Source organism: Topomyia yanbarensis, chromosome 2 (genome assembly GCF_030247195.1).
Source record: "Topomyia yanbarensis strain Yona2022 chromosome 2, ASM3024719v1, whole genome shotgun sequence".
Classification (NCBI taxonomy): Eukaryota; Metazoa; Arthropoda; class Insecta; order Diptera; family Culicidae; genus Topomyia; species Topomyia yanbarensis.
In genome coordinates, this window is record NC_080671.1 from 259,402,002 (window position 1) to 259,474,090 (window position 72,089).

A 72,089-nucleotide genomic window follows, 5' to 3' on the forward strand; every position below is an offset into this window, starting at 1 on the left:
TATGTATGTATGTATGTATGTATGTATGTATGTATGTATGTATGTATGTATGTATGTATGTATGTATGTATGTATGTATGTATGTATGTTTTTTTTCATTTTTTTTTTGAGAGCAGTAAAAAAATTTTCAGAAAAACCCTGAGTGAGGAAAAATGTACAAAAACCCCATTGTCAGGGAACGGGTTTGGGCTGCCATCACCCGACCCGCTAAAACCACTGCTCTTGCCCAGAACCTGATTCCTCCCCGGCACTACCTTACGGCATTACTTCGGGGAGGGGTTTTTATGTGCATAGCACACACTCTAATTCAACTACTTACTAGTTCGTTTCTTCCGTAGGGTGACAGCCCCACTCCTCTACACACCACCAATTCTCTACCATCCACACAGACTGGCAAGCTCTGCATGGCAGTCGGAAAGCTGGCTGTGAGTCGAGGCTTAGTACTCCTCCCCTACGAGTACAGACTGAGCGGCAAACTTCTGACTGTCTAATTCACCGAGCCCTGCGGCTCGCTTGTGCCGGTTAGCACCGCAACTCCCTTCTCGCACCATTCAACGCCGTTTACTCTTTGAGCACCAGACTTGTTCGCGAACTACTCGGTCTAGTCCCCGACGATGGACCTAGCCTACTCCGACGGAGAATTCCCCGGCGAGAGAAGTTCTCCCGAAACCGAGCCAACCAACCAGATGTCGAGGTCAGTTCGGCGATTCCGGTGGAGCAGAGCGTCCGGTTCGCTGATGCCCCGACGACCTGCGACTGGTGGTATTTCGTCGCGGTCTACTCAGTCTAGTCCCCGGCGGTGGATCTAGCTTACGCCGACGGAGAGTTCCCCGGCGAAGGAGGCTCCCCCGGTACCGATTCTTCTTTTGTTTTAGCACCACAATTTCATGAGCTCTTTGGCTTCCTCTCGTTCCGTTTCGCCCGATCTACTCGATCTAGTCCCCGGCGGTGGATCTAGCCTACTCAACGGGGCATACAGTAGGTGCTGAGGTCTATCCGGCGATTCCGGTTGGAGCGTAACTTCCGGTTCACCGGCGCCCCAACGACCCACTGCTAGCTCTGCGACGCGGTCTACTCGGTCCAATCCCCGGCGGTGGATATAGCCTACTCACGAGCTACCCGGAAGGATGTCGAGGTCGGTTCAGCGATTCCGGTGAAGCTTGACGTCCGGTTCCCAGGCGCCCCGACGACCCAACTCGGTGCTACATCACGCATTACTCAACTGGTCCCCGGCGGTGGACCTAGTCTACACAGTTGGAGAGTTCCCCGGCGGCGGAATTTCTCTCGAAACCCGATTTGCGGTTTCTTGTTGGTCTCTACGCCACTTCCTCTGCAACTCGGAGAGTATGCTCGAGACCACTCTGTTGACAGCGTCCCAGGTATGTTCGTCACGGCACATCTCTTCGACGATATTGTCCGCTGTCATACCAGGTATACCCCTACGAACTTCTTCGAATCTAGGGCATTCGAAGACCACGTGTTCCGGTGTCTCCTGCACAGTCGCACAACCCGGGCAAAGGGGTGACGAAGCATGTCCAAACCGATGCAAGTACTTCCGGAAGCATCCGTGCCCGGACAAAAACTGCGTCAAATGGAAGTTCACCTCTCCATGCTTCCTATGTACCCAGGCCGATACATGGTATGTATGTATGTATGTATGTATTTTTGTATGTATGTATGTATGTATGTATGTATGTATGTATGTATGTATGTATGTATGTATGTATGTATGTATGTATGTATGTATGTATGTATGTATGTATGTATGTATGTATGTATGTATGTATGTATGTATGTATGTATGTATGTATGTATGTATGTATGTATGTATGTATGTATGTATGTATGTATGTATGTATGTATGTATGTATGTATGTATGAATGTATGTATGTATGTATGTATGTATGTATGTATGTATGTATGTATGTATGTATGTATGTATGTATGTATGTATGTATGTATGTATGTATGTATGTATGTATGTATGTATGTATGTATGTATGTATGTATGTATGTATGTATGTATGTATGTATGTATGTATGTATGTATGTATGTATGTATGTATGTATGTATGTATGTATGTATGTATGTATGTATGTATGTATGTATGTATGTATGTATGTATGTATGTATGTATGTATGTATGTATGTATGTATGTATGTATGTATGTATGTATGTATGTATGTATGTATGTATGTATGTATGTATGTATGTATGTATGTATGTATGTATGTATGTATGTATGTATGTATGTATGTATGTATGTATGTATGTATGTATGTATGTATGTATGTATGTATGTATGTATGTATGTATGTATGTATGTATGTATGTATGTATGTATGTATGTATGTATGTATGTATGTATGTATGTATGTATGTATGTATGTATGTATGTATGTATGTATGTATGTATGTATGTATGTATGTATGTATGTATGTATGTATGTATGTATGTATGTATGTATGTATGTATGTATGTATGTATGTATGTATGTATGTATGTATGTATGTATGTATGTATGTATGTATGTATGTATGTATGTATGCATGTATGTATGTTAGTATGTATGTATGTATGTATGTGGGTATGTGCGGATTTGTTAACAAAATGTCCACATCGGTTTCTCGGAGATGGCTGAACCGATTTTTACAAACTAAGATTCAAATGAAAGGTATAATATTTCCATTGGTTGCTATTGAATTTCATTTTCAACCGACATCTTGTTCCGGATTACGAGTTGAAGAGTATGGTTACAAACAAAATTTGTTGATTTGTCCACATCGGTTTCTCGGAATTTTCTGAACCGATTTTGACAAACTTGATTTTAAATGAAAGGTCCATCAGCTGCTGTTGAGTTTTGTGTGGATCCAAGTTCTGGTTCCTGAATTACAGGGTGATACGTACGATCACGCAGCAAATCCCGATTCTAACGAATTCTGCGATGAATGCAAAAGGTGAATTTTTTTCCAAAATGTAAACACAACTGTTGAATTTGTAGATCTAGGTCCCCAACAGTAATTCAAAGTCTCTTTGGCCACACTGGCCACCATCGACGGATCCGGAAGCATCCAAATTCAGAATAACGGTTATATTGGTTTCTCGAAAATGGCTAGACCGATTTGATCAACTTAGTCTCAAATGAAAAGTTTTGCGTCCCCGGAAACTGATATTAAATTCCATCTCCATCCGACTTCCGGCTCCGGAGTTACGGGTTGTGGAGTGCGATCACATAGAAAACTCCGATTGAAACCGATACCGCGATGAATGCAAAAAGGTGCTCTTATATATACTTACCAAGTGTAATAAGAATGAAAGACATTTCCATAATGTTATATTGTACGAACCAGCTATTAAATCATAGTTTGGAGAAATGAGAAAAGCACAATTGCACCTCTAGGTGGATTAAAACAGGTTTTTTAAACTTTGGTCGCTTGCAGCACTAAAAATATTATATATGATTGATACATATTATATGTTTTTATAAAGGGCATCTCGGCACCTTTCAACCTGCATATTGACTAAATTAATTGGATGATTTTGACACGAAATATTGACTAAAAACTACAAAAAGTGCTCAAAAACTAGTTTTTTGAGAAAATCACAAAATCGCTTCTTTGAACAAAAAAATGAATATTGTTTTCGTGTTCAGCGACCCAAAATTAGTCTAAAAAATACTGTTTTCTTGAAGCTTCATTTTTCTTGTAAACTAGTGTTATGTGATTAATGAAGACCATGTCTTAGCCCCTTCACTAAATTGCTCAAAAAGCTTTGATTTTTTTGTTAATTGTAGAAGATCATGTCTCTTGGTTTCAATTTTCCGAACTAACCGCAAAACCAATCCGCTCTCATTGCATCATCACTGATGATGAATACAATAATTACTCATCTGTCAAACGTTCTATCAGATCATTTATGTGTTGTATACCATGTTTAAAATATATGTATTACTAATATTCTTTAACCCTCAGAAATGTCTCAGGGGCACGGCTGGTTACAATAATTATCCTCTAATTTGAATAAACTTGTAATTATGAACAGAAATGATGGAGCTTTTTCGGGCTTTCAATTCTCTCACTGATAGAAAGCCAAAAAAGATTTATTATCATCGGGTCTTAAGAGCAATGATTGTTGAAGCCACGATTTTAGCTTGCCTTTTTGAGGACTAAGCACGTCCAAAGAAAAAATAGACTGCACAATGATGCGTGGGCGGCACTTGAAAACTTAATTTGCTGTACTGCCGTTCTAGGCATTATTGTCCCATGTATATAGGGAATCCCATAGAACATGGGACAAATATGCTTATAACGGCAGTGTAATGAACACATAAAAAAGGAGAGATGCACAGTAAACTGGCTTGAGCTATTTTAGCTTTTTTTTAAAAAAATCGCAATATAAAACGAGAGAAAACATAGATTTGAACTCACGACCTTTAAGTTGATCTGCTATAACGTTACTAACTAAACTATATATATATATATATATATATATATATATATATATATATATATATATATATATATATATATATATATATATATATATATATATATATATATATATATATATATATATATATATATGGTTGAGCGAGACAAGATAGTACATAGTCAAACCCAATTTTTGAACACCCCTAGACAGTCCCGATCGAGATTGTTTGATCTGTCTCGGTTTCTCGCATGTAAATTTCTACCTGTTTCGCAATCTCTCCTGTTGGAAAGTTCTCTGGAGCGAAAAGGCTTTCCGAGCTCGATCAGCTGACTGTATGTAGTAGATAGTAAATTTGTTCAGTTAAAATAAATTATCGTTCAGTGAAGACGTGTTCTCCCACAATAAACAGTTCGATTTCGCGATAAGTGCAGTGTTTAAAAGTCAAGTTAAGTGTCCGAAAATCTCGTCTTCCGCGTGAACATTTTGGTCCTTCGAGCCGGATCCGGTACAGGACAGGTTCTCGGACACTATATCGGACTACTTAGTGCGGGGAGAAGCCCCCGGAAAGTGCGGACAATCGGACCATTGTGCAGTGTGCCAAGTCGGCGAACAATACGCCGTGAAGAAAGACGGCGATTACAAAGGGTGGTCGCCATCGCGGACGCCGAGTGACGCTACCGCCGCGGGATTGGACGCCATCGCGACGAAGATCGACACCGCGAGGACCTGAGAGCAGTGACCGAGGACGACGGAAGGCAATTTGGCAGATTTCGGTGAAGTATTGCAAGAGTTTCGGTGGCCTGTTGCATGTGGCTTACCAAGATGTGACGTTAATAAAGATTTCAAAAACGCATGCGAGTATTCTATTCAATTAGCACGTAGCACGGGTTGTGTATGCAATTAAATTGCTTGGTCTCAGAATTTCTGCTGATTTTCGATTATCGATTTTCTTGGTTGGTTTCCCATCGCGGCTGTCAATCGGGTTGTAAGTCTGTCTGTCTTGCGGGTCGCGAAGAGGAACGTCGAGTCGATCGGTTGTGTTTTGAGCAAAATAGGTGAGTGCAAAGTTGTGTGATATTATTGCAGTGAAGTGATATTACCAGTGCAGCTAGTGAGATGTCCGGTGTACTGAAGGCGCTGCTGAAGCGCGAGAAGCAGCTGCATCATTTTACTGAGTTAATTGACCGCTTTCTCCACAACTTCGATGAAGAGCGTGATTCCCGACAGCTTAGTATTCATCTCCAGAAGCTGGATGAGGTTGCGAAGGAATTTTACGATGTGTGCGGATAAATTGAGGTACTACAAGAAGACGAAGAACTGAAGGAAGTTGCTGGAAAAGATCCCACGGTGAAAGAAGAGGCAGTGCAGGCTCGCGAAGATAGCAATTTCCAGGTGATGCATCAGTTTTATGATAGGTTTTGCAATCTTAAGGCGGAATTGATAGAGCTTCAAGCGGGGACGGCCCATTTGTTATCAGGTTCCGATAACCACCAAGCAGCAGGACCGGTCTCACGAGTTAAGCTACCTGACATTCGGCTGCCTTCGTTCAGTGGAAAAATTCGCGAGTGGGTGACGGTTAGAGACACTTTTCGCAGTCTTATCGACAACAACAACCAACTGACCGATGTAGACAAATTTACGTATCTCCGATCTTCGCTGTCTGGTGACGCATTGCAGGAGGTCAGTTCATTGGAGCTTTCGGCAGACAATTACAGCGTAGCGTGGAAGGCACTGGTGAGGCGCTACGAGAACAAGAAGCTGATAATGAAAGCTCATTTAGACGCACTATTTTCACTGGAGACTCTGAAGAAGGAGAGTTACGACGGAATTAATCAGCTCATTGGGGAGTTTGACAAAAATCTGCAGATGCTGGAGAAAATCGGAGAGAATACGGCTGGGTGGAGTACTCTTTTGGCGTACATGCTATGTTCGCGCCTGGATTCTGCTACTCTTCATCTCTGGGAGACTCATCACGGTTCTACTGAAGTCCCACCGTATGATAAAGTGATCGAGTTCCTCCGAAATCATTGCTCTGTACTACAGTCGATCAGCACATCAAGACCTTCCGTTCCAGATCATCGACCAACAAAGACTTCATTCTGCCATACTACAGCGAGATTGCCTGGCAGATGTCCGTTCTGCAGTGAGTCGTGGCACACTGCTTTCCATTGCATGAAGTTCCAACGAATGAAGGTTCCAGAAAGAAGTGAAGCTGTGAATAAGAACATGTTGTGCCGCAATTGTCTGAGCTCTGGTCATTATGCACGATCTTGTGATAAAGGAGTCTGCCATCACTGTCGTCAGAAACACCACTCCATGCTGCGCATCAACCAGGTAAGATCCTCCGTTCCAACCCCGCAGACGAAACCATCGGCAGCAAACCAACAGCCACAGACTAAACCACCAACTCTGAACCAACACGCCCACACACAATCAAGCAACACACCTGCTACCTCTGCTAGCTCGCAGATCATACATACTCCGTCCACCTCACATACGCCACCACCAGCCACAACTTCGTTGCACTTCCCAATACACCAACACACAATATTTTATTGTCAACTGCTCTTGTGAAACTATCGGATCGATTCGGAAACTCTGTACTAGCTCGAGCATTGCTAGATTCGTGTTCTCAGCATTGTCTCATGTCTAAAGAGTTCTCAACGAAGCTGAAGTTCGACGAGTTGTCATCATTTTTAGCTGTCCAAGGAATTGGGTCAGCTCGTTCGTTGTCCACCAAATCTGTTCAGGCAGAAGTGAGCCCGAGACTGTCAGACATCTCACACTTTGCTGAACAGATGCAGTTTCACGTGTTGCCGAAGTTGACCATAGCCTTGCCCACCGCCAACATTGATCCACACCAGTGGATTCTTCCGGAGTCAACCCTCATGGCGGATCCACAATTTCACAAAACTGGTCCTGTTGATGTCATCATCGGAGCAGAATACTATATGGATTTGCTAAAGGAAGGCCAACTGAAGGCGACAAGTGAAGGGCCCACGTTGCAGAATACCGTTTTTGGCTGGATCGTATCTGGTCGAGTTCCCAATACCTCTTCTTGCAGACTATCGTCGGTGACCCATGCGTGTTCCACTGCGGATATTCAAGACCAGCTTACCAGGTTTTGGGAACTGGAAACATGCCGCACCAGAAGTACGCACTCCCTCGAAAAATCTGCATGCGAAGACCATTTCGAGAAGACAACAGTGAGAGACAGTAAAGGTAGATTTGTTGTCACATTACCCAAGAAGGAATGTGTCATCAATCAGCTTGGCGAATCCAAAGAGATAGCAGTACGACGTTTTGCGGGATTGGAGAAAAGATTTGCTGCGAATCCGCAGTTGAAGCAGCTGTACACCGAGTTCATCAGCGAGTATCAGAACCTCGGTCATATGGTGGAAGTCGTCAACGAAACATCGAGCGGTATAGAATATTATTTACCTCATCATGCAGTCTTGAAGCCGGACAGCACAACTACGAAGCTGCGAGTAGTCTTCGACGCATCTTGCAAAACGAGCACAGGTGTGTCTCTCAACGACGCCTTGATGGTGGGTCCGGTAGTGCAAGACGATTTGCTGGATCATTCTACGATTTCGATTGCATCGGTACGCGATAGTGGCAGACGTCGCAAAGATGTATCGCATGGTGAATGTTACAGCAGATGATCAACGACTTCAAAGAATTCTATGGCGAAGTTCGGTAGAAGAGCAGTTACGTACGTACGAACTAACGACAGTAACGTACGGTACAGCGTCTGCACCGTATCTAGCGACGAAGTGCCTGCAGAAGTTAGCGGAAGAAGGAAGACAAACGCACCCGGTAGCTGCTAAAGTGCTTAAGCAGGACTTCTACGTCGATGATATGTTGACAGGTGTAGACAACATTGAAAGAGGGAACCAGATCGTCGGTGATATGATTGCGTTGACTAAATCGGCAGGATTTATGCTGCGTAAATGGAACTCTAACTGTAAGGAGATTCTACTGAACGTGCCGGAGAGTTTGCGTGATGATCGTACGATTTTAGAGCTAGACTCGGCGAGTTGCGCAGTAAAGACTTTGGGTTTGGTTTTGGAACCCGGTACGGACACATTCCGGTTCAGTACACCGAAGTGGAGCACAGGTGCAGAGCTTAAAAACATTGACATCGCTGCATGAACTTGAAAGAAAACGAAATTCAATTCATGCCCGCTGCGATAAATGAAATTTTTGGTTCGTTTCCATCGCCATTCGTTCTCCTGACGCAGCGCTTTCAGGTACGGACATGTTCGGTTTCAGACGCAAAGTGAATTTTATTTTCATGCTGGCTATGAGAGGGATTATCGATTAAAAGTGCACCAGATATAGATTACGCAGTTCACTTATGCTCGAAAATGTAAAAGATGCTAACTTCTGCCTTCAAACTGTCGACATAATAACAAATGAATGCTTTGGTTGGTGAATGAATTTATATTTCCTCTACACTGAAGCATTCGATTCTGCATGAAATTTCAGTCAGTTGGAAAGTGAATGAATGAGAGAGGCGTTGAATCTGAATGTCGGTTTCGGTAAATGCAAGCAGAGATAGGTAACTGATTTTGAAATTTCGTAACACTGCACAGGTGTCATCACGAAGCGAGCTGTTCTCGCTGATGTGTCCCGTTTATTCGATCCGTTGGGATTAGTCGGTCCCGTAGTAATTCAGGCCAAGATCTTTATACAAGACTTGTGGATGCAAGAATGCGGATGGGATCAGCCACTGGGTGAAAGGCTGCAAGAACAGTGGCAAGAGTTTAGGCGGAATTTAGCCGGCCTGGAAGGACTATCCGTACCACGGTGGACAGGAATCGGCAGTCACGTTGTATCAGTAGAAATCCACGGATTTTGCGATGCGTCCGAGAAGGCCTACGGGGCATGTATCTACATTCGAACCGTAGCCGATGGAGGAGCGGTCGATGTGCATCTTTTAACGTCGAAGTCCCGTGTTGCCCCATTGGAAAATTTGAAGAAGAAGAAGAAGAAGAAACAATCGATTCCGCGCTTGGAACTTTCGTCGGCATTGCTGTTGGCACACGTTTATGAAAGGGTGGTGAACAGCATTCGCATCAATGCGAAGGCATACTTTTGGACGGACTCGATGATCGTCAAGTGCTGGCTTCAGTCGCCACCATCTAGGTGGAAGGAATTTGTAGCAAACCGTGTGTCAGAAATCCAGCACATTACAAAGAATGGAACTTGGAACCATATCGCCGGCATCGATAATCCAGCAGACATAATTTCACGGGGTATGACTCCAGCGCAATTGCAGTATCAATCTCACTGGTTCAGAGGACCCAACTGGACCTTTCATGAGAGGGTTCACTGGCCGATAATCCAGCAGATCCACGAAGAAGAAATCGAGTCGTCAGTGTTGGAAGAAAAGGAAACGGTGACAGTGGTTCTTCAAGCAGCACTGCCCAGCGAAGTTTTCAGTCTGCGATCATCAATGGTGGACCTGACCAGATTAGTTGCTTTGATCCGTCGATTCCGCTTTAATGCTCAAGTTGCTAATCGAAATTGTCGCAAACTAGGAACCATTTCGTCCGAAGAGCTCGACGATGCTGTTCGGTCATTAGTTCGGTTGTCACAGGAAGAATGTTATCCGCAAGAGCTGATAGATGTCGCACGGGCACACCACGTTCGTTCTTCGTCTAGAATCGCATCATTGAACCCTCGACTACGCGAAGGGATACTTTGTGTCGGCGGCCAGTTACGACACGCTTCTGTTTCAGTTGACCGCAAACATCCATTCATACTATACTACCACCAGAAATTGTTTCACGCCGGACAGCAGCTGACGATTTCAACCATGCGAGAGCGATTCTGGCCTACGAGCGTCCGAAATCTGGTCCGGAAAGTCATTCACAGTTGCGTGGCGTGTTTTCGAACGAAACCTAAGGTTCATGAACAGCTGATGGCTGATTTACCACCAGAACGTGTCACCCCCTGTGCTCCATTCCAGAGAGTCGGAGTGGATTATTGCGGACCGTTTTACGTAGTATATCCTCACCGCAAACGCCAGCCGGTGAAGTGTTTTGTAGCGATTTACGTTTGTCTGGTTACAAAGGCTGTGCATCTGGAATTAGTAGCAGATCTTACAACGCAGGCATTCTTGGCATCTCTCAAGCGGTTTGCAGCCCGGCGCGGAAAGCCGGACCTAATTATGTGCAACAACGCCAAAAACTTTGTCGGCGCTAAACGAGAATTAGACGAACTCCGTTCTCTGTTCCTAAATCAGAAGTTTCGAGACATCGTAGAGAAGGAGACAGCCAGGGAGGATATACAATTTCGGTTCATTCCAGCACGATCGCCGAACTTTGGAGGATTGTGGGAGTCTGCAGTCAAGTCCTTCAAAACGCTCTTTAAGCGCACAATCGGTTCCCACAGTCTGATCTACGACGAGATGCAGACCGTACTGGTGCAGATAGAAGCTATTCTAAATTCCCGCCCGCTGACCCCACTCAGTAATGATCCAGACGATTTTGAGGCTCTGACCCCAGGTCATTTCCTCATTCAGAGGCCATTAGTAGCGATTCCGGAACCCAACCTAACTGAAATCCCGGAAAATCGGCTATCAGCATGGCAAAAGATTCAGCATTACACTCAGGAACTTTGGAAAAAGTGGACACGCCAGTACCTGTCAGAGCTACAGAGCAGAACGAAATGGACCCAGCAGAAGGACAATGTAGCAGTCGGAACGATGGTGGTTCTTAAAGAAGAGAACTTACCGCCTCTAAAATGGTTATTGGGACGAGTGACTGAGGTACACCACGGACCAGATGGCAACATTCGAGTAGTCGATGTGCGTACAACAAATGGCAATTATACCAGGGGGATCTCCAAGATCTGTATATTGCCAATTCGAGACAATTCCAATTTATCATCAGAGGAGATCTAGTATCCCTCCAACGGCGGAGGCTGGGAGGCCTCCGCATACCAGTTAACTTATGTGTATATTTTTCTTTCAAAAAGTTATCGATTATTTTTTCCTCAGTCATTCCTGTCCCTGATGGCTTTCTTTGAACAGTCCAACGAGAGATGCCTACAACAAATCTCTACCATATTGAGGTAATCTGTGTTGTCCGGTGATGGTTTGTCGTTGATGTTGCATGTATAGTGCATATGCAGTTTAGCCAACGTTTGGTTATGTTCCAATGAGCATTGATGCTTTGCGTCAGCTCATGCCTGTAGTGTGTTCGTCCATTTGCGAATTGACGCTACATATATTCTCCACATTGGACATATTCGAGGTATCCATGACAGCAACGGAGGAGGAGAAGCGCTATCCAATTCCCAGACGCTACGCAGCGATTGTCGACGAGCTTGGCCAGCTTTCTCGGCGGTCTCAACGTCGTAGCAGTCCATCGCAGTCATCGAAGAAAAAACCTACAACGAAATGTCAACGTTAGAACATCGCTTTTCAACATTCACACACCAGCCGGTATCCATCAGGATGCCAACCGGCATCATCGGAGGCCATGGGGCCTCCGATTCAGGCAAGTCGTATTCTCTTACCTTAATACAGTTTGAAAAAGCACCCTCTCATTTGTTCCAGAATCACGACAACAATCATCATCATCGAAGACAACTCAGCAAGCAGCAAACATCCAATCCGAAAGTACCAGTCCCAATAGTAAGAAGATTACTCGTCGAAAATTTGCCGGGCAGCAATCTCCAGCCTCACATCGTCTGATAAGTACAGCAGCAGCGGATAATCGGCTAGTCAGCCCGACAAAAGCAGCGATTGCACCACGCCAATCCAGCATATAATGTGTAGTACAGCATCAAATCCAACGAAGAACAGCATAAACTTAACAGCATACAAAGAACAAATCATCAGTTCCAGTAGAAAACACCGGAACAGTCACTGAGGAGTATATTCATCCACAAGCATAACAGCACTACTTAACGTTGAAATCAACACTGTCAGCAGCAGGGCCCTATATTCATCATCGAATGTGGTTCACCTTGTCAACCGTGCAGAAAAAACCAGCAGCAGCAATGTAAACACATACAGCAACCGTGTCCCAGTTTTGGATATTGGGTCAAGGTCATCGTCATATAAGTAGGAGAAGCAACAACTGATCGATCACAAACAAAATACAGTTAACATATACCAATACAATTGTTATATATAGTATAGAAGAGTTAGAGTAGGTAGCAGTTAAAATCTAAGAGATTTCAAGGCGGCCGGTTAATTTTTGAACACCCCTAGACAGTCTCGATCGAGATTGTTTGATCTGTCTCGGTTTCTCGCATGTAAATTTCTACCTGTTTCGCAATCTCTCCTGTTGGAAAGTTCTCTGGAGCGAAAAGGCTTTCCGAGCTCGATCAGCTGACTGTATGTAGTAGATAGTAAATTTGTTCAGTTAAAATAAATTATCGTTCAGTGAAGACGTGTTCTCCCACAATAAACAGTTCGATTTCGCGATAAGTGCAGTGTTTAAAAGTCAAGTTAAGTGTCCGAAAATCTCGTCTTCCGCGTGAACAATATATATATATATATATATATATATATATATATATATATATATATATATATATATATATATATATATATATATATATATATATATATATATATATATATATATATATATATATATATATATATATATATATATATATATATATATATATATATATATATATATATATATATATATATATATATATATATATATATATATATATATATATATATATATATATATATATATATATATATACATTTCGAAACCGACACGATATTGCCCATCAAGTAAAGTATGTAAGTATTTTATCAATCATTCATTTCAGGTGTTCGGCAAGGGAGAGCTGAATGGTAACAGCAATTAATTAATAGGAAAGTTTAGCAACTTTGATAACCATTGAAGTACCTAGTTATTCAAATGCGAAGACGCGACAATTGCCGATGATCAACAGTTCTATCAACTTCCTAACACTTTGTGATCATGTAATATTGTAACTTACAACTTGAACAACAATGTAGTTCTATCAGAACGGTTTGATCTCTTTCTGGCTCGATCGACAGTCACTCGGTTTTCATGTTTTCTAGAGCATCTGATGCTTAGCGCACTTGTCAATTTTTCCCATTGTTACAACGTCTTTCGTTGCGATTTTAAGTTCCAATTCTGGGTGTTCAACATATTGAATGTAAAATGAATTCCAGGAAAAATATATCCAGTATATCCATCTAAAAGAAGGCCCACTACCATTACTTTTACATAGGGTAAATTGCCTATTTTCACCCTATTAAGGAAGGTACCTCACTAATTCATTAATTACTCGGCCTACAATAGATGGAATGCGTATGAATTGGCATGAAGAGCTTTGCTTCGTTGTTTAGAATCAATCTAATAACACAAATTCCCTGAAAACAATGAAATGCTCGTGTTTGAGCGCAACGAAAATTCGAATTTAGTACCTCAATTGTCGCCCAATGCGTTGAACAAAGATGGCAAATAGAAACATGGCGAATATAAGCTCATTACTTTATAAGTTAAAGGTATGGGTAACTAGGCGTTGGGGCGGGACAGAACGCTTCGAACTGTACATATTAGAGACAGCAACGCTATGTTCGCGCAAAAATTATAAAGGTGAGGGCAATTGAATCCCAATAACGACCAACAAAAACAATTTTTAAATGTAATTTTTTTAGGGTAAATAGGCAATTTTGTTACCCTAAGGGTGAATTTTTAGTCGGTTTGATCGCTTCTCTAACCGTTTCTGCAGCATTCCACAAAGGGCGCGCAGTATCTCAAAAGGTAGACAATCAGTGTTTGCCTCTAGTAACGTTAGGAGAAAGGTGACTTTTTTAGCCTCACAAAATCATGTTTCCATAAAATCATTTTTACTGACCAATTCTATTTAATACACCAATTGTTATTTGGAATATTAATATACGACCTAGACCTGCTATTTCGATGCTGTAAACTAATTATTTTGTGATATGACAATCTGATAAAATTAGAAGTCAACAAAATGAATACTGGACAAATTCGAAAAATTAGATTCCTCAAAGTACAATGTCAGTCAATTAGACCAGTTTGAAGGTATTTGTAATTAATAAACAACTTCGCAAATGCAAAAATATATTACATAACATCACATTAATATTCTGACTTGCGGTTTGATTATTGAAAAAAAAAATCATAACTTTGTCATAAAAAAAACTAAAGCTTTGGCGGTCTGAGGGAGTGGGAGCTAGAAAACTGGAACTTGTGCTTCTAATCAAACAATACATTATGCTGCTCACTACACTACAGTGATTAAATCATGACAATATTATAACCGATTTGGTTAGCCCAACATTTATTCATACATAGAATCTCGACATCCAAATAACATGATCAGCCTCTTCAGAACTTTACAAGTATTCTCAACAAATTCCTTTGTTGGTATTAGAATTAGCTGCAACTTTACTGAATAGAGTAAGTCTCTAATTGAATTTGTTTGGAATCGAAAAAACGCGTTTGGAAATAACGAAAATTTTCCGAACTAACCGCAAAACCAATGGTTTAGACGCTATTAATATAGAGCACAAAAATAACATTTTAAAACTCTACACTGTTTATGTTCACTAACCAACCAAAAGTTTACAATTTCGTTTACCATAAGCAATTTCGAAAAAAAATTCTTCTGCTTAAAATTTCAGATATGGTAAGTATCTCAGAGCTAATGAGTATTCAATAGAAAATTCAACCAAACTGCAGCAAGTTCTACTGGCCATGATCGCAAATCATTTCCATAAAAATTAATAATCCCAAATATATGACAAATATGTGATCATGAGCAGTATATTGCAGGTGAGTAAGTTTGGCGATATCTGTCATAAAACACCAGAAAGACAGAGTCTGCGGACCTGGAGCGCATTTTGATTGCACCCAAAAATGTTTGAACGGAGCATCCAGCGATAATGATAGTAATACCATCATAAACCTAAAAGCTTAGAATATAACTTTGTCGAAAATGCAATAAAGCGTGCAACACGCCAGAAATAACAGATATGCCATAACCGGGAACTTTCCCTTATTATTTTATTTAATACTATCGATTCCGCTTACAGGCAGCAAAAAAAATCAAGAGCCAAAACTAATGCCCTTCAAATCTGGCTGTTTATGACGATAACATCTGAACGTTAAGGCCACTTATGTTGCTAGTTGCATCAGTCATTTTACAACAATTTGAAAGAAACCTGTAAATTTTCATTGAATCTGATGTAGTAAAACGTGTCGTTCAAATATATCTAACAAAAAGCATCTTTCAAATATAACATCGCGGTATGAACATCATATCGCAATTAGAAAAAAAAAAGAACCGGAAAAAACAGGGAGGTAGGCGAATGGGCTTGAACCGTCCAATTACCACCAACCATTTGTTTACTCCGTACCGCGTTTTCGAACCATACCGTACCAACAGACAGTCACTTGGTTGAAATATAACATACATGAACTTCTTCTGAGTGCCATCAATCATAAGTTCACCGAGTTACGACTAGTAATTTTAGGGGAATTATGAATAAAACCGATCCCCTTTCTCCATAAATAATTTTTTTCTTCATTTTATTATGACAGGTTATTATTTGTACGATTATGTACAGCATTTGAAGACAAATTAAACTTTCATTAGTACGTCAAATGTCACAAAAAAAACAAAAGAAACGACAGCAAGGTTAATCGTCTGGATGATAGATTTTGCTGGTGGACGTTATGGTTTTAACCAAATTAACCCTCTAGTTCCCAACACCGCCTCTAGGCGGTCTCTTTAAAATCTAAAAAAAATGCTAAAACATGATTGTATGTTGTCATCCGCACTAGTATTTCTTCCCAACGCTCACACCTTTCATAGACACACATTGTTTGAATAATCGTAGCTTTCTGTTAAAGGGAATTGAAGCTTAAAGTTGAAAATTCGATGAAAACGTGGAAAAAAACTATTTTGTGTTTAGTGGTAATCTCCATTAAACAAATTTTAACTATTTTTTGGAAATTTTAATAAACCAAAAAAAAAATTTAGTTGCCTGTTAGTAGCATTTTACTGTAGATGTGAATTGGTTTAGTTGAATAATTCGGAAGTTTAGCTTTTTTGGTAAAACACTTTGCCCACCTAAAGGCAGTGTTGGGCACCTGGGCGAAAAAAAAATTCAGTCTTTTGTGATTACTTATCGCACCGAAACTAGCTTTATGTGCAATTTTAGCTGAAAAGAAGCATGTTTTAAAATCTTTGGGTGAATGCTGCTGTTAGAATATGGATGTCCTTATCATTTAATTATATTTAGGGGAGTCTGGGGTGAGTTGGCGGAATCTTTTTTTCTCCTTTTTTATTAGACATATGGCACTGTTTATAATCCTGCACTTCAAGTACTGTGTAATACATTCTCCCATGTATTTATGTTGCATTACATTCTGTTTCGTTCACGTTAAGCGTTAAGTTTTCGAGCATATTAGAGTGAAGAGCCCATTTTAGTCGTATTTGGGAGGGTGCCTCACCATTTCATTAATTACTCGGAATACAATTGATGCAATGCGTATGAATTGGCACCAGTATCTTTGCTTTCCAATGCGTTGAACAAAGATGACTAACGCTACTTTAACCACCGGCTTCACATGGTTAGGGCGAAAATAGGATCATTACCCTAGGGGAAGTTATAAAATTTCAGTTTTTTTTGTTATTTAGAGCTAGTTCAAAGCTATTCCATGAATGACTAGATTTTTCGATTGCGCGCAAAAAGAACTTTCCGTGGCCGTATATACAATATACGTAACCACAAAAAAAATTGTTCTTTTTTGTTTGTTTACTTCGGAATTTCACCTGAAGAATCTCGAAAAATCCTCTTTTACACGATCTTCTTAAATTAAAAAACAAAACATGATAAGTGAAACCATCGCTAGCAGGCACTGGTCACTATAAATTAGAAGTCAATAATTAAACAACCAAAGCACTAGTAAAATACTCCTTAACTTTGGTAATTTGTGTTCTGATGGAGTCCAAAATATATACCATCTGAATTCGCTTATGTTGAAATAACTAGAAGAAAAAAAGTTTTTTTTTGTTTATTCGCCCAGGTGCCCAACATCGCCTCTAGGCGGCCTACTTATTTTAAGGTTTTAATGAAAAATGCATTGCTCACATGAATTATCAACAATATTTTCGTTTTTCTCATCACGAAACCCACCTACAAAAGTTTTTTCAAGCCAAATAAAAATTTGGGCACTAGCCCAGTGAGCAAATTTTCTGGCAGAGACCGCTCTGCTAGATTTCTGTAAGTCTTGGTTTGGCAGTCCTGTCAGATTTCTGCGCGAATCCTGTCGGGTTAGTTGAGCTAGGGCGAACTGGGTTTCGCTCGCGTTTTCTGGCAAATTTTGACAGAAACCGAGCTAAACTCTGGCATAACTCGGACATAAACTGTGCAAAGATCCTGGCAATTTCTACCTGGTAGTATTTAGCACGAATCCAGCAAAACATCTGACAAAGATGTGGCAGGAAGCGTGCAGAGATCTTGGTCGTACAATCCTGGCTCGATTCTGGATAGAAGTGAGCAGCATCGGTTGGTGTAACCGCTTCTGTCAGAAACGGTTGTTGCATTTGAGCGAATTCGTTGCCAGAATTCTCGCACAAATCACGCAAAATGCTCGCAGAAACTCTGCCAGCATCAATTTCGCTTTGCTAAACTTTTGCTAACTTTCTGCTTGCCACGCTGACCGGGAGAGGGTTAAAGCTTTTCAAAACGCCATTTTTGAGTACGCATTAAATCTGTCTTTTGTATCATCAACTGTGCGCATTGAAGACGGGTTTGAACCATTTTATATTTTTGTTGAGTTTTAGAATAATGTTCGCTGTTGGGATAAAACCGACACGCTGTTTAGATGGTTATGTATATTTGTGATCCATTACGAATGACTGGGGGAATCTTTGTGATAGTTCAATTCCACTATTATCACACTATACCAAAAGCAGAAATGCACAGGTAGGCTTTTATTATGTGTATTTCTTATCAGTCCTTTTTGGATTAAAAAAAAATAAATTTTTGTTTTGTTTGGTCTTTAGGATTATCCTGGATAAACTTTATCACAGTGAGACGTTGATCTTTTGTATACATCGTTGGGTCCTTGCTGATCAGAATCCCGAAAAGTCAAAACCTGAAGTAGGTAGCTTTACCGCGTGAATGAATTTTAACAGCAAAGAATGTACAACGTATGCAACTCTTCTCTTAATATAAAATGACATTGAAGGTTGCAATGATGTTCGGAAGGATTATTTGAAAACATCCATATTATGAAAAAATCATATAGGATGAAATACTGTTGCTTATAACACTAAACTTTTGCACTCTCTTCCTTTTACTACGTGATGAAGCTACAATTTGTACATATTTGTATCACACATACTTATCTATACATCACACTTACTTTCACTTTGACGCACACGTACATATTACAAAGTAACAAAAATAACAATACCTAATCATAACAATTTAATCAATACTATAATCCACTTAATAAAATTGAATGGGGTAATGTATCCGTTTTTGTCCTATTAAGAAGGGTACCACATCATTACTACAATAATTTTATTATATCAGCTTCTTTGATTTGTTATTAAGGTCCATTTTTTGTTTCGATTATAGAGGTTTTAACGTTAAGGTCATTCGTCTCTTATTAAGAGCCAATATAATAACAAAATTGTTTTGAGAATGGTGAAAATCTTCTGTTTGAGCGCAGCAAAATCTCTAATCGAGTACCCCCATTATCACAATACCATTTGAGTCAATGCGTTGAGCAAAGATGGCAGACGCTGCTCTAATCAAAGGCTTCAGATGGGTAGGATGATAGTAGAAACAGGGCAAAAATAGGCTTATTACCCTACATGCTCTTTTAAACACGTTTTCATAAAGGAATCAAGTGTCCCCAAATTAGGGATCGAGTCTCCAGTAATCTAAGAATTTTCCATTTTTTTGTTGTTTTCCAGAAATGCTCGTAGGTCATGTCCAGTATAATATTTCCATGTAATTTTTTTATGATTATTAGTCATCCCTAGAAACAATATAAAACTACAAAAAAATACATAGTTTTTTATCATTCCACGGAGTTGGACTGAAAAATAAAAAAGGGGATCAAGTCTCCTCAGTCTCCCCTACTGCCGCTCTAAGCATAATTCAATAGTAATTCTTCAAAAGGGCTAATGAGACTTTCGTAAACAAACTTATTTCGCTCATTATTCCGCCAACGAGTTGAATTTTATGAAAAATACACATGAATCAACATCTTTACCCTTGGCAGAATCAATTTCAAATGTTTTCTGTGTTGAAATGATAACAAATTAAGAGAGAAATCATTCGTAACCGAACGTGTACCGAGAAACAAGTGCTTTTTGTTCTCTCTGGTGTGGTTTAGTTTTTTCGGTAGTACGAAGGTGCTTGCTGTGGCAGAGGCTGCAGTAAAGCATTACTAATAAACAGTCCCGCGAGTGATAATTATTACCTGCGATATCGGTGAAGGTAGTGCAGTGAAGTGCGTTACTAAACAGTTTTCTTGCCTGAAAGACGGCTTTGTTTAGACGAGCTATATCAACTCTCTACTGTGTGAAGGTCACGCGGGTGACGGATAAAACAAACGAAGGATCAATTCACCTACCAGTTCGTCAGGAACCAACTAGTGAAGTGTTTCGTTTTTTACTTTTCTTATTGATTTTTTTATTATAGTTTTTGATTTTTTTTTTTTGATTTAAATTAAATAGTGCGGTCGAGCGTGTTGCTCCCGCAACAAGATGGAACAAACAGAAGGATCACCCTCCGAAGACGAATATTATGGGGAAGAAGAACATATATCTGATACTGAGACAGATAATGTTATGGTCGATCCACTTCCCCCACTTTCCCCCAATGTCTGACAGCCCCCCCGAGTCAAGATTTACCAGGATAGATCCGCTGGTCCTTGGGTGGTAAACTTTCGGCCCAAAAATAAACCGTTAAACAGCATAACTGTTGCACGGGAGCTGACAAAACGTTACTCGGCCGTAACCGAGATTAAAAAGCTTCAGTCAGATAAACTGCGCGTAGTCGTTACTGACTTGAAACAGGCCAATTATATCGTCAGCAGTAGCCTCTTTACGCTGGAGTATCGCGTCTACATCCCTTCTCGTGATGTGGAGATCGACGGTGTGGTAAGTGATGCGGGTCTAACTGTCGATGATCTGATGAAAGAAGGGGCTGGCCGCTTTCAGTACCCTAACCTTCAATCAGTTAAGATTTTGGAGTGCAACCAATTGCACTCAAAGTCCATCGAAGATGGGAATTACTATCCATCAAACTCGTTTCGCGTAACCTTCGCCGGATCTGCACTTCCGAGCTACGTTGAAGTGGGAGGAGCTCGTCTACCTGTACGCCTGTTTGTACCGCGGATCATGAATTGTTCCAATTGCAAGCAGCTAGGTCACACGGCCACCTACTGTAGCAACAAGCAACGGTGCGGTAAATGTGGGGAACGCCATGCGGATGATACTTGCAGTAGGCCCGCTGAGAAGTGTGTTTACTGTGGGGAGAATCCGCAAGCACTTTTGACATGCCCAACGTACAAACTTCGTGCGGATAAACTGAAGCGATCCGCCAAAGATCGCTCCAGACGCTCTTACGCAGAAATGCTTAAAAGAGCTGTGCCACTTCTCTCCGAAAACCCATTCGCTCTCTTGCCAACTGACGATAACTCCTCTAACTACCCTTGCGAGGGGCATTCTTTGGCTCCGCTTGGAAACTCTAGGAAAAGACCTTATCAAAACTCACCTGAACTTCCTCGTAAGGGTCCTAGGTTGTCCCAAACAAGGGTACAAAATAAAATTAATTCATCAACTGGAAGTGCTGGTACAAATCCGAAGATAATACCTCCTGGTTTTAGGAAATTGAGATACAACCAGGAGTTCCCAGCACTCCCCGGGGCACCAAAAATCCCAAGTGCTCCAATTTTACAGTCAGAAACTCAACCTAAAACGGGATTCCTTAAATTTTCTGACATTGTGGACTGGATATTCACAGCTTTCAACATTACCGATCCTCTGAAAAGCTTGCTGGTTGCTATTCTACCAACAGTAAGAACATTTTTAAAACAGTTGACTGAACAATGGCCCCTCCTTACAGCGATCGTATCCTACGATGGCTAACTTATTGGACGGAATCAGGGATCTGATCACTGTTTTACAGTGGAACTGCATTTTCCCTGATGCATTTTCCCTATGTGAAACATGGATAACTTCTAATATAAACCTCATTTTAACATTATCCGATTGGATCGAGAAGACTCATATGGAGGGGTACTTTTAGGGATCAAAAAGTGCTACTCCTTCAATCGAATCAACCTCCCTTCGACGCCAGGCATTGAAGTTGTCGCTTGTCAAACAACAATCAAAGGCAAAGATCTTTGCATTGCTTCTATTTACATTCCTCCTAGGGCCATGATGGGATATCGAAGATGCTCCAACGTGATTGAACACCTTCCCTCGCCCCGCCTGCTTCTTGGAGACTTTAACTCTCACGGTACGGGGTGTCTATACGACGATAATCGATCTTCGACAATTCAAGACCTTTGTGACAACTTCAATATGACAATTCTGAACACAGGGGAAATGACACGGATTCCTAGACCACCTGCGCAAGCAAGTGCACTGGACATTTCTTTAGGCTCGACATCACTACGGTTAGATTGCAAGTGGAAGGTAATATCTGATCCCCACGGTAGTGACCACTTACCAATTGTAATTGCAATCACCACTGGTTCAAGACCATCGGCACCAATTAACATTCCCTATGACCTCACACGAAACATTGATTGGAAGAGCTACGCTGCTGAGATATCCAAAACTATCGATTCAACACAGGTACTTCCCCCGGAGGACGAATATAAGTTTTGTCCAACTCGATTCTCGATACCGCGATTCAAACTCACACGAAACGAGTACCCGACGTGAACACCCAAAAACGTTCTCCCAACCCGTGGTGGGACAAAGTGTGCTCAGACGTGTACGCGGAGAAAGCTGCCGCGTATAAAACCTTCCGGAACGACGGGTTAGTTGCTAGTTACCGAGTGTACGCGATATTAGAAAAGCGAATGAAAAATTTAATAAAAGCTAAGAAACGCAGTTACTGGCGCCGGTTTGTAGACGGGTTAACAAGAGAAACATCAATGAGCACTCTTTGGGGCACGGCCCGACGTATGCGAAACTGAAACAGTACTAACGAGAGCGTGGAATATTCAAACCGTTGGATATTCGATTTCGCCAAGAAGGTTTGTCCGGATTCCGCCTCGGCACAGAAAATCTACCGCGTCGCGTCGCCTTACAATACCGCGAACGAAACACCGTTTACGATGGTGGAGTTCTCACTTGCTCTCTTATCATGCAACAATAAAGCCCCGGGTCCAGATAGAATCAAATTCAACTTGTTGAAGAATCTGCCAGACGCTGCCAAAAGACGCTTGTTGAATTTATTTAATAGGGTTCTTGAGGGTAACATTGTCCCACATGACTGGAGACAGGTGAGGGTCATCGCCATCCAAAAACCAGGAAAACCAGCCTCCGACCACAATTCGTATCGTCCGATTGCAATGCTGTCCTGTATCCGGAAGTTATTTGAAAAAATGATCTTGTTTCGCCTCGATAATTGGGTCGAAACAAATGGCTTACTGTCAGATACACAATTTGGCTTCCGCAAAGGCAAAGGGACGAACGATTGCCTTGCGTTGCTCTCAACAGAAATTCAAATGGCATATGCTAACAAAGAGCAGATGGCATCAGTATTCTTGGATATTAAGGGGGCTTTCGATTCAGTTTCGATCAACATTCTTTATGAGAATTTGCACCAGCATGGTCTTTCGCCAATTTTAAATAACTTTTTGCTAAACCGGTTGTCTGAAAAACAAATGCATTTCTCGCAGGTATATTTCTCATTCCTTTTTGTGACAGTTTTTCTTGCTAGGTAAAATGGATGATGAGATGGGAGAACGAGTAACAGATCCTCCCCCTAAGCCTTCTGCTGAAAATGTAAACCCGATTAGAATTAAAATTTACCCAGAGTCGTCAACGGGACCATGGATTGTATTTATTAGGCGTAAAGTAAAGGCGCTAAATATCATTCAAATTTCGAAAGATTTGACTTCGCGATTCTCGGATGTAAAAGAGATCGTCAAAGTTAATAAAGATAAAATACGCATTGTCGTTGGTAGTCTCAAACAAGCCAATGCAATTGCTTCTTGTGAGCTTTTTACGCGTGAGTATAGAGCGTATATTCCTTCAAAGGAAATTGAAATTGATGGGGTCATCACAGAATCGAGTTTGACTGTTGATGACATAATTAAGCATGGGGTTGGTCGTTTCAAAGACACCATACTTAAAGACGTAAAGATACTTGAATGCAAGCAATTGCATTCAGTATCACATGAAGGAGATAAAAAAGTTTATAGACTGTCTGACTCGTTTCGAGTGACTTTCGCTGGGTCTGCGCTGCCCAACTATGTCATTATCGATAAGATTCGTCTCCCTGTTTGCCTTTTTATCCCTCGTGTAATGAATTGTAAACAGCTTGGCCACATAGCCACTTACTGTTCCAATAAGGCACGTTGTGGCAAATGTGGGGGTTCTCATCAAGAGGATACATGCAATGAAAATTCAGAAAAATGTTTAATGTGCGGAGAAAACTCGCATGAGCTCCCTGCATGCCCAATTTATAAATTGCGCGAGGATAAAATTAAACGATCCTTGAAGAAGAGGTCTAAGCGCTCCTATGCAGAAATGTTGAAAAATGCTACCCCTAAACCCATCTTCTTAGAAAACACTTACACATCTCTATTTTCGGAACAGTCTGACTCCGACGGAGCGTACGAAGGTACATCATTTGTTTTACCCGGAAATTCCAGAAAAAAACAGTCTTCTTTTCCCAAACTGCCAAGAAAGGGACTTAAAATTTCTCCACCAATAGATAAACTGCGCCCAAAACCGAAAAATTCCGATTCAAAACCGAAATCAATTCCACCCGGTTTTGGGAACGTACAATCCAAACAGAACACCATTACTAGAAATAATAAAATTTCGACTTCCTCTGAGCCTCAGCAGGGGGTAGGATTATTGAAATTTTCTGAAATTGTTGATTGGATTTTTAAAGCATTCAATATTTCTGAACCACTAAAGAGTATACTTTCAGCTTTCCTCCCAACAATTAGAATATTTTTAGAGCAGCTGATTGCTCAATGGCCCATCCTTGCAGCAATTATATCCTTCAATGGTTAATTCAACTCCTAAGGTGAAAGACTCCATCACTGTTTTACAGTGAAATTGCAGAAGTATCATACCAAAAATTGATTCCTTAGAAATTTTACTGCATAGTTTAAAATGCGATGCTTTTGCTCTATGTGAAACATGGCTTACCTCAAACATTAATTTCAACTTAAATGATTTCAACATTATTCGCCTAGACCGAGACACCCCGTATGGAGGAGTGCTTCTAGGAATTAAAAAGTGCTATTCTTTCTATAGAATTGACATCCCCTTGTTTGCGGGCATTGAGGCTGTAGCTGTCCAAACGAATATTAAAGGCAAAGACATGTCTATCGCTTCTATATATATACCTCCCAAAGTTCAAATTGGACAACGTCAAATTTTTGAGGTAGTGGAATCCATGGCTGCTCCGCGTCTGATACTGGGAGACTTCAACTCGCACGGAGTATTGTGGGGTTCCCTCTACAATGATAATCGATCCTCTTTGATTTACAATGTTTGTGACGAATTTAATATGACAGTTTTAAATACTGGCGAAACAACACGCCTCCCCAGACCTCCTGCACGTCCAAGTGCATTAGATCTATCTCTGTGCTCGACATCACTTCGGTTAGATTGCACGTGGAAGGTTGTACCTGATCCTCACGGTAGCGATCATTTGCCAATCGTTGTTTCAATTAACAGTGATATAGGCCTTACGAATTCAATCAATGTTCCTTATGACTTAACACGAAATATTGATTGGAAAACATACGAAACATTAATTTCCACTTCTCTTGCTTCGACAGAAGAGCTACCCCCTACCGAAGAATATGAATTCCTAGCGGGCTTAATTATTGAAGCAGCAGAACAAGCCCAAACGAAATGCAATCCTGGAATGACAATAAATAGACGGCCCCCTAATCTTTGGTGGGAAAAAGGGTGCTCTGATGCATATGAAGCTAAACAAGTTGCCTACAAAGAAATTATGAAACAGAAAGGGGGTATACGTGAGAACTTTGAAAATTATTTCATTTAGCAAAACTAATTTGACAGTATACGTGTTACGTTTTTCCTTAACGATGCAAACCACACAAATGTAAAGAGTACCACATAGAATTGACGGGAGGGTCGTTAACGCATCTGTCACCTCAAGTGCGACTCTAAGAGGACTCGGCTAATCACTTTCAGTCTATAGAGGAATACTGCTAACCGATTAGCCTAGGGAAATGAAGCTGTGTCTCATACAAGCGAAATGGCTCACGTAAGGTAAATCAGTACGGTATCGTTAGCTACTTAAGAATACATCAATCTATCATTTCAAACTTATTTCTATTTGCTTCACACGATTTTACAGACTAGTCATCTTCAGCGCTAAGGTGTCGGTGGGGGCCCCGTGTCGTTGCAACTGCTACTCTGCATCTCTTGCCGTCGATTAATGCACCTGCTGAGTCGCGCGACTGGTCGGCTACACAGCTTGTCACGCCGCTTCACTCTCGCACCGTGCATCGTCACGAATGCACTGCGGTCTGTCACGTTGCACCTTGCTGCAGACTGTGTCGCACTCGTGGTACTTGCTTGCTGTGCGACTCCTTGCACACGAACGTGGTCGTCTCGTCCTTGTCGCTTGAACCAGAACGAATAATTTGGTGGACGAAAGTGAGTGGTGGTGGCCCATCCGGCTTCGTACTCGCTCCGCTAGCCCGATATTACTGGTGCGAGATCGTCTTCGCTCGGGTAAAGATGAGGGGTCTGGACTGTAAATAAAAAGCCCTCTAACGAGATTATGTCTCGTTTACTGAGATTTGCCGGACACTCACATAGGCAATCAACTGTACCTGATGATGGGCTTTTGATGATTTGTCGTAACTATTGCTTCGCTCTAACCTATCAGATGCACTATTAGATGGTATTGCGTGGAATTTATCACGATTCGGCGTGCTTTCAGATGATGGAAATGTGGTTAGGATTTACTCTGTGGCAATGGTTGTGGTCGCTTACCTTTGACCTTGAGAGGTCGAGCTGAGCGAGACCTAAGTGCTGTCCGTATCGTACGATGTTTCGGTTCTAAGGCAGGACATGCAGGAAGAACTGCAATTGGCATGTTATCACAAGTGTGGTACAGGTTGTATCATCAATTACCTCAACGGGACGATCGTTAGATATGTCGCGTATTATCACCATCAATCCTTCGGTGCTCGATTAGCACGCGGAAAATGCATCTAGGCCGTATGAGCCTTCGTAAGGGATGAAAGTACCAATTAGCATCACATTTTCGACTATAAGCCGTATTTTTACCTTCAGTGGTTGTTTTAATCTGCTGAGGATGAATATAGTCCCGCGAAAACTATTTTTAGCCGAGACTTTTTACTGGCACGCACCATCCACCGCACACCACGTTTTGATCTGACCGCTTCTATTGTATCTGCACGGCTTTGTAGAAGAAGATCGCCATTGCGGTGCGAGAGCGAGATCAATATACTGTTTCTGATTCCATGCGAGAGGAAGATAACTGTATACTATACTGGAAGTGGCTGCGTTATTAATTTGATCGTGGAGGATGCACTCCAAGAAATTATTCGGCATTTTATCGGCACAATCTCGATGTGTAACACAACATCACACAAGCCGGAACGAAATTTTTGCGGAGGATTGCATCCGCAAAAATTTCGTATGAATGTTGATGTAAGATCTTGAAGAGGCTGATTGATTCATACGCTACCCAATCTCGAACAAATTTTCTCCAAACTGGATATCGATGATTGCAACTTCCTTCGTGCACGGTGCTTCAAGACAGAACTTATTAGCTAACGGTAACTGTTTTTCTTGCTACACCTCCTGGTGCCAGATCTTTCAAGAAATTTATTATATCACCGCTGATTGAGTTCAGCGGAAGATTTCTATTTTTACCTTACTATCTATCTAATCCTAGGGCCAATCGCATCTTCAACACTTGTGTTACAAGTTTGTGTTGGGCACCAGAAATTACGCCGAGAAAATACATAAGGATTTTAACTAACGGTAACTGATTTTATACTGTACGGTATGAGCTTTATGGTGATGAGTTCTTCTGAGTCTATTTAACACTTGCGTTTTGTCGTATTTGCGTAACCCTACTTGAGTGAGTGATCTTTCTTGATAAGCAGTGACGTAGTTGTTGAGGAAATCCTTCTCATCGTTGTCAGCGTCGAGACTGCGATTTCGCGAACGGCTAGCGCAGGTGCGCTTTTACTCGTTGTCCTGGTGCATTCAGCTCCGACGTTGAAGAAGGTAGGAGTGTTCCCTATTTCGAATCTGTGGACTCACTACTAATTTCTTCTTAAAAACTCAGGTCCAGGATTTGCTCAGCTTTATTGTGCGTGCAAATCCTCTCCTGTTGATGCAGCAGCTACTTGAGGGCCCGAAAGGTATGTTGATCGAAGCTGTGAACTGTAGATATTCCGAAGTGACTGTTGCCGATAGGGTTTCAATAATCAGGGTATGGGCCACTAACCGGTCAACTGCACCGGGTTTGTGGCGTGATCGCTCTTGGTCGACAGTTAAACTGCGTACTTAGCTTGATTTTTGAAGATTAGTCTGCTTTGATGTCTTTGGAATGATAGCCACCGGTTTTTGAAGTTTTTATATCCTCCAACCTGTAGTTGTTGCATCCTTGGACTTGTCGTACGATGCAGGGTATGAATTTCGCGCCGAGCTTTTTTGTTCGATGTTCAGTTGCGCTCGACAATTCGAACGATCGTCTCCATACTATTTCGCGTACAGTGAACCCTCGGTGTCGTACTCGAAGATCGTTACGCTGCTTGCTGCTATCGTGGGCTGACTTGATCCTGGATAATACGAAATGTTGTATGTTTTGTGCTGCTGCGATTCGTAACTTTTGTGCCTCGACGGGATCCTCAGCGGAATTCAGCTTAGCCAGGGGGTATTGATTGGTGAATGAGATGTGATCTCTTCCGAAATTGCAATAGTGGGGACTACATCCAAGAGATTCGTGCTTTGCTGTGTTGATTGCGCATACTACTTGCTGAATGTGTACATCCCAGTTTCGTTGGTCATCATCCAAGAGAGATCTTACGCAAGTGTTCAGCGTACGATTGGTCCGCTCAGCTGCGTTACACATCGGAGTGTAGAATGCGGTTCTCATGTGGATAACGTTGTATCTTTTAAGCAGTGATTGGAATGCCTGAGAGAGAAATTGAGAGCCAGAATCGGAAACGATGATCCTTGGTGTCGAGAATCGATGAAACACGTAGTGCTCCAAAAAATCAGACATCTTTTGGGCATTTGCTGTGCGAAAGGGTTCCGTGATTACAAATTTGGTTACCCAATCGACAATCACTAAAAGTACAGTGTTCCCCTCTTTCGACCGTGTTAGAGGACCTACCCAATCGATCGATATCAGCTCCCACGGTAACTGAGCCGGTTTGGCATTTCCTAGCGTGGGCATCAGCGTTGTATTAGGTGCCTTGCTGGCCTTGCAAACATCACATGCTTGTACATATTTGCGGATGTCCGTTGCCATTTGGGGCCAATAGTGGTCTCGTTGAATGCGATGCAGTGTGCGCTCACACCCCAGGTGAGCTGCTGTAGGTATATCATGGTCTCGATGTATGAGCTCCTGGCGCAAATGCGTAGGGATGACCTTCTTCCAACGATGACATTTACCTCCAGTTTCATCCTTCATGATGCAGTTTTTGTATAACTGATCTCCGATTATCCTAAAGTCTGGAAATCTATCCGAATCTGTTTGAATCTCCACCAGTAGTTTGTCGAACCACGGATCAGAAGTTCCTGAGTGAGCAGCGTCTATTGCGTTGACTATTTCCACACGACTCAGGCAGTCAGGAACAACGTTTGAGCTTCCCTTACGAAACTTAATATCGAAGGAATACGCGTTCATACGAAGAATCCATCGAGCTAGGAGCGGTGTAGGATTTTTCATCGTTTTCAGGTAGGTTAAGCTTGAGTGATCGCAGTACACTGTGAAATGTGTACCCTCGAGGTATCCTCGGAACTTTTCGATCGACCGAATGACTGCAAGACACTCTCTCTGTGTTACCGAATACTTCCTTTCAGCTGATGAGAGTTTTTGCGAAAAGTAGGAAATAGCCTTCTCTCCTCCGTTGTAGTCCTGCGTGAGTACTCCTCCAATTGCGACATCACTTGCATCACAGGCGACTGCGAACGGCTTGGAATAATTTGGAGTTGCCAATACTGGTGCCGAGATTAGATGTGACTTGAGTGACTGGAAAGCTCTCTCGCAATCTTCCGTCCACTTGAATTTAGTTTTTGCCTTGGTGAGTTCTGTTAGCGGAACTGCCGTTTGTGAGAAGTCTTTGATGAACCGTCGGTACCAGCCGCACATCCCGATGAACCGTTGCACTTCCTTCTTATTCGTTGGAGCGGGGAGCTTACTAATAGCTTCCACTTTGTCCTCATCTACGTGCCAACCTTCTTCATTCAGCACATATCCTAGGTACCTCAAGCTCTTCCTGCAGAAAACTGACTTTTCTGCGTTGATTGTCAGACCAGCATTCTTCAATCTTCGTGCGACTTCTTGCAGAATTTCAAGGTGTTCTTGAAACGATTCCGTGGCTATTACCAAGTCGTCAAGATACACAAAAACTTTTGGTTCAAGATCAATGAACAAATGATTCATGACTCGAGATAGCGCTTGACTGGCCGTGGAAAGGCCCAATGGAACTACGGTGAACTGATAATGTCCTCGCTGAGGGATAGTGAATGCAGTTTTCTGTTTCGATTCCTGTTCAAGCGGTATTTGCCAAAAAGCAGATTCTAGATCTATTGAAGATAGGAACTTCGAACCGCTCAAGTTATTTACGATCGAGGCTATCTGTGGAATAGGGTACGCCTCTTGGACGATGACAGAATTCAACTTTCTGGCATCCAGGCATAATCTCATAAAGCCGTCCTTTTTCTTCACAGCGACCGTGGCATTATTCCATGGGCAGCAATCGGCGTTTTCGATGACCCCCAGATTCAGCATTCTGTCTACCTCCTTATTCAAATCATCCAGGATAAACTTGGACATTGGATAGTATTTCTGTTTGAATGGAGGTGAATTTCCAGTGTCTATCTTGCGGTAGTACAATGTTGTTCTTCCCAAATGTCCTTGATTCTGAGATGTTGGAAATTTCCGAATTACTGCCTGCAGCTTCTCCTTATCTTGCTTGGATAACGTTTCAACGATCGATGTTTCGCTTTCCAAGTTGTTGGTGATTCCGCAAATGGTTGGTTTCACTCCAAATTTGGACCAAAAGTCCATCCCCAAGATAAGAATAGGTGGCATTGTTTCAATGAAAAGTATCGGTAGTGTGATATTCTTGTTGTTATACGAAATGGGCACATGAGAGAAAAACGATATTGGATGAGCTGAATTATCTGCAGTTTTTACTTCTCCGTTGACCGGAAATTTAGTTAGTCCTAAATCTGTTGCAATTTTTTGAAACGGATCCTCCAATAAGACTGCATGTGGCACCACTGTCGAGAAGTCCACGTATTTGCCGACCTAGAATTGAAATAACGGCATATGGACGATTGTCTTTGTTGTCGGGGTCGATAATTATGGAGTCTGCTTTACAGAAGGCTGGAATATCGTTTAATAAAGGGGTATTTACTTTATCGGGAGACCTCACGCCCCTTATTGTGGGTTCTCCCAGTACCGGTTTCCCGAATGCTGAGTGTCCAATTGCTTCCAACGCAAGATGCAAGTATCGCAGTTACGCGTAGTGCATCCTTTTTTGCCGCAACTGTAACAGAAAAGGTATCGCTTCGGATTGGGACATCTCGGGTAGGTGTGACCAGAATTTTCGCATTGCCAACATACGATTGCAGAAGCAAGATCTCTATTATTGTTATTGTTTTCTCTAGCCGGGCTTTCGCCTGTGTTGGTGGATAATCGTTCTCTCCAGTTATTTTGCATCCGAACCGCATTAACCTCTTCTACTGCCGCTTCATTCCGAAATGCCATGTCTTGCTGCAAAACTTCACGCTCCTGAATACGAAGTGAATCTAGCTCTTCATCGATCTCTTGACTTGATTCCATCGTGTTGACTTGGGCGGTACTAAATGACTGTCTGTTGAAAGTTGGACGATTTGCATTGTCCATTCTGTTGGTAGTCGAACGCTGAAAGATCGAGGGCTCAGGTTTTGTCCAAGCAGTGCGAGATGTGAAGGGGGTACGAGCTCGTAAAGAGTAAGATCTGGAGACCTCAAAGTCCCTGCAAACGGCAACTAGATCACGAATTTTATTTGCTCGAGAAGCTGCAGCTATTGGCGAGAAATCGGAATTTAGGTGAGATTTAATGATGAAGAGTTTCTCGGATTCCGATATTGCCGGTTCCACAATCTCAAAAGCTGCCACTAAATCTCTGTAGAAGCTGGTGAACTGTTCATTTGGACCTTGGAAACGCAAATACAGGTCCTGCTTTACAATTTCTGAGTAGTTGGGCGGCAAAAACTCCTGTTTGATCTCGGCCTTGAAGTTTTCCCAAGTTGAAAGGCTAAGGTAAGCACGAGTATACCATTGAAGTGCTCGCCCTTTTAGCAAATGTTTGATGGACCGTAACAGAGTTTGCTCGTCCATTCCTTCTGTGTCTGCATAGGTATTCACTTGATTCAGAAATTCACCTAGCTGTATGATGTTGGGCTGTCCAGCGTATTCAAATGGCCATTTGTGTACTGGCTGCGTGAACCTGTTTGCAGTTGGTTGTGGATTTGGTGTTCTAGGTGTACTAGGTCTGTTTTGAGATCTTAAGAACCGCAGGAAATCATCACGTAAGTGAGGGGGAATATGGTCCAACCCTGGTATCTGATGAAGTATTCCTGATTCTTGGTAGAGCTGTGGATCCCAATAACCTGAGATTGAGTTGTTCTGAAACCCCGAAACTGGAATTCGTCGATTTAGTTGATCTTGTAACTGCAACTCAATCTGCTGCCGTCTGACTTGCTCTTGGTGTAGCTGCTGTTCTAACTGCTGTTGCTGTTGTTGCATCTGGTTAACCAACTGCTGGTGTTGTTGTTCTTGTCTTTGTTGTTCGAGTCTAAGTTGCTGGTATCGTTGCTGCTGCTGCTGGTGTTGACCTATCAACTCCTGCTGTTGCTGTAAATTCTGCTGTTGATATTGTTGCTCGTACTGTGTTGATTGTCCTTCCGGAATTTGACCGTCTTTATTTTGCTGCAGTTGTTGCGACAACTGTTGTTGGAGTTCCTGTTCTAATAGTTGTTGCTGCTGTGATGCGTCTTTTATGCTTGATTGAAGCTGCGCGATCTTCAGCCTTTGCAGTGTATCTGGATCTCCAGGTAGTTCTTCTTCCACCTTCTCAGAAGTAGACCTGTGCGCCGCCACGCCACGCCGCCGCCGCCGGTAAATTTTAACAAACGCCGACGCCGAAAGGTAGTCCGGCGGCGCGCCGCCGATGCTTTTTTCCCACGCCGACAATTTGCGAACTCGACAATCGTTGGCTCAAAATTTTAACCACAAATCTAGAAACATTGTCTATGGTCCGAATATACGACGTTAACTGATTCATGATTAATCATATATTGATGTTTATTTGGTATTAGTGGTTGTGAATTAGATCACAACATTAACAAAGTCTTGATATTTTCTCGCAAATCATTACACGACACTCGGAATACAATTCATGGATCCATTCTTGCTTCGTCAACTGATTATGATTGCGAGCATATAAGTTACAATTCACCATTCGTGCGCGTGGAAATGTCCACAAATTAAAAAAAACGCTTCCACTTTCAAGATATAAGTAATGAAATTTACGATAATTTGCCTGATCCTAATCTTTGCACGTAATCAATTTCACTGGAATACAGTGTATTATTCATCGATTTTTTAACCGATTCATGATAGTATGCTAGACACGATTACCCGTCGAGCTCGTGAAACTGTTCATGATATAGTTCATGAAGTAATTAATTTTCCACATAATCTTAATATACTTACGAAAACAATTTCAAGGAACTCAGACTATTATTCATGGATTATTCGCTATGCTCTTTGGTTTTGAAATTTCTATGTGAGATATTGTGTACAAATGCTAGCAACCAGTCTCATAGGCGCGAGCATTAGATACAAGGAAACTACCAGGACCTGTAACCCTGTTATTCTTTTGTTAAGATTCAGTGTAATGTTCGGAATTAAATGAAACTGCGCTAAGCATCAAAAATACATTACTTAGCCACAATTCAAATCCGTGAAATAATTAAGAAAACTATAAGACACGTGACTCTGTGTAAAAAATCCGACGATAAACTCAAGACTAAAATATCACGTTAACACGAAGAGAATTTACGAAAATCGTTGCACATCATTCAATTCTTGACTTTTTTTAGTCAATAAAGTTAATACAAATTAATGTATCATCAAGTTATGAACTAGAATCATAAAAATATTAAGCATATTCAGACACAACCACTTACTAAACATTTGAGTATAATGCCATATTTTTTGCGCGAACTAGTTTTTTGAAAACACAAAAATTATTTTCAATGCGAGGTTTACTTGTCATTGATTGAATCGTGACCTATTTAAAAAAAAAATTCTCGAAGAATAGTTGGACAGAATAATCTTGACTTTTCGCGACGCTGGTGCACTGATGTGGCGATGCAAAGGGGAAGGTTTCTGGTCTCAAAAATTATTCATCGTGTGATCTAGCCCCACTCAGGAAAGATTTTCAGTGTCAGTTGCATCAACCCGGTATCACAGACAAAAAAGACGTAACACGAGATGAATTTTCATCACTCGTAGAAAAAATGGTCGTTTTACATTACAAAAAATGCGCCATATCAGCGAGCGTGGTGTTAGTGAAGAGATTTTGACACAGAGCTAAATGCGTTACTTAGTTTCCGCACCCACCCAAAAACGTTACCGTTTTTTTAATCTCATGCAAACCAAAACAAACAAAATTGGCCGGAAATGTGAAATTCATTCTTGTCGAAGTGCCCAAAGCGGGAGTTTTCACAATTTTTTCTTAAGTTACAACACGATGCCGATCGCCGAGGCGATGCAGAGGGTAAGATTTCTGGTCTCAAAAATTATTCATCGTGTGATCTAGTCCCACTCAGGAAAGATTTTCAGTGTCAGTTGCATCAACCCGGTATCACAAACAAAAAAGACGTAACACGAGATGAATTTTCATCACTCGTAGAAAAAACGGTCGTTTTAAATTACAAAAATGCGCCATATCAGCGAGCGTGGTGTTAGTGAAGAGATTTTGACACAGAGCTAAATGCGTTACTTAGTTTTCGCACCCACTCAAAAACGTTGCCGGTTTTTTAATCTCATGCAAACCAAAACAAAAAAATGGGCCGGAAATGTGAAATTCATTCTTGTCGAAGTGCCCAAGGCGGGAGTTTTTCACAATTATTTGTTAAGTTACAACACGATGCCGATCACCGAGTAAGCACTTAATAGGATGTTAGTAATTTAATTGATTCGATGTATCGAATCTGACTAGGTGTATGCAATGGATTCGAATTTGTTGGTCCCCGGATCTGCTGGAGCAATTGGCGGAGTGCAGGTGCTACGAAAACTAGAGATACGCTCAGACCATTTTCAATCAGTCTTGTTTAGTAATCAGTTTCAACCCAACATCAAGTCGTGGAATTATTATGAATGATAGTAACTGTATATTTAGGTTTCGTTATGGTGTAGATCTGTATGACTCCAGCAAATCGAGCATACTTTGCACTCTAGATAGAAGCAAATCTTAAGTTGAAAGAAAATGTGGTGTCACGGAATCGTTTGCGTTATTTTGTACTTACAAGAAGTAAAAGTAAATGCCAACCAGGAAAATGAAGTAAAAGTTCCTTACATGACCATTAAAAGTGACATTTCTGCGCAGTAGTGCCATTAGTAACGCCTCGTGTTAGGGTACCCGATATCTGTGGGATTCTTAAAGAGCGACGGTAAAGAAGACTAAAATGAAACAAAAAACAATGAAACGACAACTAGAATTAATTTCCTCAAACAAAAACTATTTTACCGTTTTAATTTCCCAAACATAGAACTATAAATAATTATTATGGGTTATTGAAATACAGTCGTTACTCTGCATTCTTTAAATATGTCCATTGCAATCATTATTTCATGCGAAGTCGTAGTATGCGACATCGACAATTTTTCTATTTCGTTCTTTAAATTTTGCAACTGTAAAATAGTCCCGCCATTCATTTATTATCTTGCATTTGGCAAGCAGGGTGGGCACTTGTGACGCATCAGCGAAATTAAATGCATTTCTTTCCATCAAAATAGAAATTCATAATGCATTTTGCGTTGCAAGTAAGACGTCAAAACCCTACAAAAAACTAGCCCTACATTCAACAAAACATCTAACAAAGTGGATCAGCGTAGGACGATTGTTAAACAATCTTTTCTGCGAAGGAGTGCAAAGTTGTTGCAAAAATGAAAATTAAATGCATTTTTTCTAATTTGAAGCAAATTTGTAATACATTCTGAAAGTGATCTGCCCCTAGGTGGGCACTATTGGGGCTTCAGTTGAAAAAAAAATTACTTGATATGATTGCGAGAATTCCATTTTGTGCAATGTGTTCAACAGATGTCGCTAGTACATCGTGAGCGATGATTTTTTTTAGAATTTTCTTCAAGCTGGTAACGTCTGTTTGTATGTGCTGCGAAGTCTGTTACCAATTTGGGAAAGGAATTTTACTGCCAAGAATTGTTTTTAGTTACATAGGCGTCAATATTCGTCACGCCGACACACGCCGGCGCGCCGCCGCCGATAGGGTCCAACGGCGTGACGCCGCCGCCGCCGGCCAAATATGTCGCTTACGCCGCCGCCGATTAAAAATGCATCGGCGCACACCTCTACTCAGAAGCTAGATTGCCTAGAAAATGTTCAATTTTCTCTAGAGTCTTGTTTATCTTGGCCATCGTTTTGCTGGCATTGGATGTGATCATCGGATCCGATATAATGGAAAGCCTAAATCTGTAATGCATCAGTCTTGATCTGCATAACCTCGCTTGATTTTCATCGTTTTGGCGAAATGCGGCTTCCAAAACATGGAAAATTGGAGGAAGTTTGGCTTGGCATTTATATATGCTATCGACGTCCGAGAGAACGTGCGTCGATGATGTTGGTGCGGATGCTCCTCCGGCGTCCTCTGTACTCAAAATTTGTAGTAGTTTTGAAATTTTCCATTTGCGGTCCTGGCCTTTCGTTCCTTTTACAGTCCTTACCATCAACTCGAAGTCCAGTTCCTCTGGAGAAAGATGCTCTAAATCCATGTTTGTTTTCCTGTGTTTCACCGTCCTTTCGCTAAAAAATCACTGATCACCAACTTAACGGCACTAGAATCCTACGCGCTAATGAGGGTTTTTTGGTTGGGCGCCAATGTTACGTTTTACCTTAACGATGCAAACCACACAAATGTAAAGAGTACCACATAGAATTGACGGGAGGGTCGTTAACGCATCTGTCACCTCAAGTGTGACTCTAAGAGGACTCGGCTAATCACTTTCAGTCTATAGAGGAATACTACTAACCGATTAGCCTATGGAAATGAAGCTGTGTCTCATACAAGCGAAATGGCTCACGTAAGGTAAATCAGTACGGTATAGTTAGCTACTTAAGAATACATCAATCTATCATTTCAAACTTATTTCTATTTGCTTCACACGATTTTACAGACTAGTCATCTTCAGCGCTAAGGTGTCGGTGGGGGCCCCGTGTCGTTGCAACTGCTACTCTGCATCTCTTGCCGTCGATTAATGCACCTGCTGAGTCGCGCGACTGGTCGGCTACACTGCTTGTCACGCCGCTACACTCTCGCACCGTGCATCGTCACGAATGCACTGCGGTCTGTCACGTTGCACCTTGCTGCAGACTGTGTCGCACTCGTGGTACTTGCTTGCTGTGCGACTCCTTGCACACGAACATGATCGTCTCGTCCTTGTCGCTTGAACCAGAACGAATAATTTGGTGGACGAAAGTGAGTGGTGGTGGCCCGTCCGGCTTCGTACTCGCTCCGCTAGCCCGATATTACTGGTGCGAGATCGTCTTCGCTCGGGTAAAGATGAGGGGTCTGGACTGTAAATAAAAAGCCCTCTAACGAGATTATGTCTCGTTTACTGAGATTTGCCGGACACTCACATAGGCAATCAGCTGTACCTGATGATGGGCTTTTGATGATTTGTCGTAACTATTGCTTCGCTCTAACCTATCAGATGCACTATTAGATGGTATTGCGTGGAATTTATCACGATTCGGCGTGCTTTCAGATGATGGAAATGTGGTTAGGATTTACTCTGTGGCAATGGTTGTGGTCGCTTACCTTTGACCTTGAGAGGTCGAGCTGAGCGAGACCTAAGTGCTGTCCGTATCGTACGATGTTTCGGTTCTAAGGCAGGACATGCAGGAAGAACTGCAATTGGCATGTTATCACAAGTGTGGTACAGGTTGTATCATCAATTACCTCAACGGGACGATCGTTAGATATGTCGCGTATTATCACCATCAATCCTTCGGTGCTCGATTAGCACGCGGAAAATGCATCTAGGCCGTATGAGCCTTCGTAAGGGATGAAAGTACCAATTAGCATCACATTTTCGACTATAAGCCGTATTTTTACCTTCAGTGGTTGTTTTAATCTGCTGAGGATGAATATAGTCCCGCGAAAACTATTTTTAGCCGAGACTTTTTACTGGCACGCACCATCCACCGCACACCACGTTTTGATCTGACCGCTTCTATTGTATCTGCACGGCTTTGTAGAAGAAGATCGCCATTGCGGTGCGAGAGCGAGATCAATATACTGTTTCTGATTCCATGCGAGAGGAAGATAACTGTATACTATACTGGAAGTGGCTGCGTTATTAATTTGATCGTGGAGGATGCACTCCAAGAAATTATTCGGCATTTTATCGGCACAATCTCGATGTGTAACATACGTCGTGCCAAAAAGTCTAGTTATTGGAGACGCTTCGTTGATGGCTTGTCAAGAGAAACATCAATGAGTACTCTTTGGAACACAGCCAGAAAAATGAGGAATCGAAACGCGACTAATGAAAGCGAAGATTTTTCGAATCGCTGGATATTTAATTTTGCCAAGAAAATTTGTCCAGATTCTGCTCCTGCGCAGAAAATCATTCGCGATGCTCCCACAAGTAACGATTTCATAGATTCGCCTTTGACAATGATGGAATTTTCAATTGCACTCCTCTCATGCAACAATAATGCTCCGGGACTAGACAGAATTAAATTCAACTTGGTGAAGAATCTGCCTGACCTAGCAAAAAGACGCTTGTTGAATTTATTCAACAAGTTTCTTGAGCAGAATATTGTCCCGCGTGACTGGAGACAAGTGAGAGTTATCGCCATTCCAAAACCGGGAAAACCAGCCTCCGATAATAACTCGTATCGACCGATTGCAATGCTATCCTGCATCAGGAAATTGTTGGAAAAAATTATCCTACGACGCCTCGACAATTGGGTTGAGGCGAACGGCTTGCTCTCAGATACCCAGTTTGGTTTTCGGAGAGGAAAGGGAACGAATGATTGCCTGGCGCTACTTTCGTCAGAAATCCAACTCGCTTACGCAAAAAAAGAACAAATGGCGTCTGTGTTCTTAGACATAAAAGGAGCATTCGACTCAGTTTCCATTGATGTTCTCTCGGAGAAGCTACATCAATGTGGTCTTTCACCGATATTAAATAATTATTTATACAATTTATTGTCAGAAAAGCACATGCATTTTTCATATGGCGATTTGGCGACACTCAGAATAAGTTACATGGGCCTCCCACAAGGCTCTTGTCTAAGCCCCCTTCTCTAAATTTTTTACGTGAATGACATTGATAATTGTATTGTCAGCCCATGCACTCTAAGACAACTTGCAGATGATGGGGTGGTTTCTGCCACAGGACCAAAAGCTATAAATTTACAACAACCATTGCAAGATAGCTTGGATAATTTATCAATTTGGGCTTTAAAACTGGGCATCGATTTCTCTACGGAGAAAACAGAGTTGCTCGTTTTCTCAAGGAAGCGTGATCCGGCTCAGCTTCAGCTTCAGTTGGTTGGTAGAACGATAGCCCAAGTCCTGACTTTTAAATACCTTGGAATTTGGTTCGATTCTAAAGGCACATGGGGAGGCCACATTAGGTATCTAATAACGAAATGCCAACAAACGATAAATTTTCTGCGAACAATAACTGGATCATGGTGGGGTTCTCATCCAAGTGACATGATAAGATTGTTTAAAACGACAATACTTTCAGTAATGGAATATGGGTGCATCTGTTTCCGTTCAGCTGCGAACACTCACATTATTAAACTGGAACGGATACAGTATCGTTGTTTTCGAATTGCCCTAGGTTGCATGCAGTCGACACATACGATGAGTCTTGAAGTACTAGCGGGAGTTCTTCCTTTAAAAGACCGATTCTGGGATCTCTCCTCTCGTTTACTTATTCGATGTGAGGTTATGAACCCACTGGTAATTGAAAATTTTGAAAGACTTGTTGAGCTTCAACCCCAAACCAGGTTCATGACAGTGTATTTCAATCTCATGTTACAAGAAATAACGCCTGCTAGGTATGTTCCCACATACGTCAATATACTAGATACTCCTGAATCCACTTTATTCTTCGACACGTCCATGCAAGCAGAGATTCGTGGAATTCCGGATCAGCTACGCTCGCGGGAGATCCCTAAAATATTCACAAGTAAATATCAACACATAGACTGCCTTAAAATGTTTTACACTGATGGGTCACGAATCAGTGAGGCCACTGGTTTCGGTATTTTCAACAATAATTTTTCAATTTTTCTCAAACTTGCAGAACCCGCCTCTGTTTATATAGCGGAACTAGCAGCAGTTCACTATAGTTTGCAAATAATTAATACTTTACCCCCGAACCATTGCTTTATCCTCACTGATAGTCTCAGCACAATTGCAGCTCTACGCTCAAAGAGGATTGATAATCAAGATCCATTCTTTTTGGGGAAGATACGAGAATCTCTGAGTAACCTAACAAGAAAATGTTATAAATTTACCCTAGTGTGGCTCCCCGCCCATTGCTCTATTGCGGGAAATGAGAAAGCTGATAATTTAGCCAAGATTGGTGCACTAGATGGTGAAATATATGAAAGACCCATCGCTTACAATGAATTTTATAGCGCTTCTCGACAGAGGACACTTGCTAGTTGGCAAACATCTTGGGACAATGGAGATATGGGACGATGGCTATACTCAATTATCCCAAAAGTATCAACGAAGGCATGGTTCAAAGGATTGGATGTAAGTCGGGACTTCATCCGTGTGATGTCAAGGCTCATGTCCAATCATTATACTTTAGATGCGCATCTCCATCGTATTGGGCTCGCTGAGAGTAATCATTGTGCTTGTGGAGAGGGTTACCATGACATTGAGCATGTTGTTTGGTCCTGCACTGAATATCGTGAAGCCAGATCACAATTAGTAGATTCTTTACAATTCCGAGGAAGACCAATCCATGTTCCTGTTAGAAACATCCTGGCGTATCGCGATCCTCTATACATGGAACTTATCTATCATTTTCTAAAAACAGCGTCTGTCAAAATTTAATTAAATTCATCTCCTCATACTCTCATCCAAGGCAAATCATTCACCAATTAAAGTGTCCTAGAATATTCAGTTTTTAAATTTAGACAAAAACAGAAAAAAAGTAAATAAATACACCCGAAAATACTAGATCATTATGAAATATAACAATGTAAGGAAAAAAGCAAACAATAAAGTGATTTCAGTGTTAGTTTTAGACAAATTACTAGTATAGTTAAAATTAGTCTTAAGGATTTTTGTAACGTGCTATGTAAAAAAAGAAACTGGCGTAAAAAGCTTTTGCAAATGCCGTGTCAAATAAACGTATGGAAAAAAACTGTTTCAAAATATCGGTCTGCAAGATAACGTTTAATTATATTAATTTGCCTTCTAGATAAATCGTTGAGATAACACCTTTGTGTGGGAATGAGGTGGGGTCATCATCATAATAATTCTAGAAGTTAAAGTTTTATTAGCGACATTCTGATTGGTTTCCATTATTCACTGGGTGGCGCGTAATAAGACTATGGTCTAAGTCATGTATGTATTTGGTTTGCTCTTAAACCTTTATCTATAATAGAACGAACAGCGATTTAGTAGTTAACAGTTTTAGACTTGGTGAACTGCTTGAAATGGGGCGATTTGTAATTATTGGTGATCGGAAAATTCAACAAAACTCCATAGTTTACAGGAAAGCAAAGAGCCTGGATATGCGTTAGAGAATAGTAGGCAAACGACATAAAGGTTGAAACCAATTTTCAAAAAAGCAAGACAGGAAATGCGATTAACCTGCTAGGATTTACTTCCATTCTCGCTTTGATTTACTGTTGTTAATAGGGTTTCATACATTTACCATCTGTTCAAGTCGACGAAAGTCGCACCACTTAGCAGTTATTTATTTCAAAGTGGCCTAAATTTCGAAATCAAAGAAGGTGCCCTATACGAAAAATATCTTCTGTGAAATGACCCACTAGTTCAAGCACACGAAAACTGCAACGTAGGCTTTAATAGGTGCAGCTCTTCAATGGGGTGGTTTTAGTTGAATCGGTCCCCAATAGTCGACGCCGGTCATAGAGAATGGTCGAGCTGCGGTGATTCGTGCTGCGGGTAGTTCAGCCATAAATTGCTCGAGCAGTTTGGGGCGAGCTCGAACGCAAATCACACATTTGTGCACTGTGCGTTTGGCCAAACTTCTGCCCCCGGTGATCCAGTATCGTAATCGAAGAAGATTGAGCAGAAGTTCGGGTGCTGCGTGCAGATGTTTCTCATGGTAGTAGCGAACGAGTATAATGGAGAAATGATGCGAAGATGGAAGAAGAATCTGGTGTTTGCTGTCATACTGTTGATTTGCCTTTCCCAGCCTGCCGCCAATTCGAATCAGTTGATCGGAGCCTATGAAAGGATGAAACCAACGGATGCGAGATTTCGGGGATACTGCTTGTGCTTGTTGAAGGGACTTGTACTCGGTGCTGAAGCTTTGCTGTTGGATGAGTCTGATAATCGTCACTTCTGCTTCCTTCCGCTCGTCGACTGTGAGATGTGCTGATTCCGTTCGTGCTTTGGAAGTTTTCCGACAGTTCTGGAGAAATTGTCGACAGTAAGCGGCTACTCAGACCATATGCTGGAAGTTGGAGAAATTTTCGACGAAGTCGTCGACGAATGATGGATCGACGGCGGCGGAAATTACTGCTGCCGGTGCTTTCCTTGCTTCTACGAGAACTTCGGAATGCTGAATGTTGTCGTGTTGTTGTATAGGCCAGTCGCTGTGGTCGTTCTGAAGCCAATGTGATCCTTGCCACCAAAGATCGCATTGGAGAAGGGTTTCTACCGGGAATCCTCTGGAAATGTGGTCTGCTGGGTTTTGCTGGCCTGCTACGTGGTTCCAAGAGCAGTTTTGCGTGGCGGTCTGAATCTTGGAGACTCGATTGGCCACGAACGTTGTCCAGGTCGACGGAGAAGAATTTAACCAGCTCAGGACGATGGTAGAATCGACCCAAAAAAACGTTTCTGTCTGTATTTGGAGCGATGACGTTACCTTCTCGTAGAGCTCAGCAGACAGAAGGGCACCTCAGAGCTCGAGTCGCGGAATGCTTTGCTTTTTCAGGGGTGCGACCTTCGATTTCGCAGTCAGCAGACAAACTTTAACTGCACTAGAGGCGTTTGTCGAGCGGGCGTAGACGCACGAGCCGTATGCGTGTTCCGAAGCGTCGGAGAAGAAATGTAGCTGGACTGATACGGGACTCGAAAGAAGAATGCAACGGTCGATGCGCATATCATTCAGCAGATGGAGTTGCGATTGGTACTTTTGCCAGCGTTCTTTGATGGCTGGTGGTAGCTCGTTGTCTCAGCTCCAAATCTTGCCGTCGTCGTCCTTCAAGATCCAGAGTGTCTGCTTAAATATTTTGGCTGAGGTTACGACGGGTCCGACGAGTCCAAGCGGATCAAATAAACGGGCGATGTACGATAGTGCGATGCGTTTCGTTAGTGGTGCGTCTGTCGTCGATGTCGGAAGCTAAATTTTGTAGCGGAGCTGGTCGGTGGACGGTTCCCAGTGCAGTCCAAGCGTTTTTATGCACGGATCTCGGTCTAGGTCGACCGACCCTTGTACAGCACGATTTTCTGCTGGGACATCCTCCAGTATTAGGGTTGTGGTACCGGTAATACCGGTACCGAAAATGCCGGGAATACCGACCCATTTTTGGTACCGTAATACCGGTACTGAACAAAAGCCAGTATCGGTATTTTCGGTACTATACAATTTTTTATGACAAATATGTTAACTCTGCAGGGAAATCTGTTTCAAAATATCGGTCTGCAAGATAACGTTTAATTATATTAATTTGCCTTCTAGATAAATCGTTGAGATAACACCTTTGTGTGGGAATGAGGTGGGGTCATCATCATAATAATTCTAGAAGTTAAAGTTTTATTAGCGACATTCTGATTGGTTTCCATTATTTACTGGGTGGCGCGTAATAAGACTATGGTCTAAGTCATATATGTATTTGGTTTGCTCTTAAACCTTTATCTATAATAGAACGAACAGCGATTTAGTAGCTAACAGTTTTAGACTTGGTGAACTGCTTGAAATGGGGCGATTTGTAATTATAGGTGATCGGAAAATTCAGCAAAACTCCATAGTTTACAGGAAAGCAAAGAGCCTGGATATGCGTTAGAGAATAGTAGGCAAACGACATAAAGGTCGAAACCAATTTTCAGAAAAGCGAGAGAGGAAATGCGATTAACCTGCTAGGATTTACTTCCATTCTCGCTTTGATTTACTGTTGTTAATAGGGTTTCATACATTTACCATCTGTTCAAGTCGACGAAAGTCGCACCACTTAGCAGTTATTTATTTCAAAGTGGCCTGAATTTCGAAATCAAAGAAGGTGCCCTATACGAAAAATATCTTCTGTGAAATGAGTCTTGCCATTCCGAAGCAATTAAAAACAATAAACATGTTTTTACATTTCTTATAAAAGAAATGTATAGAATTCGCTCAAACTTTCAAGATTTTTTCCGAGGCCCGGAGGGCCGGGTCTTATATACCTCTCGACTCAGCTCGACGGTTTGGGACAATGTCTGTGTGTGTGTCTGTGTGGGTGTGTATGTAACGGACAAATTCTCATTCGTGTTTCTCAGCAATGGCTGAACCGATCTTATCCAAACCAATTTTAAATGAAAGAACTAAAAATCAGTAAGAACGCTATTAATTTGTTTTTGATTCTGATGTTTTTTTAAATTATCTACCGAAATTGACAATATAGATTAACAATTCATTTGTTTTTAGACAGCTTTAACAAATACCTTTCGAACAAGCTATATATTGTTGAAATCGGACTATTATCAAAAAAGATATTTTTATCATTTCCCATTGCCAGAAATATGACCAAAAACATGTAATCTATTATTAACGCCAAAACGGTTTATTTTAGGTCAATAGTATCTTCGGAGAATTTAATGGAGGCAATATGCCCTTTCTTTTGATATTATGCTTTTGCTGATTAATCCCCCTATGAGTGAGATATTTTTACAAATTTTCTTGGAAGTGATTATATCGAAATGATGCCTTCAGTAAATTTGTAGCTCTTACTTTTGCGAATAACTTTACCGAAGACTTCAAATATCTATTTTGAATACTTTAAAAGTTATGGCTTGTTGTTTGTTGATTACTCTTTGTCGCCTATTTATTGTTCAATATAGTAATAATCCATTGAAATAAGCCAAACATTATTACGATAAAACGAATTTTGTATTTCATTTTTCTATCTACAACCGCTAGAAATAATCACCGAACACTTCCAAGTTGTCTGGAAAGAACTTGATAACTTATCAGTGCAAAAATGTTCATTTGTGCGAACCTTCTGACTGCAATTCTAACTTATGACCATCGGATCGATCTGAAACATATCGGAAAATGAAAAGCGAAATAAATAACTCCAAGCAACGGCGTAGCCAAGAGAAGGTTTTGGGGTCTCATATAACATTCGACTCAGTTCGCCGAGATCGCAAAATATCTGTGTGTATGTATGTGTGTATGTATGTATATATGTATATATGTATGTATGTATGTATGTATGTATGTATGTATGTATGTATGTATGTATGTATGTATGTATGTATGTATGTATGTATGTATGTATGTATGTATGTATGTATGTATGTATGTATGTATGTATGTATGTATGTATGTATGTATGTATGTATGTATGTATGTATGTATGTATGTATGTATGTATGTATGTATGTATGTATGTATGTATGTATGTATGTATGTATGTATGTATGTATGTATGTATGTATGTATGTATGTATGTATGTATGTATGTATGTATGTGTGTATGTGCGGATTTGTTAACAAAATGTCCACATCGATTTTTTGGAGATGGCTGAACCGATTTTTACAAACTAAGATTCAAATGAAAGGTATACTATTCCCATAGGTTGCTATTGAATTTGATTTTCAACCGACATTTTGTCCCGAATTACGAGTTGAAGAGTATGGTTACAAAACAAAATTTGTTGATTTGTCCATATCGGTTTCTCGGAATTTTCTGAACCGATTTTGACAAACTTGATTTTAAATGGAAGGTCCATCAGCTGCTGTTGAATTTTGTGTGGATCCGAGTTCTGGTTCCTGAATTACAGGGTGATACGAACGATCACGCAGCAAATCTCGATTCTAACGAATTCTGCGATGAATGTAAAAAGGTGAAATTTTTGCCTTTCTCAATAGAAAGGTATTGCAATTGCTCCGAAAACCGACTTTTTAACGGAGGCCCGGAGGGCCGAGTGACATATACCATTCGATTCAGTTCGTCGAGTTCGGCAAATGTCTGTGTGTATGTATGTGTGTGTATGTGCGTATGTGTGTGTGTATGTGACCATAAATGTCACTCATTTTTCTCAGAGATGGCTGAACCGATTTTGACAAACTTAGTCTCAAATGAAAGGTGCAACGTTTTCATAGGCTGCTATTGAATTTCTAATGGATCCGACTTCCGGTTCCGGAATTACAGGGTGATGAGTACAAACACGCAGAAAATGTCGATTTTAATAAATTCTGCAATGAATGCATAGAGGTGAAATTTTTCCAAAATATGACCACAACTGCTTCGATTTCTAGTATTAGGTCACTAACATCCATTCAAAGTCTATTTGGCCACATTAACCACCATCATCGGTTCCGGAAGCCCCGGCGGAAGCATCTAAATTCAGAATAACAGTCACATCGGTTTCTCGGAGATGGCTAGACCGATTCGACTAAACTTGGCCTCAAATGAAAAGTATTGCGTCCCCGTAAATGGCTATTTAATTTCATCCCGATCCGACTTCCGGTTCCGGAGTTATAGGTTGTGGCGTGCGATCACATAGCAAATTGTGATTCAAACCGATACTCCGATGAAAGCAAAAAACCTGTTTTAATCCTCCTAGCGGTGCAATTGTGCCTTTCTCATTTCTCTAAACTATGGCACGGAGGCTTTTTATGTTCAACATAATTGTGGAAATGTCCATTACATTCTTAGTACACTTTGCACTTATACACAATGGCATGCCAGCCACGAACTTGATGAGCTACGTGTCGACGGTGAAACACTTGAAACAAAAAAATATCATACTCCATTAGCCTAATCATCATTAGATCAATGTTATCTGCTTGCTAACTCATTTTGTCATGCGGGGCTGGGTATGTGAAGAGGGCGAAAGTCCCATGAACGAACGACTCCCCAGCTTAAATTGGTGATACAGTGATACAGTGGTGGTTTAAAGATGATGGGGTTGAGAGGGAGGGGTATGAGGGCTGGATGGGGTGGTGGTCTGAGGGGTGATTTAAGGAGATTTTTAAAGGAGGGGCGCGAACAGTAGAGGGGGGGGGTGTAACCCCTCTCCGTAAACCATCAACTACGCCCCTGTTAAAATCCAGAAACCCTAAACGAGTCGAAAAAAAAATTTGGCCGGGATTAGGTTGACGTTTTTCAGAGTGATTGCATAACCTTTCTATATGAGAAAGGCAAAAATGTGCCAAAATCCAAAAAAGTGAATCGTAGTCAAATTTTTTTTTCGAGTTTGCATCAAATCTCGACGTTTCATGCACCTTGAACACATTTAGCATCAAAAATAAAAATTCTATTTTTAATTTTTCCTATAGTTTATATGATAAATTTCTGTGTGGCCGCACTCTGAAACCCGTAATTCCGGAACCAGAATTCCGATCGATCCAAAATTCAATAGCAGCCGATGGGAAGGTTGCACCTTTCATTTGAGACTAAGTTTGGGCAAATCGGTCCAGCCATCTCTGAGAAAAATGAGTGACATTATTTGACACATACGCACATACATACACACACACACATACACACACACATACACACACACATACACACACATACACACACATACATACATACACACACACATACAGACTTTTTCCGATCTCGACGAACTGAGTCGAATGGGATATGACACTCGGCCCTCCGGGCCGGGATTAGGTTGACGTTTTTCAGAGTGATTGCATAACCATTCTATATGAGAAAGGCAAAAGGTAAAAATTTCGCTAAAATGTCTCTCAAACAACTTAAATTTGCTGTTCTAGGTCACCGACGGCCAACCAAACTTTCGTTCACTACATTGACCACCATAGACGGTTCCGGAAGTGCTCGGGAAAAGCGGACATCTTTCAAAATATACGAATTCACATCAGTTTCCCGGAAATGGTTGGGCCGATTTTCACAAACTTAGTCCAAAATGATAGCTATGATATCCCCAAAGATGTTTATAAAATTTCGTACGGATCGCTTATATGGGGCCGGAAATATAGACTAAATCGTCCGGTCACATATGAAATTCCTATATAAACCAGAGCTCAAATATTTTTTCAAAGGGGGGACCCCATGAAATTTCAGAAATCGACTTTTTGGGACTTTGCCGATTTCGCACCTCTTTTCAGTTCAATATTACCGTGGCTGTTTTTTCTTTTTCAAAATTTTAGAACTCGAATAATGATTTATTTTCCTGTATATAGTTGTCATGTGATGTACAATAATAAAATGTAATATATGCATTTAAAAGCTTTTAATGAATATAAACAACGCACACATTCTCGTGATTCATGATTGAGAAAGGCACAATTGCACCGCTAGGTGGATTAAAATAGGTTTTTTTTTTTGTAAAAATCGACTTTTTGGGACTTTGCCGATTTTGCACCTTTTTGCCTTTCTCATATAAAGAAAGGCTATGCAATCACTGTAAAAATCGACTTTTTAACCGAGGCCCGGAGGGCCGAGTGTCATACACCATTCGATTCAGTTCGTCGAGATCGGCAAATGTCTGTGTGTGTATATATATGTGTGTGTATATATGTGTGTGTGTCATTTAAACTCACACAATTTTCTCAGAGATGGCTGAACCGATTTTCGCAAACTTAGTTTCATCTGAAAGGTATAACGCTCCCATAAGCTGTTATTGAATTTTTAGTTGATCCGACTTCCGGTTCCGGAGTTACGGGTTGAAGAGTGCGGTCACACAGCAAATTCCCATATAAACTGGTACCACCATGATGTTCAAATGATGTAAAACATATTAAAATTGATGTAACATTACTCTAGTTTGCGGGTCTGAATCACTAATGATCAATCAAAGCAGCTTTGACCACATTGGCCACCTATGACTGTTCATGACGCCCCCGGGGAACCCGCCAAGTTCCTAAGCTAATATCACACCCATTCCACAACGAATTCTCTACCGATTTGTACAAACTTGATTTCAAATGAAAGATACAGTAATACCATTGACTGCTGCTGAATTTCATTCTGTTCTGACTCTTGCTTCCGGAGTTACAGGGGTGTTAGTAAGGATACACTGGAATTTCCCATATAAATTGGTACAATCGTAATACCTCAGAGGCTAAAAACTATTGAAATGGTCACCAAATTACTTCTAATCGCAGATCTAGATCACTGATTGCCAATCAAACATTCTTTGAATATATTTTCCACTATCGACGATTCCGGAAGTCTGAAATTCCGGGCATATTCCACAATTAAAGTCACATCGGTTCTTCGGTGATGACTGAACCGATTTTCTCAAACCATGCCTCTAATTTTTTATTTTTTTTACTTTATTTTTATTAACGTGACTTTAAAAGTGTTTTTTTTCATTCGTCACGCCATGCCTCTAATGGAAGGCAAAATATGCAGTTGAGTATTGCGTCGCCGACCAACCCCCGCCCTCCCGCCTTGCCCTTACAACTCACTCCTTCATCACTCCCCTCCCCTTGGACCACCTTCACGCCCGCATTTCCTTCATCCACCCCGTATACCGAAATAAGATGAAGGATTTCTGACGCATCCTCCACTCCCTCTCTACTAACCCCACATTCCCTTTCAAACCCATTCCACCAACATTTCAAAATATAATCATAGGAAGATAACATTGAACTCATGCTGATTAAGCTAATTAAATATTATTCTTTTGCCTTTCTCATATAGAAAGGTTACGCAATTGCTCCAAAAACCGACTTTCTAACCGAGGCCCGGTGGGCCGAGTCTCTACTAACATTCGACTCAGTTCGCCGAGATCGCAAAATATCTGTGTGTATGTATGAGTGTTTGTTTGTGTGTATGTATGTGTGTATGTATGTGTATGTATGTGTTTGTATGTGTGTGTGTATGTATGTATGTATGTATGTATGTATGTGTGTGTATGTGCGGATTTGTTAACAAAATGTCCACATCGGTTTTTTGGAGATGGCTGAACCGATTTTTACAAACTAAGATTCAAATGAAAGGTATAATATTCCCATAGGTTGCTATTGAATTCCATTTTCAACCGACATCTTGATCCGGATTACGAGTTGAAGAGTATGGTTACAAAACAAAATTTGTTGATTTGTCCACATCGGTTTCTCGGAATTTTCTGAACCGATTTTGACAAACTTGATTTTAAATGAAAGGTCCATCAGCTGCTGTTGAGTTTTGCGTGGATCCGAGTTCTGGTTCCTGAATTACAGGGTGATACGTACGATCACGCAGCAAATCCCGATTCTAACGAATTCTGCGATGAATGTAAAAAGGTGAATTTTTTTCCAAAATGTAAACACAACTGTTGAATTTGTAGATCTAGGTCCCCAACAGTAATTCAAAGTCTCTTTGGCCACACTGGCCACCATCGACGGATCCGGAAGCATCCAAATTCAGAATAACGGTTATATTGGTTTCTCGAAAATGGCTAGACCGATTTGATCAACTTAGTCTCAAATGAAAGGTGTTGCGTCCCCGGAAACTGATATTAAATTCCATCTCCATCCGACTTACGGGTTGTGGAGTGCGATCACATAGAAAACTCCGATTCAAACCGATATCGCGATGAATCCAAAAAGGTGCTCTTATATATACTTACCAAGTGTAAGACATTTCCATAATGTTATATTGTACGGACCAGGTATTAAATCATAGTTTGGAGAAATGAGAAAGGCACAATTGCACCTCTAGGTGGATTAAAACAGGTTTTTGCCTTTCTCATTCACTCTAAAATTCGTCAATTTAATCCCGACCCGGAGGGCCGAGTGTCATATGCCAATCGACTGAGTTCGTCGAGATCGGAAAATGTCTGTGTGTGTATGTGTGTATGTGGAAAAAAATGTGACCTCTGTTTCTCAGAGATGGCTGGACCGATTTGCACAAAGTTAGTCTCAAATGAAAGGTACAACCTTCCCATCGGTTGCTATTGAATTTTTATTGATTGGACTTCCGATTCCGGAGTTACGAGTTGAAGAGTGCAATCACACAGAAAATTCCCATATAAACTGAAATGAAAAATTTTCAAAATCAAATTTGTATTTTTGATGCCATATGACTTTAAAATGCATGAAACATTGAGATGTTTGACAAAAATTGACTCTAGCAGACGAACAAGACTGAATTCGAGTAAATCCTTTCTTGAGCATGTTTTCCTTATCATGAAGATGGAAATATGCAAAAATAAAAAGTTCATCATAATCAGAAATAGTTATCAGACTACATCAAAGGACGGGAAAAATATTTTAACAGCTTCAGTTTATTATAAAGAAAAAAAATTGCCCGATTTAGTCAATGTCCCCATTTTGTCAGCCTAAAATACACCATTTATTTATTTATTATTGACTGTGTTTCACATTTTACATTTTAGACAGCTTTAACAAATATCTTTCGAACAAGCTATATATTGTTGAAATCGGTCTATTATCAAAAAAGATATTTTTATCATTTCCCATTGCCAGAAATATGACCAAAAACATGTAATTTATTATTAACGTCAAAACGGTTTATTTTAGGTCAATAGTATCTTCGGAGAATTTAATGGAGGCAATATGCCCTTTCTTTTGGTATTATGCTTTTGCTGATTAATCCCCCTATGAGTGAGATATTTTTACAAATTTTCTTGGAAGTGATTATATCGAAATGATGCCTTGACCAAATTTGTAGCTCTTACTTTTGCGAATAACTTTACTAAAGACTTTAAATATCTATTTTGAATACTTTAAAAGTTATGGCTTGTTGTTTGTTGATTACTCTTTGTCGCCTATTTATTGTTCAATATAGTAATAATCCATTGAAATAAGTCAAACATTATTACGATAAAACGAATTTTGTATTTCATTTTACTATCTACAACCGCTAGAAATAATCACCGAACACTTCCAAGTTGTCTGGAAGGAACTTGATAACTTATCAGTGCAAAAATGTTCATTTGTGCGAACCTTCTGACTGCAATTTTTTTAACTTATGACCATCGGATCGATCTGAAACATATCGGAAAATGAAAAGCGAAATAAATATCTCCAAGCAACGGCGTAGCCAAGAGAAGGTTTTGGGGTTTAACACCATACAAGCCACCCCCCCCCCCACCACACCCAAAAAAATATTGGATTGCAGTTGAAAATTTATTGATGCAGACTGATTTAATTCAATATTACAATAACAATTATCTGATCCGTAGATTGATAACCTGTTGTTGTAAACATCATGAGGACTTTTGATAAATTGTCGGAATGGGGTCCTAATATGTAACTGATCTATTGGTCTTGATTTCACAGTTGTCTAATAGCATCAATATCAAATTCCTGCCTGAAAACATTCCAATATAAAATTCCAGAGTTCTGAGAATCAATCATAATCCTCAGATTTATTTTTAAATTGATCTCGTTTTTGTAGAGATGTACTGTAATAAGGGTCTTTATTTAATAGGAAGCGAAGTTAAATTTGATTTAATGTCTATGAAACATAGTACTGCTCACCAAAAAAATGCATAACTTTCAACATTTGCTAAAAATGTTTTTGCCTTTCTCATTCACTCAGTTAGCAGCAAGCTTCCGTGCTGATCGGTCGATTTATCTCGGACGCGTCAAACCGAAAGTTTGCTCACGAACTATACCACTCGTTTATTTGCCAATTTTTCATCGGTGTTCTAAAGCATTGCGCTTTCGTCGCGACAGTGCCTTTCCGCCATGCGCGAAAACACGTTTCGCGTAGACTATTCGCAGTTTCCGAAACACCTTTCCCACGATGTAATCTTAAAACTCGTCGGGAAAGAACTCGGTCTCACACGAGATAATGTGTTACAAATTCAGCCAAGCAGAAGGCTGGGTTGTACCTTCGTGAAGGTCAACAACCTTGCCCTGGCAGAAAAGATCGTCGAAGAACACGATAGTAAACACGAGTTTACAATCGACGGGAAAACACGCAAGCTGCGGATCATGATGGAGGACGGGGCGGTGGAGGTGCAGATCTTTGACCTACCCGAAGACATCACCAACGAACAAATATCGGCTTTCCTAGCCGAATACGGTGAAGTACTCAACGTTCGTGACCTCCTGTGGGACAATCGCTATTGCCCTTTCGAAGGTGTGAAGACCGGCGTTCGTGTCGCTCGGATGGTGGTGAAGAAGAATATTCCTTCTCTCGTCACGATCCAGGGAGAAGACACCGCAGTCGGATACAAGGGGCAGCGGCAAACTTGCCTACACTGCCGAGAATTTGCACACATCGGCATTCCATGTGTGCAAAATAAAAAACTGCTTGTACAGAAACTTTCAGCCGACCAGTCATACGCAAACGTGGCAAAAATGCATGTACAGCAGAAAGGACCGGTAAAACCGAACAAAAACCTACCCAAGTCGGGCGAACCACTACAATCATCGGGATCAAAACCCCCGACACGAGAGCCGTCGACAGCCAGTCAAACAAAACCTCGAGAAGCCATCGAGACACGATCTGCAGCCGCACAGCAGAAAAACACCATGCCTCCCCCTGCGGCGCCAACCACCACCAATCAGAAACCCACACCAACTCAAGCGACCATCCATCCTCTCCCGCCCCTTTCAAACGTCGTCACACAGCGCAAAAGCGATGGAAACGAGACAGACAGTTCTCAAGCCTCGACTAGCAACCGACGCTCACGCAGACTGCCGCCGGGGAAGAAAATGCGACACGGCGAAGACGATTTCACCACCATCGAACACGGACGCGTCCAGATCTCCGACGAAGAAATGTAAACAATGGACTTCGTCAGTTGTAACATCGGAACCATCAACATCAACACAATCACCAACACTACCAAACTCAACGCCCTACGCACATTTGTTCGCTCGATGGACCTTGACATCGTGTTTCTACAGGAGGTTGAAAACGAACAACTCACCATACCCGGCTACAACGTCGTCTGTAACGTTGACCATGCGAGGAGAGGAACGGCAATTGCGCTCAAAGAACACATTAAATTCTCACACGTAGAGAAGAGCCTGGACGGAAGATTGCTTGCTTTGCGCGCAAATAACATCACACTGTGCAATTTGTATGCCCCGTCGGGATCTGCCCAACGAGCCGAACGAGAGCGCTTCTTCAACACAACGATCGCCTACTACCTTCGCCACCGAACCGCACACACCATCCTAGGAGGCGATTTCAACAGCGTGCTGCGAGCGTGCGACGCGACGGGAAATAATTCCAGCCCCGCTCTACAAGCGACCGTCCAACAGCTACATCTACAAGACGTGTGGCAGCAACTCCGACCCCGAGAGATCGAATACACTTACATTACACACAACTCTTCCTCCAGACTCGATCGCATATACGTCAGCGCAGGGCTTAGAAATCAGCTGAGAACAACAGCCGCCCATGTCTGCTGTTTCTCAGACCACAGTCACAGTGAGAATATGCCTTCCTCTCCCCGACCGAGCACATGGTCGCGGGTTTTGGTCTCTCCGTCCCCATCTCTTGAGCACCGCAAATATCGACGAGTTCCAAATTCAATGGCAATATTGGACTCGCCAGCGCCGTAACTTTCCGTCGTGGATGGATTGGTGGCTGTCGTGTGCCAAGCCTAAAATAAAATCATTTTTTAGATGGAAATCAAAAATCGCATTCAACATTTTCCATTGCGAGCAACAACGTATTTACGGGTTACTACGGCAGGCATACGACAGCTACCACAACAATCGTGCAATGCTTCCCACCATCAACCGACTAAAAGCTGAAATGTTTTCACATCAGCGCCACTTCTCAGAGATGTTCGTGAGAATCAACGAAACACGCGTGGCGGGAGAACCCATCTCAACCTATCAGCTGGGGGAGCGCGAAAAATGAAGAACAACCATCGAACACCTACGGAACGAGAGAGATGAAATCATCGACAATTCAACTGCCATCCAGAACCACATGGTTCAATATTTTACTGACCTATACGCACGAGCCGATGTGGAAGAACCACAAAGCGACAGTCCCTTCCAATGCGAACGAGTCATCCCAGAGACCGATGTCGAAAATGAAGCCACCATGAATGAAATCACGACTGTTGAAATACTAACTGCAATCCGCACCAGTGCTTCCAGAAAATCGCCAGGGCCTGATGGATTGCAGAAAGAATTCTACCTGCGAACTTTTGACGTCATCCACCGTGAATTAAACTTGGTACTGAATGAGGCTATCAGATCAAACATTCCAACCCAGTTCGTCGATGGGGTAATCGTACTGGTGAAAAAACGAGGGGCAGGTGACACCGCTCGTGCGTACAGGCCAATAAGTCTGATAAATTACGACTATAAAATTCTCTCTCGGATCCTCAAACAGCGTCTTGAAAACGTTCTTCGTTCCCACAGCGTGCTGACCGACGTGCAAAAGTGTTCAAACCCAAACAGGAATATTTTTCAAGCCACCCTGGCCTTGAAAGATAAGATCGCTCAACTAAAAGTCAACAAGCGAGGAGGAAAATTGGTTTCATTCGACCTCGACCACGCGTTTGACCGAGTCAACCACAACTTATTGTTTCACACCATGCGATCGCTGGGTTTCAACGCGGCTCTGGTAGAGCTACTTTCCCGCATAGCAGCATCATCATCATCGAGGCTGCTAATCAATGGACATCTGTCGGCACCCTTCCCCATCCAGCGATCAGTTCGGCAGGGTGATCCTCTGGCCAGCCATCTCTTTGGAATCTACCTGTAACCGCTTCTACGACGCCTAAAACAGGTGTGTGGAACGGATCTAATGGTTGCATATGCAGACGACATCAGCGCCATCGTCAGTACCGCAAACCAGCTGAACGAAATGCGGGCTTTGTTCAAGCGATTCGAACGAGTCGCAGGCGCCCGCTTGAACGAATCAAAAACGACAGCAATTGATGTGGGGTTCACGGTAAATCAAATATCAGTACCGTGGCTCAGGACCGAAAACAGTATAAAAATCTTGGGTATAATTTTTACCAACTCGGTCAGGGAAATGACATCGCTAAACTGGGACATCCTCACGACGAATTTTGCTCGACAAGTATGGATGCACTCGCTGCGCATGCTGACCCTACACCAAAAAGTCACACTACTAAACACCTTCATTTCATCGAAGATGTGGTACATGGCAGCAAATTTACAACCGACAACAGCTCAAGTGGCTAAACTTACAGCTACCATGCGGTCCTACCTCTTCCGTGGCGCATGTGCGACGGTACCTATGCAGCAACTAGCACGCAGCAAAGATCACGGCGGTTTAAAACTACAACTGCCTGCGATAAAATGTAAAGCGCTGCTGATAAACCGCCACTTACAAGAGATTGAATCCCTCCCCTATAACTCTTCCTTCCTTTACCAAGCAAATCCACCGCGAGCAATTTCTCTTCCCTGCCTAAAAACTATCCTAGCAAACATCCCAACACTTCCTATCCAAATTCGCCAAAGCCCAACCACCGATCTAATTACCCGCTTCTTCATTGAACGCACCGACAGAGCCAAAGTGGAAATTTCCAACCCGGGAGCAAACTGGAAACGCATATGGAAGAATATATCCTCCCGTGCGCTTCTTCCCGAGCAACGCAGTATATTATTCATGTGGGTAAACCAAAAAGTCCCACACAGACGACTACTACACACTATGAGGAGAACAGACGGTGAGAACTGCCTGTACTGTGTAGAACCAGTGGAAACCATACAGCACAAATTTTTCGAGTGCGACAGAGTACAAGAGGCCTACACACTACTACGAGAAAAAATGCTGGTGGTGACCGGCGGACGGCGTTTACAAAACGACGAATTGATGAGACCTTCATTAGAACGATTTACGGCGACAACAAGAACAAAAGTCCTCAAACTTTTGTTTTGCTACATCTGCTTCATTCAGAACAACCTAGACGTTAGGGTGAATGCAAGTAATTTGGACTTCGAGTTTCAAATTCTTAATTAACACCAAAACAATTTATTTTGTGATAACATTTTAACTATAACAAAACCGACAAATAAACATATTTTACAAAAAAAAAAAATTCGCTCTAAAATTCGTCAATTTAATCCCGACCCGGAGGTCCGAGTGTCATATGCCAATCGACTGAGTTCGTCGAGATCGGAAAATGTCTGTGTGTGTATATGTGTATGTGGAAAAAAATGTGACCTCTGTTTCTCAGAGATGGCTGGACCGATTTGCACAAAGTTAGTCTCAAATGAAAGGTACAACCTTCCCATCGGTTGCTATTGAATTTTTTTATTGATTGGACTTCCGATTCCGGAGTTACGAGTTGAAGAGTGCAATCACACAGCAAATTCCCATATAAACTGAAATGAAAAATTTTCAAAATCAAATTTGTATTTTTGATGCCAAATGACTTTAAAATGCATGAAACATTGAGATGTTTGACAAAAATTGATTCTAGCAGACGAACAAGACTGAATTCGAGTAAATCCTTTCTTGAGCATGTTTTCCTTATCATGAAGATGGAAATATGCAAAAATAAAAAGTTCATCATAATCAGAAATAGTTATAAGACTACATCAAGGGACGGGAAAAATATTTTAACAGCTTCAGTTTATTATAAAGAAAAAAAAATTGCCCGATTTAGTCAATGTCCCCATTTTGTCAGCTCAAAATACACCATTTATTGTATTTATTATTCACTGTGTTTCACATTAATAGGCACATTTCATTTTTGGGGATTTTATTATTGCATCGAACTACAACAATTTTTAGGTAGCTTTCAAGGGGTTATTTTATAGACTTCTTCCAAAATTTGGCGAACCTGTTCCAATTCGTATACCAATTAATTGGTATACTTAAGGGTTTATATGTTGCAGATAGAGAAAATACTGAAATTTTCAGCTTTTTTCCTACACAATATCACGAAAGCTTATTAAAAAAAATTCCTAATAAGTTTGTGAAAATTATAAACTATTTGAAATTTTTTAATAGTTTAATTTTGTATTCAACCGTGATTTTTTAATAAATAGTGACCATCGCTTCACAACGTAGTCTATTTTTCATGGCTTGCATGAGCACGATCTCTCGAATTGCTGAACTGAAAATTATGGAATAGAAATTAATTTTTAGTATTCTTTACAGCTTTAACTCGCCGCGCAGATAACTCTGAATTAGACCCGCTGGTGCCCTAAGACGATTTCGCTACATTTTCAGAGCACTGTGCACCCAGTGCATTAACGCAAGTGACGGAAGGTTATCGAAAAGATTCGTGAAAATGAAAATTCCAGTAATGATGATGATTTTCCCAAACGGTTCGTTTTCGAGAGGTTTTTATTCGTTCTTTGGCATTAGGGTTAGCGATAGTAATTCAAATCAAGGATACTACTGGGAAGTCACCTTTAGAAAAAGTCGATGTCGAAGTAAAATTTGGAACTATGCACCAATGCACTTCAGAGATAGCGTGATATCAGGAGCAGCGTTTTCATTTCAACGCTTTTTTTGTGAAAAGGGCGATACTTTCAAATGTAAACATAAGGCTTTTTCATACATGCGAATGAGTGCTTTGAAACGCAACAAAATAACCTTAAAATTTGGATTCTACGATATTGCTTTCTTAAACTACAGCAATAAATACAACGGGCGAAACTTTATTTTTGTTTGTTTATTTAAAGTTTCGCCCTCCACGCTCTATGCAAACAAACAGGGCGATACTTTTTTTGCTAGCAGTTTAGAGGCTAAACTGTTATTTTCTGATACCAGCTGTAAATAGTAACAATGATCGCTATTGAAAAAACCTGTTTTAATCCACCTAGAGGTGCAATTGTGCCTTTCTCATTTCTCCAAACTATGATTTAATAGCTGGTTCGTACAATATAACATTATGGAAATGTCTTTTATTCTTATAAGAGCACCTTTTTGCATTCATCGCGGTATCGGTTTGAATCGGAGTTTTCTATGTGATCGCACTCCACAACCCGTAACTCCGGAGCCGGAAGTCGGATGGAGATGGAATTTAATATCAGTTTCCGGGGGAGGAACACCTTTCATTTGAGACTAAGTTGATCAAATCGGTCTAGCCATTTTCGAGAAACCAATATAACCGTTATTCTGAATTTGGATGCTTCCGGATCCGTCGATGGTGGCCAGTGTGGCCAAAGAGACTTTGAATGACTGTTGGTGACCTACATCTACAAGTTCATCAGTTGTAACCTTTCATTTAAAATCAAGTTTGTCAAAATCGGTTCAGAAAATTCCGAGAAACCGATGTGGACAAATCAACAAATTTTGTTTTGTAACCATACCCTTCAACTCGTAATCCGGAACAAGATGTCGGTTGAAAATGAAATTCAATAGCAACCTATGGGAATATTATACCTTTCATTTGAATCTTAGTTTGTAAAAATCGGTTCAGCCATCTCCGAGAAACCGATGTGGACATTTTTTTAACAAATCCGCACATACACACACATACATACATACAGACATACAGACATACATACATACATACATACATACATACATACATAGATACATACATACATACATACATACATACATACATACATACATACATACATACATACATACATACATACACACATAGATACACACAGATATTTTGCGATCTCGGCGAACTGAGTCGAATGTTATATGAGACTCGGCCCTCCCGGCTTCGGTTTGAAAATTGGTTTTTGGAGCAATTGCATAACCTTTCTATATGAGAAAGGCAAAAGAATAATATTTAATTAGCTTAATCAGCATGAGTTAAATATTATCTTCATGTGATTATATTTTGAAATGTTGGTGGAATGGGTTTGAAAGTGGAGGGAATGGGGGGTTAGTAGAGTGGGAGTGGATGATGCGTCAGAAATCTTTCATCTTATTTCGTTATACGGGGTGGATGAAGGAAATGCGGGCGTGAGGGTGGTCCAAGGGGAGGGGAGTGATGAAGGAGGGAGGTGTAAGGGCAAGGCGGGGAGGGGGGTGGGGGGTTGTGCGGCGACGCAATACTCAACTGCATATTTTGCCTTCCATTTGAGACTTGGTTTGAGAAAATCGGTTCAGTCATCACCGAAGAACCGATGTGACTTTAATTGTGGAATATGCCCGGAATTCCAGACTTCCGGAATCGTCGATAGTGGACAATATATTCAAAGAATGTTTGATTGGCAATCAGTGATCTAGATCTGCGATTAGAAGTAATTTGGTGACCATTTCAATAGTTTTAAGCCTCTGAGGTATTACGATTGTACCGATTTATATGGGAAATTCCAGTGTATCCTTACTAACACCCCTGTAACTCCGGAAGCAAGAGTCAGAACCGAATGAAATTCAGCAGCAGTCAATGGTATTACTGTATCTTTCATTTGAAATCAAGTTTGTGAAAATCGGTAGAGAATTCGTTGGGGAATGGGTGTGATATTAGCTTGAGAACTTGGCGGGTTCCCCGGGGGCGTCATGATCCGTCATAGGTGGCCAATGTGGTCAAAACTGCTTTGATTGATCATTAGTGATCCAGACCCGCAAACTAGAGTAATGTTACATCAATTTTAATATGTTTTACATCATTTGAACATCATGGTGGTACCAGTTTATATGGGAATTTGCTGTGTGACCGCACTCTTCAACCCGTAACTCCGGAACCGGAAGTCGGATCAACTAAAAATTCAATAACAGCTTATGGGAGCGTTATACCTTTCAGATGAAACTAAGTTTGCGAAAATCGGTTCAGCCATCTCTGAGAAAATTGTGTGAGTTTAAATGACACACACACACATACACACACACATACACACATACATACACACACAGACATTTGCCGATCTCGACGAACTGAATCGAATGGTGTATGACACTCGGCCCTCCGGGCCTCGGTTAAAAAGTCGATTTTTACAGATTGCATAGCCTTTCTTTATATGAGAAAGGCAAAAACACAATAGTTCTTAAATAGGAAACAAAACCAAGTCTGGAAATATTCACTGTTGATTTTCTTTGAATGGTATCACTGCTAGTATCGCCCTTTTCAAGAAAAAGCGTTGATTTCTTAGTTCTCAGTCGCGTTGGAAATTGGAGTAAAGTATAAACTTCAAATCGATTCAAAAAAAATTCAATTTTTTGGCTCAGTACAATATACATAACCCCTTTAGGAAAATTCAGTTTTCCCACCACAATTTAGATATTCTATTAACAGAGCATTAACAATAATTCGTTGGTATGTCTATTTTATGGGCCATTTTTTCGCTTTCCCATTGATTTGGTTTGAGATTTCTAGCACTGATGTTGTCCTATGCTGATTTCAGCGATTCTCTGAGTCCTGCCACTATTAGAACTTGATGCTTCGCGATGTTTTTGATAACACATATTACATGTGTGTTATCAAAAACATCGCGAAGCATCAAGTTCTAAGTGTTCTCAAACGATATAATATCCGAAGAGAGTGATAAGAGTTATAAGAAATGTCTCATTAGACTGTTAGGTGGATTAATCATCTGAGAATAAGATCATCAGTTTGAGCATTCAATTTCAGTTTGAAGCTTTTTTCGAATTTTTTAAAAAAATATTCGAGGTACTGAGGGTTTCAGTACCGTAGTACCGGTTCTCGCCAAAAAGGGTCGGTACTGCGAACCCTAGTCATATGTTTATTAAACATGTATGTGAAAATAGTGAAAACTGACGAAGCTACGGCATTTATCTTGAAATGTATCCAGTAAAAATGTAATTGTGCACAGAGCATTCGTTGATTTTGATCCCTAGGACCATTTAAAAATCTGATGAAAAAACAACAATAAGATAACGATCATACAAATAACAAAAACATGCTATCGTCGAAAGCAATTGGCTCTCAAACGTAAAACTTTTTCGCTCGATGCGCCAACTAGATTTCATTTTGGTACCAATCAAATGATGATGAAAATATTTTCTTGCATTGATATAGGATGGTTGTTCTATTTTAATTGTTTTAAAATAAATATCACAGTTTCACCAAAAGTTTGATTACAGATGATAAGAAAACATTCGTTCTTTCGTTTGACATCAAAACATTCAGTTGAACTCAATATTTTATTGCGAATTATTGAGATCCGGAATTATTTTTGTATTGTTGAGGTTAGATTGGTTGTTTTAGGTATGGAAAATGTTTATCTAGAAATTGGATTTATCGGTGGATAACCTCTACTGCCAACACCTGCACTCTTTAATTCATTGATTTTTGCCCACCATCGTGTTTTCTATCGAAATTTCAATATCTGAATTTCATTTTAGTATAAATTGAAACCGGATGAACGAATTTTTAGTGATGTAACAAGAAATTTACCATCTGGATATTTTTCAGAGGTAGGAAACATATTTTCTTAATCAATATTTTTTTTCATTGGAAGAAATAACATTTAAATATAATATTGATTGAATTTATAAAATTCAGCATTTACTTTCCAATGTGTTTTGAGAGATGAAAATAAAAACATCATCATTCCACTCCCGTGCCATCTGGCGGTCGACATGTAGCGTTAGATCACGAATCATCCCTGCAAAGTTAGGCTCCATTTAGAAAGTTCCATCTGGTGATTAGGGACTGTTCGTGCACAACGAAAAAACGATATTAGCGCGCCATCTATATCTCAGCGGCGAATGAAACCGACCACTGCACAGAGGAGTAATTGGGGTCGAATCCTGGCCAAAATTATTTGCTGCTGCAATTGTTGTTATTATGACTTAATATGAACTAAAAATAGACAATAACTAGTTTTTGGAACAATTTGGCATCTACCCACTTACCAGTGCAGAGGCCAATTTTCTATATCCTTTCAAATACTAGTCATTTCTAGGTGATCTTTGTGAATACATTTATTTTTCCAGTTGCATAAACATTTGATCAGTGGGAAAGGGAGAAGAAAAGGGACGCCTGTGCATATTTTCATAGAGATACATGTTGGCAAACATAGTATTTGGCCCTACAGCATTTCGGCGTACCTCAAATTAGTATAAATATCAATATTTTCAAATCGCTTGGGATTGGTGGATCGGACAAGATCGAAAGAGTTCGAATATTTTTTGTATAGCTGAAATCTTGTATTGTAATACTACTACAGCAACTTTGCCGGATCTAGCCGTATAATGTAACTTTTTTTATAATTCAAATTTGGAATAAAATGTTAAAACAAGGTATTTTTTAAAGTTGGTGCAATACACAGCAAGTTTACTTTTTTTAGTTAGTTTTAAGCTGAAGTTAAACAAACGGTTGTGTTGAACTACGTTTGTAATAATATTATCTTATTTAATACAGTCATCATCACTAGAAAGCGATTTTGCTGAATATATAACGAAAACGATTAAAATATCCCTTAAAATATCACCATTGGGCATACATGCAAAAATTCTTTAACAATTTTTGATATACTCCTAATTTTGCCACGTTATACAGTAGGTTCTTAGGTATGTAAAAAAAATATAACGAAACAAAAAAATCGAAAAAAAATATTTTGGTTTTTGGCCAAGAATTTGTTCTAGTTACTCCTCTGTGCACTGGCTCCATCATTCATCGATCATTTATCAATGCCCAAACCGTGGGAGCAACCAGCTCCCGGTGAAAGCATATAGCGCCTCTTAGTCGTCAGCTGATAATCTATAAACGTCAAAATCATTTTTAGTAGTCAGTTCAACTGTGCGAGTGCGCGATTCGTTTTAAGATAAAATTTATGAAGTTGAATAGTTTAGTTAGTTGAATAAATTAAATTAATTATATTAGTGTCTGAAAATATAAGTGCGTGAGTGAGGAATACCTACCTTTATTGTTGCCCTGCTGATCGCTGCTCGTCGATACTCCGAAGTCCGCCGATCACCTGCAATTAAAGGAAGAAAATACTCACCAGTCGTCACCGCTATTCAACGCAGCTTTGGATTAGACCTGTAAGCCTGTTGATCACCTGTACTCTCTGTGCTACTCGACATATGGTCCTTCGAACCGAATAAGCGTCGAACTCCGTTTGTCCGCCATCGCGACGCTCGCCTGACGCCGCTACGTCCGCTATCCCTGACGCTTGTCAGGAACGCCATCGCGACCTGTTCTTCAGAATAGCTGCTTTGTTCTGAAGGAAGACGCTGCTTCTAATCAATTGTTGGGAACGACTTCGACCGCTGCTGCAACTGCTGGAGGAAGACGCTGCTTCTAATCAATTGTTGGGAACGACTTTGACCGCTGCTGCAACTGCTGGAGGAAATATTATAATTACAAGGCATTTTCATTGCCTTGCCAAGGTAATTAAGGTTCCAATACCCGATAATCTTCCTCTGTGAGCTGCGCGGTCTTCTGTTTTCAGAACCCGTTCGACATCGTGCCTCCGCTGGAAATCATTGACAGTGACGTTGTGCCTGTGTCAAATCCGTTTGCTAGTTTCATTGTTGGACTGTTTCTGGCTGCTACGATCCAAGTCAACGACCCGGTTAAGGAAGGCTGCTGCTTTAATTAATACAAGGCAATTAATTGCCTATCAAAGGTAATAAGGGTTCCATAACCATTTACCCTCTCCGTTTGTGCTACGCGGTCTTTTGTGATACAGATCCGTCTCGCCACCGACATATCTGTTGAACGTCGCATTAGAGGGTTCAAGCTGCGACAGAAGAGCCTGCAACGCGATCAAGCAATTCGTAGATGAGTATGATGATGACGACAGTGATGCAAATGAAGCTCCTGTGCGCCTGGAGAGCCTGATTAAGCTCTGGGCAGATTTAAATGCGGTCCAGATGGAACTGGAGTCCATCGACGAAGGAAATCTGGACGAGCAACTGAAGCAGCGGACCGAGTATGAATCGGCATACTATCGGGTCAAAGGGTTTCTGCTGGCCAAGAATAAAAGTTTTAACCCGAACGTCACTAATACTCTCTCAACTAGTCGTAGCCCTCCATCGGCATCGCAGGTGCGTTTGCCCGACGTTAAACTCCCGGTTTTCAATGGAAATCTTGACACCTGGTTGAATTTTCACGATTTGTTCGTTTCATTAGTGCATTCGTCCGTCGAACTCTCAAATATCCAGAAGTTTTATTATCTCCGTTCGACATTATTGGGCGATGCACTGAAACTCATTCAAACGATTCCAATCAGCGCTAATAATTATCCAGTCGCATGGAATTTACTCGTCGATCACTTCCAAAACCCTGCGCGTTTAAAGCAGTCATATGTGGATGCATTGTTCGAGTTCCCTTCGATAAAAAGAGAGTCTGCTGCGGAGTTGCATTCGCTGGTGGAGAAATTTGAGGCCAACGTCAAGGTCCTTCAGCAGTTAGGGGAGAAGGTCCAATTCTGGGACATTCTATTGATTCGGATGCTGAATATTCGCCTCGACTCGACGACGAGAAGAGACTGGGAGGAATTTTCGACTGCGAAGGAGGCCATTTCTTTCAAGGACCTGAGGTCATTCATCCAGCGTAGGATCACCGTGCTGCAGAATATCCAGAGCACTACGGTAAATGTCCCTGTTTCCGGCCAAGTGAAAAAGCCATCTCAACGACCAGTCGCTAGTCACAATGCAGCCCCGTTCAACACAAGGATCATCTGCAACGATCATCATCCCCTTTATCAATGCGCTACGTTTTCCAAGATGGGTTCAGAAGACAAGGAGAAGGAAGTTCGTCGCAATCATCTCTGTCGGAACTGCTTACGGAAGGGTCATCAAGCGAAGGACTGTTCGTCAACGAGTACCTGCCGCAAGTGTCGGGGCAAGCATCATACTCAGCTTTGTTCCAGTCATCAACCAACTAGCTCAGGTCAGAAGACAGCCAACTACACAGATGAGAAGTCCACCCCCGCTGCATCTACCAGCAATCCACCCACTGCATCTGTGTAAGCTACCATCGAGCCTGCCAGCTTCGCTTCCGTTAGTCAAGGACGGAAAGCAATCCTGCTTGCTACTGCTGTTGTCATCGTTGTCGACGACAGTGGAGCCGAACACACAGCACGTGCGCTGCTAGATTCCGGTAGCGAATGCTGTTTCGTTACCGAATCATTCTCCCAGCGAATCAAAGCGCAAAGGAAGAAGGTCCATCTTCCGATCGCTGGCATTGGTCAATCGTCGGCGCATGCCAGGCACAAATTATTCTCCACGATTCGCTCTCGCACAGGAAGGTATTCGACCGATTTGGAATTCTTAGTTCTTCCCAAAATTACTATCGATCTGCCGTCGACTTCCGTTGATACTTCGGCCTGGGAGATTCCGCCGAGTATACAGCTAGCTGATCCGTCATTCTGCAGTACGAACCCAATCGATCTCATCTTGGGAGCAGAAATTTTCTTCGACCTGTTCAAGGTTTCTGGTCGAATTCCGCTTGGCGACAACCTCCCAGTGCTCGTAAACTCCGTTCTTGGCTGGGTAGTGTCGGGAAAGTCTTCTCATGGTCAACCGATTGCTCCAATCGTCGCAAATATCACAACCGTCTACGACGTGCACTGTCTATTGGAAAGGTTTTGGTCCATCGAGGAAGACAATGCCTCTCCGTGCTATTCCATTGAAGAAGCTGCCTGCGAGGAACACTTCCGTCGCACGGTAACCCGCAACACCGAAGGGCGATACATAGTTCGACTGCCGCTGAAGCAAGATGTGTTGTTTAGCCTCGTTGACAACCGTCGCACCGCTCTACGACGTTTTCACCAGTTAGAAGGTCGTCTAGTCCGTAATCCCGACCTACATCAACAATACCGAGTCTTCGTCGAGGAATACCACGCGCTAGGGCACATGCAGCGTTTAACGGACTACGAGAATCCTCCCACTCCATGCTACTATCTTCCGCATTACGCTGTAGTGCGCGAAGATAGCACGACGACCAAACTGAGGGTAGTTTTTGACGCGTCGTGTAAAACCCCCAACGGACCATCGCTGAACGACGCGCTTCTAGTTGGACCAACCGTGCAAGCAGACTTGCGATCAATTATCATGCGAGCCCGAACACACCCAGTCATGTTGATCGCCGACATCAAGCAGATGTACCGCCAAGTCCTGGTAGATGAGCAGGATACTCCACTGCAGCGAATTGTTTGGCGAGTTTCCCCCGACACTTCGATGGAAACCTTTGAACTAAAGATCGTAACATACGGCACAGCCAGCGCACCGTACCTTGCAACGAGAGTTCTCCAGCTACTAGCCGACGACGAACGCGACGAGTACCCCGAAGCAGCTGAAGTTCTACGCAAGGATTTCTACGTCGACGATCTGTTTTCTGGTGGACGCAACATAGCAGAAACAACCGCTTTACGCAAGCAGCTCGACGCGCTGTTACTCAAACGCGGTTTCGAACTCCGCAAATGGGCATCCAATGAAGAAGCAGTACTGGATAGGGTTCGCAGTACCGACCCTTTTTGGCGAAAACCGGTACTACGGTACTGAAACCCTCAGTACCGGTAGTACCGGTAAAGTACCGGTACTCGAATATTTTTTTAAAAAATTCGAAAAAAGCTTCAAACTGAAATTGAATGCTCAAACTGATGATCTTATTCTCAGACGATTGATTTTTGCTGATCAAAAACGCTTTTAATCCACCTAACAGTGTGATGAGACATTTCTTATAACTCTTATCACTCTCTTCGGATAGTATATCGTTTGAGAACATTTAGAACTTGATGCTTCGCGATGTTTTTGATAACACATATTACATGGGATAGTGGCAGGACTCAGAGAATCGCTCAAATCAGCATAGGACAACATCAGTGCTAGAAATCTCAAACCAAATCAATGGGAAAGCGAAAAAATGGCCCATAAAATAGACATACCAACGAATTATTGTTAATGCTCTGTTAATAGAATATCTAAATTGTGGTGGGAAAACTGAATTTTCCTAAAGGGGTTATGTATATTGTACTGAGCCAAAAAATTGAATTTTTTTTGAATCGATTTGAAGTTTATACTTTACTCAAATTTCCAACGCGACTGAGAACTAAGAAATCAACGCTCTCAAATGAAAGGTGCAACCTTCCCATCGGCTGCTATTGAATTTTGGATCGATCGGAATTCTGGTTCCGGAATTACGGGTTTCAGAGTGCGGCCACACAGAAATTTCTCATATAAACTATAGGAAAAATTGAAAATAGAATTTTTATTTTTGATGCTAAATGTGTTCAAGGTGCATGAAACGTCGAGATTTGATGCAAACTCGAAAAAAAAATTGACGACGATTCACTTTTCTGGATTTTGCACATTTTTGCCTTTCTCATATAGAAAGGTTACGCAATCACTCTGAAAAACGTCAACCTAATCCCGGCCCGGAGGGCCGAGTGTCATATCCCATTCGATTCAGTTCGTCGAGATCGGAAAAAGTCTGTATGTGTGTGTGTATGTATGTGTGTATGTGTGTGAATGTGTGTGTATGTGTGTATGTGTGTGTATGTGTGTGTATGTGTGTATGTGTGTGTATGTATGTGCGTATGTGTCAAATAATGTCACTCATTTTTCTCAGAGATGGCTGGACCGATTTGCCCAAACTCAGTCTCAAATGAAAGGTGCAACCTTCCCATCGGCTGCTATTGAATTTTGGATCGATCGGAATTCTGGTTCCGGAATTACGGGTTTCAGAGTGCGGCCACACAGAAATTTCTCATGTAAACTATAGGAAAAATTAAAAATAGAATTTTTATTTTTGATGCTAAATGTGTTCAAGGTGCATGAAACGTCAAGATTTGATGCAAACTCGAAAAAAATTTGACGACGATTCACTTTTTGGGATTTTGGCACATTTTTGCCTTTCTCATATAGAAAGGTTATGCAATCACTCTGAAAAACGTCAACCTAATCCCGGCTTTTTTTTCGACTCGCATAAGGTTTCTCGATTTTAACAGGGGCGTAGTTGATGGTTTACGGAGAGGGGTTACACCCCCCCTCTACTGTTCACTCCCCTCCTTTAAAAATCTCCTTAAATCACCCCTCAGACCACCACCCCATCCAGCCCTCATACCCCTACCTTTCAACCCCATAATCTTTAAACCACCACTATATCACAAAGCATACCAATTTAAGCTGGGGAGTCGTTCGTTCATGGGACTTTCGCCCTCCTCACATACCCACCCCCGCATGACAAAATGAGTTAGCAAGCAGATAACATTGATCTAATGCTGATTAGGCTAATGGAGTATGATATTTTTGTGTTGCAAGTGTATCACCGTCGACACGTAGCTCATCAAGTTCGTGGCTGGCATGCCATTGTGTATAAGTGCAAAGTGTACTAAGAATGTAATGGACATTTCCACAATTATGTTGAACATAAAAAGCCTCCGTGCCATAGTTTAGCGAAATGAGAAAGGCACAATTGCACCGCTAGGTGGATTAAAACAGGTTTTTCAATAGCGATCATTGTTACTATTTTCAGCTGGTATCAGAAAATAACAGTTTCGCCTCTAAACTGCTAGCAAAAAAGTATCGCCCTGTTTGTTTGCATGGAGCGTGGAGGGCGAAACTTTAAATAAACAAACAAAAATACAGTTTCGCCCGTTGTATTTATTGCTGTAGTTTAAGAAAGCAATATCGTAGAATCCAAATTTTAAGGTTATTTTGTTGCGTTTCAAAGCACTCATTCGCATGTATGAAAAAGCCTTATGTTTACATTTGAAAGTATCGCCCTTTTCACAAAAAAGCGTTGAAATGAAAACGAACCGTTTGGGAAAATCATCATCATTACTGGAATTTTCATTTTCACGAATCTTTTCGATAACCTTCCGTCACTTGCGTTAATGCACTGGGTGCACAGTGCTCTGAAAATGTAGCGAAATCGTCTTAGGGCACCAGCGGGTCTAATTCAGAGCTATCTGCGCGGCGAGTTAAATCTGTAAAGAATACTAAAAATTAATTTCTATTCCATAATTTTCAGTTCAGCAATCAGTGCTGTAGTTGCGGTTAGTCACGGTTAGTCGGCGACTAACCAGCTCCTGGAACCGAAAAAAAATATTTTTTGAGCCAAAAAAAAAAAAAAAATTCCGTTGGCCTTATCATTCTGGAAGGCAAATTTAATGATCCCAGCTAATTGGAATTTTGTGAATCTATTCAAACTCGTAGGGTATTGTCAAACTCCCTGCCGCGCTAGTATGATATTTTCATAACTCACATGGCGATCCCAGATTGTATGGGGCACTGGTATGATATGCTCATAGGATACTCGCAGATACTTGAAAGCACTAGTATGATATTCCCACACCGCGCAGAGCGTTTCAACATTAGTTTGATACTTACAAGTCACGCAAGGCGCTCTCAGATTCTCTCGGACGATAGTCTGATGTTCCCATCGCTTGCAGGGCGCTTCCACACTCTCTGGGGCGCCAATATGATATTTGCAAAACTCATAGGACGCTAGTATGATATTCCGATAGCTCGCAGGGTGCTCTCAGACTCGCAGGGGCACTAGTTTCTCATTTTCAAAGCTCTCAGGGCGCTCTCAAGCTCTTCAGGGTGCTAGTATGATATTCACAAAACTCTCTAATATGTTATCTTAATTTGCCGGGCGCTTACAAATTCTCTGGGGCGCTAGTCTAATATTCTCATAGATTGCAGGGCGCTCTTAGATTCTCTCGAGCGCTTTTACGATATTCACATAATTCGCAGGGCACTCTCAAACTTGCTAGGGCGCTAGTCTAATATTCTCATAGTTCGTAGGGCGCTCTAAGATTCTCTGGAGCGCTAGTATAATATTACCATAGCTCGGAGAGCGCTTCCGCACTCGCTGGGGTGCTTTTCACAGCTCACAGGGCGTTAATATGACTCTATGGGGCGCCAGTATGATATTCGCAGGGTGCTCTCAGACTCGCAAGGGCACTAGTTTGTCATTTTCAAAGCTCGCAGGGCGCTCCGAGACCCTATGGGGTGCTATTGTGATAACCACATAGCTCGGAGAGCGCTTCCACACTCGCTGGGGTGCTGTTACGATATTCTCATAGCTCGCTGGGCACTCTCAGTCTCTCCAGGGCGCTAGTATGACTCTATGGGGCGCAAGTATGGTATTCAAATAGCTCGCAGGTTCTCTAGAGCGCCAGCATAACATTCCCATAGCACGCTGGGCGCTCTCAAACTCTCTAGGATATTATGAAACTCTCATCGTCCGCAGGGCGCTCACAGATTCTTCTTTTTCGGACTCTCTGAGGCGCTACATGATACTCGGAGAGCGCATTCTTGGTCGCTGGGGCGCTAGTATAATATTCTCATAGCTCGCAGATCGATTTCAAGCTTTCTAGGGCGCTAATATGATTATAGGGCGCTAATAAAATATTAACATAACTCGCGAGGCGCTCTCAGATTCACTCGAGCGCCAACATGATATTCCCATAGCTTGCAGGACGCTCTCGAGCTCTCTTGGGCGCTAGTTCGATGTTCTCTTAGTTTGCAGGGCGCTCACGAATTTTCTGGAGCGCTAGCATAAACACTCTCAAACTCACTAGGGTGCTAGTTCGATATTCTCATAGCTCTCTAGGGCGCTAGTATAACTATATGGGGAGCTAGTATGGTATTCCCATAGCTCGCAGGGCGCTCTCAGATTCTCTCGAGCGTCAGTATGATATTCCAATAGCTCGCAGGGCGCGCCTAAACTCTTCAGGCGGTAGTTCGATATTTTCATAGTTCGCAGGGCGCTCACAGCTTCTTTGGGGCGT

General features: G+C 41.5%; 4 protein-coding genes across 4 annotated transcripts in view; 3 read left to right on the top strand and 1 right to left on the bottom strand.

The window, feature by feature from the left end:
* Positions 1-5,551: 5,551 nt before the first annotated feature.
* LOC131680277 (uncharacterized) lies at positions 5,552-8,100 on the top strand. Its single transcript, XM_058960995.1, has 3 exons — positions 5,552-5,666; positions 5,745-6,769; positions 7,072-8,100. The coding sequence occupies exons 1-3, from the start codon at positions 5,552-5,554 to the stop codon at positions 8,098-8,100; spliced, it is 2,169 nt and encodes a 722-aa protein (XP_058816978.1).
* Positions 8,101-9,548: 1,448 nt separating this feature from the next.
* Positions 9,549-11,348, top strand: LOC131680279 (uncharacterized). The gene has a single exon (XM_058960999.1). It carries the CDS (start codon positions 9,549-9,551, stop codon positions 11,346-11,348), a length of 1,800 nt encoding a protein of 599 aa, XP_058816982.1.
* Positions 11,349-31,349: 20,001 nt separating this feature from the next.
* LOC131680280 (putative uncharacterized protein DDB_G0271606) lies at positions 31,350-36,974 on the bottom strand. The gene is made up of 2 exons (XM_058961000.1): positions 36,927-36,974; positions 31,350-33,026 (listed from the first exon to the last, which is right to left on the bottom strand). Exons 1-2 carry the CDS (start codon positions 36,972-36,974, stop codon positions 31,350-31,352), a joined length of 1,725 nt encoding a protein of 574 aa, XP_058816983.1.
* Positions 36,975-56,289: 19,315 nt separating this feature from the next.
* Positions 56,290-72,089, top strand: part of LOC131680281 (uncharacterized) — a 20,666-nt gene continuing 4,866 nt past the window's right edge. The window contains exons 1-4 of the mRNA XM_058961001.1: positions 56,290-56,436; positions 57,021-57,181; positions 65,034-66,314; positions 66,411-67,803. Coding sequence (XP_058816984.1) covers positions 56,290-56,436; positions 57,021-57,181; positions 65,034-66,314; positions 66,411-67,803 — 2,982 coding nt within the window. The remainder of the gene's footprint in view (positions 56,437-57,020; positions 57,182-65,033; positions 66,315-66,410; positions 67,804-72,089) is intronic.

Bases quoted from the DNA above. Each gene is read 5' to 3' on its own strand.
- LOC131680277 (XM_058960995.1), top strand. From the start codon at position 5,552: ATGTCCGGTGTACTGAAGGCGCTGCTGAAGCGCGAGAAGCAGCTGCAT. The intron at 5,667-5,744 runs GTATTCATCTCC...TACTACAAGAAG, and splicing joins GCGTGATTCCCGACAGCTTA to ACGAAGAACTGAAGGAAGTT. The intron at 6,770-7,071 runs GTAAGATCCTCC...TCGTGTTCTCAG, and splicing joins CCATGCTGCGCATCAACCAG to CATTGTCTCATGTCTAAAGA.
- LOC131680279 (XM_058960999.1), top strand. From the start codon at position 9,549: ATGATCGTCAAGTGCTGGCTTCAGTCGCCACCATCTAGGTGGAAGGAA.
- LOC131680280 (XM_058961000.1), bottom strand. From the start codon at position 36,974: ATGGATTTAGAGCATCTTTCTCCAGAGGAACTGGACTTCGAGTTGATG. The intron at 33,027-36,926 runs GTAAGGACTGTA...ACTTCTGAGAAG, and splicing joins AACTGGACTTCGAGTTGATG to GTGGAAGAAGAACTACCTGG.